This window comes from Fundulus heteroclitus, unplaced genomic scaffold, assembly GCF_011125445.2.
Source record: "Fundulus heteroclitus isolate FHET01 unplaced genomic scaffold, MU-UCD_Fhet_4.1 scaffold_36, whole genome shotgun sequence".
Classification (NCBI taxonomy): Eukaryota; Metazoa; Chordata; class Actinopteri; order Cyprinodontiformes; family Fundulidae; genus Fundulus; species Fundulus heteroclitus.
In genome coordinates, this window is record NW_023396770.1 from 3,187,601 (window position 1) to 3,259,295 (window position 71,695).

The window sequence follows — 71,695 nt, forward strand, 5'->3', positions numbered from 1 at the left end:
GTGAGGGTTAGTCTGCGAGAACTGAGAAATGTGTTCTTGTTCTGGAGGGTGGCAAGAACAAGAACAGCTCTACTGCCCGTTGTGGCATATGTCACATCCGGGCTATGATTGCAGGAATCTGACGGACAGCTCAACAACCCAGAGTTTTCAAACTGATGAAGGAAGAGGAGGAGGAAGAAGATTGCTGGTTATTCGCGATGTCTGACGGAATGGGGGCAAACAGGAAAACGTAGACGGCATTTTAACCGTTCGAGGTGAACAGCATGAACAGAGTGTCTCAGTTCAACAGAGGGGAGACATGGATGACTAAACAATCACACAACAGATGTCAGACACCCTGCAAGAAAGACGTTCTGCTCAGATGATGGGCAGAATTAGTTTTTTACGTCGCAGAAACAAAGAGAGGTAAAAAAAAAAAAAAAAAAAAAATCTCAGTCCTCCCAGAGTACCATATTTTTCGGACCATAAGGCGCACTGAATATTCTTCCCAAGTGTGTAATATCACTCCTTCACGTCCACAGGAGGACAGAGTAGCTGGACTACGCTAGGGTTGGACGATATAGAAAAAAAGCTTATTGATAAAAAAAAATGCATATTGATCGATATCGATAATTATTGAAAATATTTAAAACCATATTTTATGTGCAGCTCTGCCTGGACATTTTATGATATTGCTAAATTATTTAATTTTAATAAAGAACACAAACACAGAATTCCAATTAAATCTTTATTTAACCAACTTTTTTAACCATAACAGAATTTTTTTAAAGAAAAATAACTTAAGAGACCTGAGTTATGTTATTAAATAAAGACTTTATTATTAAATAAAGACCAAAATAAATATACCAAAAAAATAAATAAATAAAATGGCCTATTTAGGTGGGAATAGTACACTAGTTACTTCTCAGGTTTCATAATTGAGAGGCTGACGCAGGGCTGAGGTCCGAGGTTGTGGCATGTAAGGACACAGACTGCAGCTCATTTTGCACTGATATCCGGCACTCGTTGCACAATTTAGGGAGCGCTGTTAGAGAAAAACTTAACAGAACTTTATATCGCGGATCAAGAGTGGCGAGTAATTGTTTGAAGCCAGGTTTATCAGCTGCAGACAACAGCAGCATGCCCGCGGTGTTGCGCGGGGCTGCACAGCTCACGCAGCAGCGCGTGCGGAGTGAGCGGCTGAGCAGCTTACGTGATGAATATTGGTTGGTTGCGTTACCAGACTTTGTTTTTACCGGTTCCTTGCAAGTTTTACAAATCACTGGTTTATTTCTGTCAGACTGGCGAACAAGTAAAACCCCGTTTTGGGACTTTTTCCTCTGCCGCTCCTTGCTGCGACATATTCTCATGCTCTGTGTTGTGGTTTGAGAGGGCGGCGCTTTGTGACGGCGTGCCTGGGTCCGCGATTACGATTGGTTGAGAGGAAGTAGTGACTGTAGCATCAACTAATATGATAGGCTGAAAGGAAGGAAGGAAAACTGTTTCTATCGAACTTTTATCGACCCTATTTTTTCCTATCGCGCCACACGTCTATCGATCGATTATATATTGTTATTGAATTATCGTCCAGCCCTAGACTACGCTGCCCTGTTTCTGACATAAAGCCAAAATAAACATTTATATTGTATTAACTTACTAGGTTTATTGTTGCTAGCGCGTACTCCAGGCATATTGAGGCGTACTGTGCTCATACTGTGAGCTTGGCGGACTCCGCATTGACTCTCTGTGCACGTTTTACCTTCATAGTCCAGCATACTGTTGCCTACATTTCTTGTGGCAAATTCCTACAATTCCCAGACTTTCTGCCAGTGGGACGAAGCGGCAGAACGTAAAATGTGTGATTAGTTAGCTGAGCACCTAGAGCTGTTTCCTTTTCCAGCAGACTCCCACCTGTCAGGGAGAACAGAGAGGGACTGTGAGGTAGGGCTGGGCGATATGGACTAAAAAATAAATCTCCTATTTTATCATACCAAATCCGATTAATTGATTTTTTCCTCCTTTTTGTTTCATAAAAAGAAATTAAAGAAATTATTTTAAAACCTTGCTTTTATGTCTACTGTGAGACCGCCTGCTTGGAGCCGCTCAGTGTCACATATAAAACAGTTTGATGTGAAGACTTCTTCCCTCCGAGAAGTTTATAGTGGGACACGTACCTGTATGTGTTGAGTACGGCTCAAGTACGCGTGGACGTCCGCTGAGTAAAATTCGCCAGAGTATGTGGGTTCCTTTACATAAATGCTCTTCTACTTTAGACATTACAGTCAGGCAGTCTTGTAGACAGCCCGGGGGTCCTCAGGTAGTGACAAAGTGTACCGTAATGCTCCGAATGTCCATTGAGCGGAGCGGCTTCGTAACAAAGGTCGTACTTACACATTTTAAAAGATTTTTCAGCACATTGTACCACATAATATAAAGTAACATCAACCTTTTCTAATGTACCGTAATTTCCAGACTATAAGGCACACTTAAAATCCTTAAACTTTACCAAAAAGTTATGGTGCATCTTATAATCCGGTGCGCTTATATGTGGACAAAGACAAACATAGACACGTTTATAATCTGGTGCGCTTTGTGGTCCGAAAAATACGCTAATACATCAAAACGTGCATAAAAAAAAACGGTGATGTAAATACGACTCATGTTAAACGTGAAAAACTAACACTGTGCAGCCCTGGTTCGTCTCCCCAGGTGTTTTCTTCACCGCCTGGGACTCGTTTCCTAATTGCCCCATTAGTGACCCTAACGGCCCAATTAGTGTGATTGTTCTGACCGCAGCTTAGGGGCCACGTTCAGAACTAAAGAAGCTTTTTGGATGAGAGGTAAAACCGTCCAGATGCCCACTACCAGAACAGGTTTCTAGGTATGCAAACTATGATAAAGATATTAGTGTTAACGCCAGAAAATGAGCCAATTAGCAGCAAATGATGAGAAGCTTCATGAAGTTAATTGTCAGAACTTAATTCATAAAATCTCTAAAATATCTACAAATAATAAAAATGCATCTCAAATCCTCCCAGTCTTAATGGCAATGTTAAGAAATACAAAAAAATATATACATTTTGTAAAGACATTAAACTCATATTTACATTAAACACCAAACTAATGTTGTAACTAAATAAATTGGGCAGATGATCAATTCCCACCTAAAAAGACCTGATTAATAGTAATTAATTTACCTGTAAAAGGCTGAGATTTAACTTTAACTGAAAGTCTCTATTTTGCTTCACTGATGGAGATAAATGACCTCATCTGGGGACGGCTGATGGTGGAAAATAGGAACAGAGACATTTTTAAAATCTACATACAGTTTTAACTAGAGCAAAAGAACAAATTTAAAATCCACGCAATATTTTCCTGCACCTGTAGATATTTGCATACAAATGAGGGAACCTAATGTTATTTTTATTTCACTAAAAGAACATTAAATGAACTGTTTTACTAGATTAAAATACTGCATCAGGCTTTTTGCGATGAAACCTCTGAAAGCGAACTCTTTTCTTCCCATAATAAGGAACCGAACCACCAAGCAGCACTGCAAAAACTCAACTTAAAATAAATAAAATGTTCTTAAAATGAGTATTTGTCCTCGATTTGAGCAGGTAAAAAATATGATTTGCCAATGGAATGAGACTTTTGCACTTAAAATAGGAACTACTCGTCTCCATCATCTTATTTCAAGTGCAGGATGTCTAATTATCTTATTTTAGGGGTCAAAATACTCATCCAATTGGCAGATAATCTTATTTACTTGCTCAAATCAAAGACAAATACACTAACTTTAAGAGCATTTTACTTATTTTTAGATCCGTTGTTGCAGTGGGTGAAGATAACTTCATCTGGGTCTTCTGGGGTAAAAAGATAAAATGTATTTGTTGCCAGTAATCATTTTAAATCTGCAGTTAATTAAATATCAGAGGAAGCTGTCAGAGATTCAAACGGCTTTTAATTAGGCGTGGAGGGTGCTGATTAAATGTTTTAAACCTCGGATCGTTAAAGTACTTCCACCATCTAAGCATAAAGAGGCGAGTCCTGCAGCGGCTGCAGAGGCTCATAAACCATTCTGTTGCTGCAGGATCGCATTTTTTTTCCCCACTTTTTGCTCAAACGTGTCCAGTTTTCCCCACGTCTACTGGCAGATTTGATGGTGAAATGCCTCTGCGGTGCTGACGGCTGTTTCCCCATCACCGCCGAGGCTCTTCTTCTGCAGGGCTGGAGCTTTTTCCTCAGAGGCCGAGTGGGCGTTCGGCTCGGCGGCCTCTTCTTCCTGGCAGGAGTGACTGACAGCTCACTCAGGTTGGAGGAGACGTCGGCCAGCGAGCGAATGGAAAACCCGCGGGGGCTCCGCACCGCAAAAATGGAACTAGAAATAAGTAAAATGTTCTTAAAATGTGTGTATTTGTCCTTGATTTGAGCAGGTCAATAAGATGATTTGCCAATGGAATAAGAATTTTGCACTCAGAATAGGAACAATTCATCTTAATCATCTTATTTCAAGTGCAGGATGTCTAATTATCTTATTTTAAGGGGTCAAAATACTCATTCCATTGGCAGATAATCTTATTTACCTGCTCAAATCAAGGATAAATACACTAACTTTAAGAACATTTTACTTATTTTTAGATCCGTTTTTGCAGTGCGGGTCCATTGTGCTTTCAGTGACGGCGCGTCCTGCTGCTACAGCTGCAGCAGGGAGGCGGGGGGGGGGGGGGCAGTGTGCATCCAACCGTGGTCAGAAGATAATGGGAAAGCAAAGAGCATCATTACCTCTCTCCTCCCCCATTTAACCGAGAGGAACAGATGAAGTGCGCGTCGGCTGGATGAGAAATTCACCACAATGCAGAATGTGAGAAGCTCGGCATATTTTTTATTTTATTGCTTCTGACACAGGAGGGTACAACTGTAAGCTGTAAACTGCATCTAAAGCGGCGAGGACAAGCAGCAGCTGAAGGTTGTTCTAGAAATTATTGATGAGATCAGAGCAAAACCCAAGTTAAAAAATTCGACACACATTCAGTACCGCTGGTCATAAAAAAAAAAAAAAAAAAAGCAGCTTTGTAAGCGAGTTTCCAGCTAAAATCCTGCAGGGGTTTTTTTTTCCACCAAATACCAAAAACAGACAAACTTTCCAAGGCAGCTGGCGGTTTGTTAAAAGACTGTAAAAGAAAAATGTTTTTTTTTTCAAGTTTTAAAGAGAGATTACATTAAGTCAGGATAGTTTGATCAATTTTCTTTCAACAAATGGAAAAAAAAAACACCTAAATCTATTTGCTTCAGGCTAATTTTTACACCGGTGTGAAAATGGTACTGAATTTGCACCTCTGACCCACATGCATCTAAAACATGTTTTTTTTCTTCAATATATATAAATGTCTGGATGATTCTATTTAGACTATAGAGATTTATTTGAACTATAGATATATTATGGCTTTGAGAGCTGGAAACTTGATGATTTACCTGTTTTTATGGGTTTTTTTTTTTTTTTTTGCATCTGCCTAACTTTGTCCTGACGCTGTTTCCAACAAATTTCAAGTTTTAGCAGGAGAAGTTAGAAACTGAGAAGAAAAACGACTAGAGATAAAGAAAAGCTGAGCTACACTGGGTTTGGTTAAAGATTTAGCCCAACACTGCTTTAGCCGCACTATGGACGTATTCTGATGTCATCATCGCCCCCTAGTGGACTAATCCAAAACATTCAGCACTTCAATATGTTTAATAGTAAAAACATATTCTTCAAAGAAAGTAATTTGCATCAAAATACATTCACGTTGAGCTATTTTCATGTCCACAAATCGGTGCAGAGCTTGTAGCATCGCTGCAGACACGCGGACATTAAGCTCCTCCCCCTCGCCAGAACAATCATGGCCGACGATCAAAACCAGGAGCTGCTGCCAGACGTTTCAGACTCTGGTGATGCTTGTTTTCTCTCATCGTGTTGCACAGTCACTGCTTTTTTGCGATGAAAGCCCTTTGACATTGTGCAAAAATATAATTTGACTTGCAAAACAAAATGTACAAAAAAATTAAAGGAAGTAGCTGCTAATGTGTTTGATGATAAAACAACGTTAACACTTTCTGAGCCAGACTCAAGCCGCTAATTAGAGCAAAACCTGACGACTTTAACGGATCACCAAGAAAAATAAGATGGTAAAGAACCTGAATTAGAACCAGACTGCTGCTGAATGCATTTGCAGGGTTCTGAGTCCAATGTATGGTTTTGTATTTAGGAGGTTCACTGTAGGTTCATTTCCATGTGCATTTATGGCTGCTTTGATATCCTTTCTGCATTAAAAATTATGTTTTTATTAGTGTTACGTTAACTATATTTAACTAGCTGAGAAATTGAATTCTTTAACCTGTAATTGTGTCTATTAGCAGAAATAAACATGTGAAACACGTCATCATAATATATAACTATCATGTTTTAAACGAAATTACTAAAATAAATTAGTGTTTCGATAATATTCTAACTGATTTAGATGTGCCTGTATGACTCTGTATTTATTTTATATTTTAGCTGAGCTTAAACAAGAGATATTAAAGAAGAGAGACAAAAAGTTTTTTTGTTTTTCTTAACTTTCTTGCATCATTTCTCTTGTTTTTAGTGGGTTAACTTGTGTTTCCAGCTGCAGCCTGACTGCTATCATTCTTCACATTTCTGCAGGTGAAACTAAGTGGTTTTCCTGTTGGGATTGAGATCGAAGCTCTTTGAATGCACAAAGCATCGCATCAACATACGGCATAAAAAATACAAACTTTATGTTGGAAGGCTGTGACTGCGGTGGGACGGCGGGGGCCATGTTGGTAAAAACCAGCCCCGGTCCCCAGAAGCGTCGGAAGCGGCCCTGTCACAGAAGGCAGCTGAAACGGCTCTTTGGTTTCAGTCTGAGCTGAAAGTGCTTGTTTCTCTTCGGGTTCGGTTAGTTCTTCTCGTCTTCGGACCTTTTTTTTGGTTCTGGTGAAGCTGCAGCGGCCTGCCAGCCCGTTTTTTAAAGGTTTCACAGCGTTTTTATTTTTTGTGCCTCTGAGCTTCATTTTTTTTCCTCCCTTTAGAGACCCAGGGCTCTGCTTCTGAGCCATTCGGCTGAATCTACAATCTGTCATTTACAACATTTAGCAATTACCCCCCCTTCACACACACACACCTCCCCCCAGTTCAGAGCGCCTCGCTGAAACTCCACATTTTCCCTCAGCCGGAGCGTTAAACGTACTCCTGGAGGCTGTAGTTGTCCTTCAGGTCTTTCTGGGGGAGTTTGCAGGGAGAGCAGGAGAGCCTCGGCTGCCGGTTCGCTGCCGGTTCCTCCCGCCTCACCTCGTCCGTCTGCAGCTGGACGCTTTTGCTCTTCTTCTTCTTGTTTTTGGGCTCCTGCTTGCGCCGCTCGCTGCTCTTCTGCGTCGGCCCGTTTGGGTCGTCGTCGTTGTCGGAGGTGGAGGAGGAGGAGGCGATTTCCGGACGCCCGGACGTCCTCCCCGGACAGGACAGGCAGAGAATGACCCCCCCGGCCAGCAGGAAACCGGCGGAGACGAACGTGACGCACAGAGCGCCGCCGGGCTGGTACTTGCTGCTGTCGGGCAGGTCGGTGGTCAGGAAGGCGGTGATGACTTCGCTGGTGAAGAGCGACGCCGGAACCAGGCAGAGGAGGCTGGCCAGGACGAGGCAGCCCCCCGCCGCCATGGCCGTGTGCCCCTTCGCTCGGCGGCCGCCCCCCCAGCGGGTGCACTTGAGCCCCAGGGTGGCGAGGCAGAGCCCGAAGGCGGCCACCATGCAGGACAGCACCATGCCGGCGCGCATCGCCTGCAGGGACGGCGGCAGCGACAGCACCGAGTCCTTCAGGGTGCAGCTGAAGACGCCGGAGCTGTACCACACGCAGTCCATCCACAGACCCCGCATCTGCGAGACGGGCGCCATGACGCTGGTCCACGCGTTCACGCTCACCTTCCAGTTGGGCAGCAGCGTGGCCACCGTGGCCCCCAGGAGCCCCAGCAGCGCCAGGGCGAACGCCAGGATCTGGACGGCGGCGGACAGCATGGCGTGGACCCCCCCGCCCCCCCCGCCTCCGCCCCTGTTAGTCCACTTGGCCGGGTCCCGACAGGAGATAATTCCTCAGCGCAGGCTCCAGCGGGCTGCAACCAGAGGTGAAATGAGAAGTGAGCGTGGAGCGTGACGGACGCCTGCTTCACTCACTCTGCAGCTCAATTCCCATCATTGACACCTAATTATGTCCTTTTAAAGCCGCCGCGTCCCTCTGGGAGCTGAAACTCCTATTCCTTCAGACTGAAGGTGGAGCGGAGAGGCGCCTGCAGCCTTACCTGCTCCGTGCGTCGGCGCCTCCTGCCGCTGGTTCCGGTGTGAACGAAGACGGCGCCTCTCTGCCAGAACGGACCGCTTCAGCCCATCCTGCAGCCGCAGCAGCAGAACCTCCTCAGGACGCCGGTTCTGATCCAGTAACCAGTCCGCCCGCCCGCCTCTCACCTGCCAGCGCCGCTTTCGGGTCGCGTCCTGCGGGTTCCAGTAGAAGATAAAAGCCGGCCACCGATCATCGCTGATGGTATCGGCGCCTCGTCAGACCGCTGACGCCGTCGTCATCCGTGCCTTCAGACGCATCTTTGTTCTGGTTTTTGGCGATAAAGTGGCAGAGCTGTGAATAAAGGTGAAGAATGGGGCCGCTGCGAGGCGCTGATAAGGGTCCGCGGACCCAAGAAGCCTGTTATTACCATAATCCTGCAGACACAGCCTGCTAACTGTAAACACACATTTTCCTGCCGGTTTCCCTGGGAGAAAAAAGAAGTTTGAACAGAGTGCAGGCGTGGCTTCTGCCTAATTAATGTTGTGCTGGAAAAAAAAAAAAAAAAAAACGTCCCGGTTCCCACCGCAGATGCAGAGAGGTGACGTTTCAGGTGCTGCTGCTGCTGCGGCGCGTCGGGTTTGGCCGTCCTTTCACAATAAAACTCGCCGCTCTGCAGCAGCGCCGCCGCAGAGACCCGACCGGATCCGATCGGAGACGGCCTCGCCTGCTCGGAGTCAATTAGCCACAAATTACAGGTTTCTGCTCCAATAATCCAGCAAATTGAGTAAAGAAAAACCATCAAAACATATTTAGTGAAAAATAACAGGAACGTTTTTCTGTTTGATTAAGAGCAGATAGTAAATTTAAAGAAAATATTCCAGATTCTCACTATAATTTGCACCGATATAAAGTCGTCTTGCGGCCACCTGTTAACAGGAGCTCTGCTAGTTTTACAAACGATAAACAGATTTTAAGATCTTTATTTTAACTATAGGGACAATTTATGACTTTATTTCGCACTGTTTTATGTAAATAGTCTTAAAAGGTAAATTTCTCACCAACGTCTCTTTAAAGGAAGTAAATCTTTTGGTTTATATGAATCAGGGATGAAGACAAATACCAAAATTGTAACATTTTAAAGTTGTTTTGTGTTGGTTCATCATTACGTAAAATAAAACTGAATAACTTATCTGGAGATTAAACTACAGTTTTTAATAATAACGATCATAAACATCACGTCTTCTTACACTGATTTATCTTATAAAGTCTAAAACATTTAATGTCTTCACTTATTTTTTAGGCCATCTTTGTTTTTTATTAGCTTTTTTTTGTTTTATTTATTTTTATGCATATTATATATTTATTTTTCCCCATTAAATTGTTTTGTGTTGTAATTTTTATCACATTTAATTGTCTTATGTATTGTTTTCCATTCATATTGTTATTATTGGATTTATTCACTCAACCCTTTATGTTTGCTAACTGCATTCTGATGTATTTTTGGTTCGTTTCTGCTCCAGATGTGATAATTATGACCCATAACGAGCAGATTAGAGCCGCCGAGGAGCTGCTAATTTATTCCTGGCCTGTCAGGAATGAGTTATTCCGGCGTTGGGCTGGCAGCGCCGGCGGGACCATGTTGGCTCCACATGCTGAACAGCCTGTTTTAACCTGCGCCTGCTTCGTGTCGCGGGACGAGGCGGCGCTCGCTTACAGCGGCTCTCTGGAGGTTTGAGCGGACGCCTGCGGGCCTTCGCTCTGCAGAGGACAAACTCACACCGTTTACTCTGACATGCGTTTTATTTTAACACAGCCACCTCCTGCCGCCCGGGACCAGGCAGGTCGACCGTTTCTGGTTTGAATTTTTCTGGTTTTTGGTTCGTTTTATTCACCGGATTTAATCGGAGTTTAAAAATGCTGCTCATGATGGACCTTTAAAGCTTTCCCCCATCATTTTTCTCTTTGTTTTATTGCATTTAATGTTGATTCTGATTGGTTTTATAATTGTATTTTAATGAACCCATTTTCTCTATTTAAATTGTCCTGTGTGTGTTTGGCTTTTAGTTATTTAGATTTTAATCTGTATCTCTATTTAGCTTTTTATTTCTGTGTTGGATGTGGATTGATTTTTTATAAACATTTTGTAGAGATGATGTGTTCATAAAAGTGCAGATATTTTACAGGCTTACTAATAATACATTTGGATTACATTTTAAAAAGAGATTCTGCATTTTTATACAATTTTAATTTTGTGCTTTATATATTGTGTTTATTTAAAATTACAACTGTTTATATTTTACTCTTTCTGCAAGGACTGCTTTGTATGTTTTATGCTTGCATCATTTTTATTTGATAAAAATTTTATTTCAAGAACTTCATATTTTCCTGACCCGCATTAATTTTGTCCTGTGTGTTTCATTTTTAAATGTTGGCATAACAAAGGTTTTTTTTTTTTTTTTAATAAGAAGCTGTAATTTAACTGGAAGCTTTGGATCCTTTTTGCTGTTATTTTTTAAATAATATTTACAAAATAAATTTTATAGAAATGTTGCAAAAAATGCAGATTATATTTGCTTTTGTTCAGGTTTATTTTACTTATCTTAGTCAAATAGCAGGCATTTCTTATTTGATTTTTAAATTTGTTTCTGTACATTTAATGAAAGCTTTTTATGCGTAAATAATAGCTAAAATAATTGTATATAATGTTCCCACGTTTTGCTTCAAAGCTTCACCTTTTTTTCTTTTTTTTCCTTTTTTCCCACTTTTTTTTCCTTTTTTCAAGCCGCACCTTAAAGGTTTTGAATTCAATGAATAGTTTAAATTGAAATCTTAAAAAGTTGACATAAATGAGTTTTTCTTTTAAAATAAAAGCAATCAGAATGTAAAATATCTCAGAGTGCCGTCGTGTTTCTTTAAACGGGTGTTTTCACGCGGCGCCTCTGATTCCTGAATCTGAAATCCATTATGACTGAAATTAGCTTCGGATTAAAGGCGACAGTTTGATCTCTGACCTCTGTAATTATAGTCTGGAGAAGAATCAAACCATCTGGCAGAAAGAAACCCCCCCCCCCAGGCTTCCATAGACACGAGTTAACAGCCAGACAGGGAGATGAATGAAAAGCCTTATCTGAGCCACACACACTTTCCTCGATTTTCAATCATTTTCAACCCTTTCTTTGCCCAAACGCCGACAATAACCCTAAACCTAAGCATTAGCATTTATTCTGTCCTCAGTACCAAGCAGCCAGGTCCAAATCAGATATTTGGGTTCCTGTTTTCATTCTGGAAAAGCTTGCTTGAAGACTTGGCGTTCAGTCATAATCAGTAAACTAGAATCTGCCTTCTGATGAGGCTCGTCTTGTTTGTGAGCTTAAAAGAACCTTTTGAAAACAACCTTTAAGCAGGTATTTAACATGCTTTTCATTAGGCCCACCTTTATAAATAAATTTTTGTTTGTCTGATGCTCAAGTCATAAATACTGTTTTGCATCAGCTATAGGAAGAAAACCATCATAATTATCAGAAATAAAGGCTTGAAAACATCAAACTGTGTACAATTAAATAAATAATGGGTTGAAAATACGGAAAAAAATGTCAAGGTCAATTAAATTAGAAAACATGTGGTAAAGTAAATATATGGGATATTTTTAAAAATAGAAAATACATAAAGTATTTCTCATTTCTTAAATTAATTGGCAGATTTTCAGTGTATTAGTTTACATATTGGACATATTTCTGTTTTTATTTTTTGTCAGCTTCGGTAGTTTAGATCCCTGATGTCTTTGGGGGGACTTTTCCAGGATGTCACATAAGGAACCAATGTTTTTCAGGTGTTGCCTTAAAATGCCTCCCCGTGTGCCAGTATTTACCCCAGGTATTGTAAATCAAAAGCTCATAAGGCAATGACATCATCATACGAGCTTTTCCAACATTGTTCTGAGCTAATCTCAGCAAAAAGTAAAAACATAAATTAAAATATCTTCAATCTTTTGGCCTTTAGCAAACAAACATAATTTCTTGGAGGGTGTAACAGTAAGGTTCACGTATTCGTACAGAAAATATCCGGTACAACCCTGGCACCACGTGCAGAATCTTGTGTGGAACCCCGTGAAAGGTCAGGGAACAGGAGCAAGGAGCTATTATTAAGGAGATTCGGATGGAGCCCCAATATATGTGGACGCCTCATTACGTGCTGGAGCGCATCCTGCAGCGCCGCCATATTGGATAGGTCTCTTCTACTCTAGGCTAACATAGTATCCGACGGGAATACGCACAGAGGGAGCAACGTTTCCAATATTTTCTGCAGCTTACGACTGCAATTACTGCCAATAACTACTGAAAGTAGATCACGTGGTGCAGATCACCATTTTGGTTCTGAAGATCAGTTTTTACTTGGTGAGAACATTGCAAAAACCGAACAGACCGGCCATATTTTTGTGCTTTATTAATTTGTCTATCGCTGTATTTCACAAACAAAGGCTGAATCACGGTGTTAAACTAAGTACCGGGAGTTAGAGAGTGCCGGCACTTACAAGAGGCTGTGCAAAACAGTTCTTCTTCAAGGGTCTTCAGCATAGTTGGAAGCAGGGTAGTGTGAGACACTGGAATGCCCAGAAAATTTAAAGAACACTTTTCCAGGCCTTATTAAGTATTTCAGCATGAAAACACGTATTTATCTATACATTAATATGCCAAATGTTTGTTAACAAGCTTAAAACATATTTCAACATGAAAACACGTATTTATCTATACATTTATATGTCAAATGTCTGTTAACGAGCATAAAACAACGTATTTCAGCATGAAATCACGCTTTTTATGTGTGACTTTTTTTTAGATGTGACAGCGTCCTGCATCACAACCACATCTCGGCCGTTTATAACAAACCAAAACGTCTGAAAAATCATAAAAATTCAAGGAGTTATGATTTATTTTAGTTGGGCAAACAGCTTCATCGGTACAAATAAATGCACTCAGGGCGCGTGAGAGACCCATCCAAGATGGCGGCAGCGCTGAAACGTTAACGCCAGTCGGTTGGAGCTGGGGCCTCTACCTATATAAAATGTCTCCCAGCCTTTTCATGTAGCTGAAGTGGAGAAGAGAAGGTGCTGGGACTAGTCCCAGCATAAATTCTAATAAATCTTCTTGCATATATAAATAAAATAACGAAAGAAAAAAAAGGTGGATCGAGCCAGAACTTCTCAAGAGCAGTAAATTCAATTTAGCAGTTAGCATTACAGTTAGCCGTGCTAACTCTGCTCTGAACTGAATTACTCACCGGAACCAGCGTCCAGCTGATTGTAACAACCATCCCTGGTTCTGGAGAAGAACCAGATGAGGTCTAAATTGTCCCCTGTAGGATCCAGTCAGCCCCGAACTCCGCGCATCTCCTAACGTCGGGAGATTTCCCCGCAGCTTTTCATGCTGCGTTCAGGTGCAGCTGGGACACTAGGCCGTCACAATATCAAAACAACTCCAAACTGATTTTAACACGTTATTCTCCAATACGGAATTATTTAAACATTTCTAAATATCAACATTGACAATTTTGGAGTGCTTAGATTGGCGTATATATATGGCAAAAAACAAACTATTGATTACCAAGATCAGATCTCAATTTTAGTATTTTAAACACAGTTGCCATAAGTAAGAGGGGGAATAAAAATTTTGGTAAAAGACTAAACAAACGTTGCATTAACAATGCACTTAAGGTGGCTGCTTTTGTCCGTTAATTTAATTTTAATATTAAATTTTATTCTCACATCCAGGATAAATAAGGTATATGTCTGTCTGTCTTGTCTGTATTACCTGTTGGGAAAATTAAACAGATTTTAAGAGGGATTGAAAGAAGGAAACAAAAAAAGTACAATGAATGAAAAGTTACAATGGGGAGTGTTATACAGAACTAGGACTCAACCTAAAATTAGCTGTTAGAAAAACAGCTGTTAGAATACTTTTTAGTGCTGTTTTGACATGATGTGTTTGTTTGATGCAAAAAAAACATACATTAAAAAAAGATAAAAAAAAGGTCTGATTTTACAGAAGAAACTGACCCAGATGATTGATGTTTTCCTGAGGAAGATTCATGAACAGTTTTTCAAAACCAAAAATCTTCAGTCTGCCATACTTATACATGTTATCCCAGATTCACAGACTTTAACTCCTCCGTTGAGAGTCTCTGCTCTCAACTTGAGACTAAATATTTTTTTTATAAGGACAGATGGCTAAGAATTGGATCATTCTTCATGCATTGTTGCTTTTCATTTACCATTTTTAATGTTTTTCATTTGCTCAAAGCATTTTAGTGTTGCTTCTGTAGTGAATACCTACATGAGAAATGATGCTTTGCCAACAGTAAAAAAAAAAAGAACTCCATAGAATTCATAGATTCCTTCTTTTTCTCTCTGTCAGTCGCTCCTGAGGTGCGCCGCTGCCCACAGCTGCTCTCAGGGCACCTATCAGGGGAGACAGCAGACGGGACAGAGGGGAGCTTTTTTTCAAAGAAGTTTAGTGTTGTTTCAGTACTGAATGCATTTTTAATTAAATTTTTATCTACAATAAAAACCTCCAAGTGTACTTTCTGTTTTTCTCCCTGTCAGCTGCTACTGTGTTGATCGCACATGGCAAAAATGACTGTTTTTCATTCAATAACTTTGACTTTGTTTGGTGCCCCCCTGGGGTCCGTTCTTCGTACGTTGCTAACTCAGTTAGCAGGATTTCATTGTTGACGATTTGGCATGATCTTGGATCGTTTGGTTCTTTGAAAGACATCCTGCACTTGTTGTCATAGCAACATGTCCGCCAGCTTAAACCTGCTCCAGAGCAGGCTTATTTCATGTAAACAAGATTAGATCACGGCTGTATAAGCGGAGGAGATGGGAAGTCTGCCGTAGCCATGTCCATTTTTACGACTGCAACCTGTTGCGGAAGGTGCAAGAACAGTGGCGGTTCTAGACCAAATTTACCAGGGGGGCCAAGGTGGGGCCAGTGATTTTTTCACAGGGGCACATAAAAGAATGAAATCATAAAACAGGGCAATTTTTAATCGCTTAATATGAAGTGAGACACTTGTGGCTCTGATACTGCAGGTTTCAGATCCCTGATCTAGCAGATGAAAACTGTGATCCCAGCTCAATGCTGCTGAAGCTAAAAGTAAAACACCTTGATTTTTAAACCCTTGTTAGGATGAAATTGTAAAGGTACAAAAAATAAAATTGGTCAAAGTGACAAATCAGGTGTGGTTTCTTCATCAATATATATAATCGTAAGAAGTTTATTTAATTTATGTCTTTAGTACAGGGACCATAACAGGGGCCAGGACCATTTCTACAGGGGCACTGGCCCCTGTGGGCCCCTGTCTAGAGCCGCCCCTGTGCAAGAATAATTTCAGAGTTTTTCGAATTAATCGCGTATTGCGCAATAGACAGGATCCTTTAGCGCAGCGCGACAGTGTAGAGATTTTTCTTGGTGGCTGTTATAAACAGACAAACACATCATTTAACAGTGGCATTTAAAGAGGAAAAATTGGTGTTGGAGCCATAAATCTAAAATATTTAACTTATTTGTATGATGGTTTGCTTTTTATTGTTATCCTATTCAGTAAGAAGATTTGTTCGGGCCATTTTATTGTGAAGTTTAGTTTACTTTGAAAGGCTTGCTTCCTGTCGAGCCGTATATTGTATTAGAAAAAACTATGGATGGATTATCTAGACACGGAGCAATACAGTTTTACCTTGTAAACTGTGGATGACTTGGAAAAGGAAAATTTAAATTTTCTATGGATAAAGATTTTTTTTTTTGTTAAAAATCCCAGTTTGCACGTGTCCTTTACTTCCCGTGTCTACGAAATGACACTGAAATTTGGATCTCTTGACATAACAAGTGCCTTTTTAAAATAAAGTATAATAATTAAAGGCTACCATTTTGTAGAATATTCTATTTCCCCTTTACTTGTGCCCATGTTCTTGTGGGTCCAGTGGAGGCGCTGACATAAAAGAACAAAGTAAATATGAGATTTTTAAAATGCAAAAATTCTAAAGTGATAGAACAATCTACCATGGACAGTGTTTACGCATTAATTTGTCTGCTGCTTTTTGCCAGCCCTCTCTCCTGGCTTTAACAGATTTTTATTTGTTTTAATCAATGACTCAAATTCGGCATAACCTTCCATTAAAAGCTCGTGTTCTGCTTGAGAGAAAAACTGTGGGCGTTCTTTGGCCATGCTGAACAGCCAATAGCAGCGCTGCTGATCATTGTTTCTACTATCGATACATTTCCCCTTTTAAACAAACGCAGGAACGCGCAGTTGTCTCAGATAACTCAATCCAGCCATACTAATCATAAACAACAGGTGTGTTCGAAGAACCCAGTTAGCCGGATCATGATTAGCCGGATGAAATCATCTTGGATGTGTCATTTGATCTTGGATGTTTTAAGCAACATACGAAGAACGGACCCCTGATCACTTGGTGCCCTACGCAGTGTGCATGGGTGAAGCTCCGGCACTTCACTTTGAAGCCAGTTTTCAAGCCGTTTTGACTGGACCGGACCACAGAGGTTGTTCTGGCCGATGTTTACATCCCACCACACCCTTGTATACCAGAGGCTGACCAACAGCTCGCTGAGCTGATAACAGACATGGAGAACAAACACCAAGACTCCATGTAAATGAATAATAGATTCTAGCTCCTGCTCCTTGACCTTTCACGCGGTCAACAGTAAAATCTATCGTGGGGAGGAAAGGAGCTTTGGACTGCTGAGCTGATTTCAGACAGCCTTTAACTCTGACGGAAACATGGATGATGGAGTCAAATACAGGCCTACAGCCTCAAAATGAACTACAAAGTGTCACTCTCTTCTCTCCGGACATCTTCGTTGACTTCCTTGTGCCGATAAGTCATGTCACACAAAGGATTGTGGGATACTTTAAGGCTTCTTAGCACCAGTAAGAGACGTTGTGGGGTTCCTAGGCTAAACAAGAATACAGGCTACTTTTCCTACCTACTTCTTACTGACTGCACTATTCGGACAGCACTTATCATGGCGACCCACTTCTGCTTTGGCTTTAGACTCTTTGCTCAATAAGGGTATTCGGTTGGAGCCCTCAACTCTCACATTGTTCCTGTTGGGGAAATTAACAGGCAAACCTTCCGAATTAACTCCTAAAATGCAGACAGCATTGAGTGTCCCAGCAGAAACATTACACTCTGGATGAGTTTCACGGTCTTAAAGAACGCCTACAGGACGGTCACCAGGCAGCTTTAGATCTCTGACCAATGCCGGTTTCAACTCATTCCAATTTACAGGCAAAAACCTACAACCAGACGGTTCCAGACTTTTACGAAGCAGACTGAGGGTCAAAAGCGGAGGTCATGGATCCGGTTCTGACTGCAGCAGTTTTTGAAGCTGTAACCACTGACCTGAATTAACTTAATGGAACTGTGTCATCATATATCAGTTTTTAAGAGTGCAGACTTAGACCTTTTGCATGTTCAATAACAATAAAACGTGGCTTTCTTCCCACGTAAGGAAGATAAGGGTAACAGACATTGTATAAGCAGGAATAAAATGAGTTGTGTTGGAGGAACGTACCTTAACGTCTGAACTGTGAGCATGAAAAAACAGTCAAACTCCTTGCTTGTGCACACAATCTTGGCCAAAGAAGCTGATTCTGGATTAATTTCTATGCAATGATGGTTAACTGTTGCCATGGAGAAAAGGCACCCCACCACACACGCAATAAATGAATCGTTAAGAAAACGCTGCGTCAAAAACGCCTTTAATGAAATATTTTGCAGGTGTTTATCAGCACCTGATTTACAGAAATACGCAAATATTTAAGAAAATAAATTACCAAAGTCTTTGACAGTTCCTCAAACAAACTGAATTTTTCATTTCATAACGAAACAGTCGCCTTTCAGTAGAAATAAACACAGTATAAAAAACATATAAATACATTAAGAGATGGTGGCAGACGTACAAAAAGCTTCAATATGATGCAGCGGTTCTGGATTTTTCCATCTAGAAACTGCTTTTGTCGAAAGAATATTTCCAGCTGGAGCTTAAACTGTACACAGAAGGATATTTACAACACAGCAATTTATAAAATATTAAACAAATTCTGGATCCAAACACCAGCATTCAGCTAGTTTCACTTGGTGATTCTGTTCAGTCATTTAAGTGAATTAAAAAAAACGGGAAAATAAAAGCTTTCCTGTGATCCAAATGAAGCTCAACTCCATCATCTCTACGCTTCTCATTTAATCTCCACCTTCCAGGATAAAAAATAAATAAATCAGGAAAGAAAGAAAAATGTTTAAGTGGTTTCCAGTTTGTCTTTGAGGTAAAAAAAAAAAAAAAAAACATACATTTTCCTGTTCTGGTTCATTTGTTTTTAAAATTTAATTTCTGCAATGTTTTCATGAAGTGCAATTATCATCATATATAAAATAAAAAAAACCTGTAACATAAATAAATCATTAATTGCTTTTGATTTAGGTTTCCTAAGCAAATTAAGTTAAATAAAATAAGAAACAAAATGGTAAAAATTATGATATTTGCCCTTTAAAATCATAAAAGATAAATATTTTATGAATAAATAATTTCATATAAAAAACTGTGACAGGAGCTAAATATCTAAAACTTTAATATTTTACCAATATAAAATATTCCTAACAATATCACTTTACGAACCGAATCATGAATTTCTAACAAGGGAAATTTGTTGATAAAAATTGAAGCTAAAACCTGCGACGTTAATGGCTGAACAGCTTCGGGAAGAAAAAACTTTCGGTTTCATTAACTACTACATTAAAAGAAAGTTTTAAAATCTGTACTTTTTGTGCCAGATCTAATCGAGCTTCAAATTTCAAAATAATTTTTACAACAAAAACTAAATATTATTGATATAAATGTAATTTTTAATAGATCTTTAAGAAATGTATGTTGATATTAGGCTATGAGGATTTTTCTTTTTCACACCAACAGAACTTCTGTTTTGTTAAATTCAGTAAAATTTTATTGTGGCTAAATTATTTCCGTCGTCTATAAAAACAAGTTTATCTGTGGGGTTCTTTACTGTTTACAATCGTCTCCGCTCCATGTGACGTTAAACTTTTTCCACACCAAAGGAAAGCAAAGCAGATCCGATCCCGTTGGATGAAAATTCCTGGTCTGTGAATTCAGGACCTTGTTGAGCTTCAGCGCCTGGAAACGTCTGCTGGTTTCTGCTTAAATCAGGGGGAGGCCTGTCGCAGCCAATCAGAAGGCTGGCAGAAATCCTAAAGAGATGAAGGAGTGACGTGCTGGACCTGCTCGACCCGTTCCCTCATCAGGACCGCGGACTCATGTCAGCAGCTCAACGTCTGTCTGGATCCCCAGCGCCGGGTCGTAGAAGCAGTCCTCGTTGATCATGGATGTCATGCTCTGCACGCTGAAGTCTCTCCCCACAAAGTTGCTGAAGTCCAGCCCGTCTCCTCCAACACCGCGTCGCAGACTCGAGCTGCGCCTCTGCTCCTGGTCCACGCCATGTGTCGACCTTTCAGCCTCCTCGGAGAAGTTGAGGCGCTGCAGCTGAGCCTCCAGCTCGCCGGTCAGGGAGCAGAGCCGGGGCCTCACCCCCGACAATCCGGCACGGCGCGGCAGGAGAGGCTCTGAGCAGGTTTCCTCCAGGGTGCCGTCTGGTCTGCAGCTCTCCGCTGACGGATGAGCGGCGGTTCTCTGGAGGTCGGAGCAGCCTTGTCGATGCCGCCTCCTCCAGGTGCCGCTCCTCTCAGCTGTGGACTGCTTGGTTCTCCTCAGAGAGCCGCCAGGAGCTCGGTCTTTGAGGAGGGAGCTCAGAGCGCGTAGCAAAGCGGTCTTGGTCTCCAAATCCCTGAAACACAAAAAGCGCAGAATCGTCTTTCTATTCATCCATTTCTTCATTAAACTGCAGGTCCAGCGAACTGTTGGTCAGCCTCTGGTATACAAGGGTGTGGTGGGATGTAAACATCGGCCAGAACAACATCTGCGGTCCGGTCCACTCAAAACAGCTGGAAACCTGGCTTCAGAAGTCAGAAGTCCGGAGCGAAGTGCCGGAGCTCCGCCAAGCTGGTCAAGCGATCAGGGGAGCACCAAACAAAGTCAAGTGGGGGTCAGCCCTTTGCCGGTTCACAGAGTTGTTCCTTATAAAGACTATGGCTGGGTGTGATTTAGGAGGAGCCGATTCAATACAATTCTCGATACATAGCTCAGCTTGATTTGATTTGACTCCAATATCGATATTTATTACTCTCAAATTAATGCTCAAAGTCATTCAATCAACAAAACCAGCCAAATATTACATTTATATGCAATTTATTGATATATTAACAGGAAAATAAAGTGCATTTGGTTCAATGCATTTAACGTATCAAATGCATTGAACAGACATTGTGCCAAACGTCTGATTTTAGGGATGAAGGCGCTTCTAAAATCCTGTCGGCCGTTCCACAAATTAATGCTGTGAACAGTAATGGCTGTAATAACGCCCCCTAGGGGTTGGGAGGTATATTGATATTGAAAGCCAGAATATCGATATTAAATTGTTTTTAAAAAACATCTATATTAATTTTTGTATCAATTTTTATGCACAGCCCTAATAAAGACTAGGGTTGGGTGTCATCTAGGATGAACCGATTCGATATGATTCTTGATAAATTTTTCAGCTTGATTTGATTTGACTCCAATATCGATATTTATTACTTTCAAATTAATGCTCAAAGTCATTCAATCAACAAAATCAGCCAAATATTATATTTATGTTCAATTTATTGAACACTGATATATTAACAGGAAAATAAAGTGCATTTGGTTCAATGCATTTAACGTATCAGACAAACCAAAAATGTGACCAAATGTCTGATTTTAGGGACGAAGGCGCTTCTAAAATCTGAAATCCTGTCGGCCGTTCCGCAAATTCATCTCACTTGCTCTTTCTCGCTGTGAACAGTAATGGCTGTAATAATGCCCCCTAGGGGTTGGGAGGTATATCGATATTGAAAACCAGAATATCGATATTAAACCGTTTTTAAAAACATCAATGTTAATATTTGTATCGATTTTTATGCACAGCTCTAATAAAGACTAAGGCTGGGTATCGTCTAGGATGAACTGATTCAATACAATTCTTGATTCATAGCTCAGCTTGATTTGATTTGACTCCAATATCGATATTTATTACTTTCAAATTAACGCTCAAAGTCATTCAATCAACAAAACCAGCCAAATATTATATTTATGTTCAATTTATTGAATTTATTTGTCGATTTTTCTGCACAGTCCTAATAAAGACGGTACCTGCTGCACAGCTGGAAGACGGTCTCCGGTCGACCCTCCAGCTCCGACCTGCTGTGAACCAGCTCCCACACACACAGGTCCTCTGAACCTGCAAACACCACAGACAGTCACTCAGCTGAACGTCCGGCTAACGTTAACACGCTCGCCTCCGGCGGCTCACTGACCCGGGATGTTGGCCGGTCGCATCTGAAGGGCTGAAACTGGGATTAACCAGCGGAACCTGAAGGGGTCCAGATCGGCTGAGCGGGAGCTGGTCTGTAGCAGAAAACATATAAAGATGTAGAGTTTTATACCGTTTGAGTAAAAATCTGCCAACTAAAACCCAGAATGGAAGAGGACCGACCATCCTCTTCTTCAGCTTGTTGTCTCGGTGGACCAGGATGACGGCTCGTTTGAACACTGAGGAAAGCAGCAGTGGAGTTAACCTACAGCGGAAGCCTTCTTTGTTATCTTTATAGACCGTGATGATGAAATGAGTCAGAACCCACCAAACAGCGTGAGCTGAGGCTCCTTCCTCAGGCGCCGCAGACATGGCTGAGGGTTCAGCCAGACCACCGACGAGTGGACCAGAAACTCTCCCATGGAGATCTCTGTTACCTGTAGGGGGGACCGGGAGGACGGTATGACGTTACACCTTTCAGGAGGTTACCTGGCCCCTCTGATCCATCATTGGTTTGGTTGTTTACCTGTTTGTCAGCGCCACTCTGCTCCGCTACCAGCTGGTCAAACACGCAGCCGTAATCCTCGTAGATCTTCTGCATCTCATTGATGTGGCTCGCTACCTTCTCCATCGCTCTCAGCGCCTCTGAGTGGACGAGGGAAGAAATGCAGGCTGTGAGAAGATATGCTGTTTACCTGTCAGGTGTGTGTGTGTGTTACCTGTCAAGTGTGTGTGTTACCCGTCAGGTGTGTGTTTCCCATCAGTTGTGTGTGTTACCTGTCAGATGTGTGTGTTACTTGTCAGGTGTGTGTTACCTGTCAGGTGTGTGCGTTTCCCATCAGGAGTGTGTTACCTGCCAGATGTGTGTGTTACCCGTCAGGTGTGTGTGTGTGTGTGTGTGTGTGTGTTACACGTCAGGTGTGTGTGTGTTACCTGTCAGGTGTATGTTACCTGTCAGGTGTATGTGTTACCTGTCAGGTGTGTGTTACGTGCCAGGCTCGTGTTACCTGTCACGTGTGTGTTACTTGTCAGGTGTATGTGTGTTACCTGTCAGGTGTATGTGTGTTACCTGTCAGGTGTATGTGTGTTACCTGTCAGGTGTGTGTTACGTGCCAGGCTCGTGTTACCTGTCAAGTGTGTGTTACCTGTCAGGTGTGTGTGTTACCTGTCAGGTGTGTGTGTTGCCTGTCAGGTGTATGTGTGTTACCTGTCAGGTGTGTGTTACGTGCCAGGCTCGTGTTACCTGTCAGGTGTATGTGTGTTACCTGTCAGGTGTGTGTTACCTGTCAGGTGTGTGTGTGTGTTGACTGTCAGGTGTGTGTGTGTGTTGACTGTAAGGTGTGTGTGTGTTACCTGTAAGGTGTGTGTGTGTGTGTTACTTGTAAGGTGTGTGTTACTTGTAAGGTGTGTGTTACTTGTAAGGTGTGTGTTACTTGTCAGGTGTGTGTGTGTCACCTGTCAGGTGTGTGTGTGTTACCTGTCAGGTGTGTGTGTGTTACCTGTCAGGTGTGTGTGTGTGTTACCTGTCAGGTGTGTGTGTGTGTTACCTGTCAGGTGTGTGTGTTCGGTGCTCTCGGCATCAGTCAGGGACACCAGCTCTCTCAGCAGCAGTGGGTACTTCAGGACTCTCTGAACAGGTTTGATGAGGAATGACTCCAGAGAAGACGAGTGTTGATTGGTCGGATTCCTCGTCTCCAGGAAGTGCTTGAAGGCCGCGTCTGTTTTTGCTGAGTCACAGAAGCAACTGTCAGACTCCTGCCACTCTCGTGTTGGATCAGATCAAATAGCGATCACAGGTGGAACAACTTTCCCCTCATAACCATGTCAGCACAGGGCGTGTTTGGGCGTGTGATGGTCACCTCTTTCCAGAACCTTCTGGACCTTGATGTGGTTGGCACAGAAGCCGCTGTACAGCTTGAAGTGGTCGGCGTAATAAAGAAAGGATCCACCCAATGAGAAGAGGAGCATCTGAAGAAAAGGAGTAGCAGAAAAGGACGATACGTTCAATAAAAGACATGATAATTTAATCAATTAAATGAGTGTTTTAATGTAAAACTGAGGAGGGAATCAGAAGGTTTTTCTCACCTTAAACTGTTGAGGCGTTTCCAAACTGCTGAAGTCTGGACAGGCGGCGATTCTCTCCTCCAGCGTCTGGAGGAAAACTCTCTGGAAGTCCAACATCTCCGGCAGACTGCCGAACAGCGCCTCCATCTGATGGGCAAACAACCCCATGAGGACCAGAAACTCAACCTGCCGGCTAACGGCACAGTCTCCCTCTGCTCCGCTCTTACCTCGTCTTTACTGAGGAACGTCTCGCTCTGCAGCGGCGTCAGGTAGAGGTCGAACAGACACACCAGATCCTGACGGGAAGAGAAAAATTAACCATAGAGCCGAGATAGAGCAGAACAACGGGGAAAATATACGTAAAAAATGGAGACGCACAAAATAAAACCTTAAAAACAGAGTCGGAGATTACAAAAAGCTGAAGTAATTGAAGTCTTATTGTCAGAAAAAAAGGAGAAAAAAAAGGAGAAAAAAAAGAAAAAAAGGGAAAAAAAGAAGAAAAAAAGGGGAAAAAAAGGAAAAAGGAAAAAAAGGGGGAAAAAAGATTAAAAAAAAGAAAAAAAAGGGGAAAAAAAGAAAAAAAGGGAAAAAAATAAGAAAAAAAGGAAAAAGGAAAAAAAGGGGTAAAAAAGAAGAAAAAAAAAGAAACCCCACCTTGACGTAGGATTTCTCCGTGTCGACCAGCTCCTGGATGACTTTCCGCAGGCGCTGACAAACGCTGAGGTGGGCGGGGCTCGCCGGCTGCAGACAGCCGTCTCTGCTGTACGGGTTCGTAGGAACGTCCACGTCTGACGCTCCGCTGTCTGTGAAGGTCTGGTACCGGGAAAAGACCCGTTCTGCATTCTGGAAGGAGGATGTGGAGGAACCACTGGTTGTTACTCTTCTCACAAACCCAAGTTTACGACATGTTGGATCATCAGCTGAGAGAGAAACCTGTGAATGACTCATAAACACCTGAATATATGCAGGTTTCCTCTAGATCAAGGAACCTCCGCTACATTAAAATCATAAAACAGCCGGGCGGCACTTTTCTGGGTCGTATCCGGTGCTTTCCTGTAACTTTCACAGAACCTTCTTAGAACCTACCAGGTAGTTTAAAATATCTCTGCAAACTACAAGGCACTCGGCCAAGAACTTTCAGAGGTAAACTCCAGAACGTACCTTATGCCTTGCAGAACTTATCGTGGAACCTGCTAAGTTCTGGAAAGTACCAGAAAAGTTCAATCAAAGCTCCAAAATCCATCTTCCTACATAAGCCCCATCAGAGTTTTCTCCTACAGATCCCCTGACAATGCAGCCCCGTATGTTTCAGACTAGAACCCATAAAGTTCTGGAAAGTGTCTGGTAAGTCAAGAAAAGTCAGTGACAGGTTCTAAAGCTCCAGCAGTTCTGGAGAGTACCCGATAAGTTCCCGGTACAGTTTTAGTAAGTAGTTCTCAGTTTTGGTTCAATGTCTTCCTACCACATGTTGGTGGGTGGAGCCAGATCCTGCCTTGGACCGGGCCAATCAGAACCTACGATTTTTGGAAACGTTCTGGTTTCTCTTGCTTGAATAAGATTTATAAATCCCCTCTGATAAAATCGGTATAGGAACAAACCTAAATGAACCACTCTGACCTGCTGGGATATTCTGTAATATTTAGCCACAGACTATAATGCTTTATTTTTTTAAAGTAACAAGAAGATCCAGTTCTTGGCTCCACAGCTCAGACTCAGAGCAGAAACACCGTCAAACAGGTCACAAAATGTTACAGCTACATCCAGCTCTGCTTGTGGTTCAAGAATATTTTAGACGTAACTTGTGATTTATTTGAAGCATAAACTCTTGCCCATGATATACACAATGCTCAATATTATTATATGGATAATTAAACAATCAGGAATCTGTTTAATAGGCGCTTAGTTGAGTTAATGAAAAAAAATCAACTTTAGAGGACAGTTTGTGATGTTGGAGGTGTCCTTTAGCGCCACCTCCTGGACGGAGTCCAAATTGTATTCTGTCCACCAGAAACCAGAGGACATCCTGGTTCTGCTTGCATTAAAACCTGCATGATTCACTGAACCAGAACCAGCCGGCTGCAGAGTTAGAACCTGGATGCAGCTGTGGATCGAGACCACCCGTTGATCCATACGCCTCCAGAAACCCAAACGCCGTTAAACTGAGGCAGCAGGCAGCCGGTCTGAGAGCAGCTCCTCTGCACCTCGTTCATCTTCATAATCCGGACAGTAATAAAAGAGCCGGCGGGCCTGTCGCCCTGCAGCCGCAGAGCTTTTAATAACCACCAAGTACCAGACGCAGCTCTCTAGCTTGCAGAAAGGATATATATATATATACATATATATATATATATAATTTAAGTTAATACTACAGTTGCTACATCCTCCCAACCAATCACAACGCAGACCCAGAAACCAAGCTCCGCCCCCCTCAAAGAGTTCAGAGAGCACCCAAAACTTGCCATTTTGGTAAGAAGTTGGTTGAATAAAGGGTTGAGGTTGAATTCAGTAATTGTTGATCTGTATCCAAAAACAGGTCGTTAAGCAACAGTATAAAATGTCCAGGGCTGCACTTAAAATATATGTTTTGAATTTGTTGATAATTATCAATATCGATCAATATGATTTCTATTTTATCTACTTGTTTTTTTTTTCTATATCATCCAGCCCTAGAAACAAGCACTTGATCTGTAGAGGAAAGACCAACCCAGTAGAGCATGCACTCAGTTAATATATTCAAACACAAATTTACCGTAACTAAACCAAGAAAATGAAATTAAAGAAGTTCTGCATGACTGGCCCATAATGCCTCCGTTTGGGTCCGGTCTGAGCAGAGCACCTTCTCCCAGATGTTTGCTGCTGCAAACGTCTCTTCCATCAAAGCCAGAAGCGGAGTCAGGAATAAATTACACCGCAGAGGATTTTTTTTAAGTACTTGACTTCTGAAAGCGATTTGTTGCATTAAAGTTTATTTAGGTTAAGCAAAGCAGTGGGTTAAAAGCTGATGTATGCCGCACCTTTCAGATTTTGTAAAAAAATCTAGAAAACTATGCATCGTTCTCCTTCCACCTCATAATTCTGCTGCACTGTGTGCTCTTTAGTGACTTAAAATCCCAATAAGTGCATTTAACTTTTGGTAGGTGCCGTACGTCCATGTCTCTGCTCTAAATTACATCCAGACTTCACTGCAGCTTCAGAGAATATTTGGTTTCTCTCGTTTTTGGGCGTTCTGGGTGGAGTGGCAGTAAACCAGCTAGCTCCACCCCGGCTCTGTGCTTCTGCCTCTAGTCCTCTCTGACGCGAAGGAGCAGCGTCTCGTCCCGCTCGGTTCAGTCCGATCATAATGAGATCAATCAGAGAGCGTCCGTCGGGTTTTACCAGCAGAGCCACGGCGTCTGGAGGTCGCTGGCAGCCCAGGCAGCAGATCACCTCGTCCAGCAACTCCAGTCCGACTCCCTCGGCCTCCTCCAGGGCGTCCGTGTCCTCCTCCGGCGGCAGCACCCAGCACAGAGCGCCCATGCTGAGGGGTCAGAGGTCGCCTCAGGGATCCGTCCCTGACCAGGAGCTGCTCACAGACATCCGCGAGCTCCTGCAGGAGGATTAGTCTGCTCCGACTTCACAAACACTCCTGATGGCGTAAACCCAGATTACCGGGCTGACTGCGGGTCATGTGATCCGTTGGGGGGGGGGGGGGGGGGGTTAAAGGATCCTTGCAGCTCACTTTAAGGATCCTGGTAGGGAAGAGTCACTGCATGCTCAAAGAGCTGCTAAAGTTTGGGAAGAGGTCAAAACATCAATTCACAGCTCGGTCTGCAAGGCTCTGAAAAAGATGCATTTCTTTTACAGAATTCCAAAAAACGTCTTGAGTTTATTCTGGGACATTATTGGCTCGATCGGCTTTCTTCTCCAAAAATCCGAGGGTCACAAAAACTCCTGATTGACCGATGAACTCAGAAATAAAATGTTCACCCTGACACTTAATGAACCCTTTAAATTAATTTAACTCTGGGTTGACCCTGAGGGTGAATCTCCTGCAGGAGACGACCTGATGCAGCTTCAGCACAACAGCAGAGTCCAAAACATGAGGGAAACCAGTGAAATGGGACCGGTACAGAACTATCAGACTGTTTCAGAGCGGTGATGGTATACAATAATAATAATAATAATAATAATAATAATAATAATAATAATAATAGTATGCTTGTCTTTGGAGCGAAAGAAAAGGAAAAGAGGGATCCGTCTGGGGTTAAAACCTAAATGCATAGTTTAAGATCTTTCTATGGTGAAAAACTCTGAACCTGAATTAAAAACTCCTTCTATTAAAGCTGTAGTTGTTAATCCTGTTCAGAAACACTTTTTGTTATACTGGGTAAAATGATCCTTCCATTCTGAAAGTTGTCAATACATTATGTATTCAGAAAAAGAAGGTTAAATGTTTTTTCTCTGTGGGAGCTGCAGGCCTGTAAAATCTAACCAATCCCTGCTGTTCGGCCCAAATGGCAGGGATTGGTTAGATTTTTGGTCCTGATCTCAGGTTCCAGGTGTATCTCCTTATCTATTGGTTGTCCCACATGTAATCATTCTAACGTGCTCATGTAACGTTAATGTGTGTGCTCGTTCCTTCATAGTTTCCGCTTGCTGGCTGCGCATGAAGAATTCTAGTTTTTAAATATCAGGTTAACTTAGCGGCTAGCTTAGCGGTTAGCTTAGCGGTTAGCTTCAGTGTTAGCCGTTCATTTTAGCTCCGCTGTTCTCACTGTAGACTTTGAACGTGGCTGAGAGTCGCAACAAGCAAACAATGTTCATGTTTATGTGAAGAAGAGAAAGGATTTAGTAGAAAGAAACAAGACCAGAGTGGATTCGGGAGATTTTTTCCACACGAGCCCCCCTGAAGAGCGGAAGAGCAGGTAAGACGGTCTTGCAAATGCGTAGTTATTCAAAAAGCGACTTGGGGAAACTTCTGGAAAAATGGCAGACTCTAGTTTTAAGAGAAAGTTAAATAATCTACAGCATGTTAATAATAAAAACTCCTCAGACTTAAAGTTTGGTCAGGTAACCCAACAGAAACGTTTGTAGACAGTGGGAAGAAGCTGGAGTACCTGGAGAGAACCCACGCATGCACAGGGAGAACATGGCAACTACATGCACAAAGAGCCCAGGCTGGGATTTGAACCCAGGACCTTTTTGCAGCCAACAGATATTCCTGTCGTATCACATGAGTTTTAAGTGGCGTTTGAACACAAGAGAGGATCATAGTACTTCTCAACCTGCTGAATCTTTTGGGCTTGACCCGCCTTTCAAGCCCAAAAGCTTCAGAGGAAGGGTTTAACTGAGCCGATAGGTGCATCTCTCCATGTCAGACTGAAAGCTCACCTGTTCAGGTGTGTCCTGCACCGGCGTCATGGGCGTGTCGCCACCAGCAGGAGGCGGGGCATCTGAGACACAAAAAAGGAGGTTTCAGGGTCAGTTTTCCACATTTTTTGCATTAAATCTCACAACTATAAAAAAATAAACGCTTCAGCACTCTAGTCTGTGACTCAGCAAAGAATCCCAGTCGGTTCTGGCTGGAAATGACAAAAACAGATGAAGTTTAACATTTTTAGCCCAGAGAATGTCACGGCTAGCCAAGAAATGATTCCAATAAAGTAAGTTTTGGCTTTCTAGCAGCTGCACCGATACGAGTAGCTAAAGGGAGACTAGAAATTAGCATTCAGGTGATTTGTTTTTGTGTTTAAAGGTTCCCATGTGCTGCTGGTTCTTCATTTGGTTCTGAAGTTCGATTTAACAGAATCTCTCCTACGTTGACCCACCAAGGCTTTGCTTCATGTCTAACGCTCTAACAGCCGGGCTTCACGTCCTTCTACCCGTAATTTGTTGTTTTTTTGTGCATCTTGGTTCGACGGGTTTTGCAGCTGAAATCCCAGCGGATCAGTGAGCCGGATCAGGTTCTGCTCTTCGGTTTTACTGGACCCAGGGTGTTTTTGGGCCTATTCTCTCTGCTGCCTGTAGGTGTGAGCATATGAGACATCTGGGTTGTGAGTTACCTGCGGTCCAGGTGTGCAGGTCGGTGGGAGCCGAGCGTTTGACCCAGAGTTCTGCCGGGTCGGTTGGGTCAGGCCAGACGACGGTGGGCTCCTCCAGGTCGGGCCGCTCGTCTCTGCTCAGCAGCAGCTGGAGCCTCTGGTGTTTGAAGAGCGTCTGTAGGAGGTCCAGGTCCAGTCCGGACACAGCCGACCCGTTCACTGCCAGGACCTCGTCTCCGGCCAGGAGGCCTGATGGGACACAGGGAGCCAGAGTTTTAGATTTTCTAAATAAAATCACTTTTATCGCACGCAGCTCTTGTTTTCTGACAGTTTCAGATCAATTTCACGTGTTTCCGAAAGCAAATATTAAATTTTAAATTGTAAAAATTAATTACTACTCAATGTTAAATGTTTTTTGTTTTTTTTACCGTGGTTAGCCATTAAAACAGCAGAAAAGGAGTTTGATGTAAACTTTTAAACAACAGGAAAGGAAAGAAATCTAAAAATGATTCAATTTCCTTATTTTTTCCTTTACAAACTGTGGCCACAAGAAAAATAAAATTGTTTCTGCTAATTCTTACATTTAAAGCAGCATTTCATCACATTTTATGAATAATTAAGAAAGCTAAACGTTTGTGCTGGAGGCAGAACAAATGCGCCCCCTGGTGGCGACACATTAAACCCCCTCTTGCCTGTGAAACCAGAAGCTGGAGCTGTGCAGATGTTGCAGATGTTTTTTTACCTTCTCTGGCCGACAGCCCCAGCGGGTCAACCTCACTGACGAACACGTGACTTTGACCCGCTCCGTCCACGTGACCCGTCACCGCGAAACCTGCCGGACGACAGACCGGACCGTTAAATATTTCGATGACTCTTTTGTTTTAATGTAAATTTAATTTAAGCCAATATCTCCTTGGAAACATCCGGTTTATGTGGGTTTTAATCTTTATAGAAGAAAATGAAACGAAACACATGCAGCTGTGGTTGGGACGGTTTTGTTATCTGGACTCTTATTTGGTCCAAACCCAGTCAGGAAATGTTTCCTCACCAAAGTCCTGGTCCGTGTTGGGTCGACAGACGATCAGGGTGAAGACGGCGCTGGTAGAAGGATGCTGCTCCTCACGCCGCTGTAGAGCAGATTATTATTATTATTATTATTATTATTATTATTATTATTATTATTATTATTATTATAACAATAGAGCAGATTATTATTGTTATTATTATTATTATTATTGTTATTATTATTATTATTATTATTATTATTATTATAGAGCAGATCATTATTATTATTATTATTATCATCATTATTATTATTATCATTATAATAGAGCAGATCATTATTATTATTATTATTATTATTATTATTATTATTATTATTATTATTATTATTATTATTATTATTATAGAGCAGATCATTATTATTATTATTATTAATATTATAGAGCAGATTATTATTATTAATATAATAGAGCAGATCATCATTATTATTATTATTATAGTTATTATTATTATTATTATTATTATTATTATTATTATTATTATTATTATTATTATTATTATTATTATTATTATTATTATTATTATTATTATTATTATTATTATTATTATTATTTTAGAGCAGATCAGAGGACCGTTAATCATCCCATAAGATTCAGTTCAGAATCAAGCGTCCATAATGTTTCATTGTGGTTCTGATCATTATTCTGGGGCCTTTTTTCAACTGCATCAGTGAAAGTCTGAGATTTGGGTTAAAACTGTCGACAATATTTGAGAATGCGGGTCGCTAAGTTGCATTTATTCTCTCCAATAGTTCCTGTGTTGCGTCCTAACATTTCCCCCCTGAATTACACAAGTTAAGATCATTTTGGTTCACAATGGCTGCGCTCTAAAGAAAAACAACTTTTAGAACCTTTAAAATCTATGACATCTGCAAAATCGCTTCAAATTCTGGGGAACACTGAAGATGAGCATTTAAAAATGATTTTGCACAAAGACGAACATGATCCCTTTTCAGCGGTCGGTTTGTGGAGGATCGAGGAATGTAAAGATGCTTTTTACACAAATAAAACTCTCATAGCGGTAACACACCAGAACGGTCGCAAATTCATCAACTCTAGAATTAATTTCTTTAATCATCTTTAATCATTTTGTAGATGTATTGTGTAAATACACACATCCCCTTCATCTGCCAGTTTTAGTAGAAGAGTGATTTTAAAGCAATTATATGCTAAAGCAGGAAAAAAGTTACTATAAAGTTATTATATTATACTTTATACTTAAACTAACTATACAAACAGATTTACCCATTTTATTTCCTAGTGTGTGAGAGAGAGAAAGAGTGGCAGCCATTAAATAATAAAACAAATAAAGTGTGAGTGTGGGGCTGTTACCGGCTTTAAATTAGCTCTAACAGCTAATGTGTGTGGAAGAGAGGAATGCTAACAAACACCCCTTTAAGCTGGAAATCACAAATTATACAAAAAGTAAAACTATCAAAGGCAATTTCAATATAACACAAAGTAAAGGATTCACTAGATGACAAAGCATTGAATATTTTGTAATACATAACACTGATTGTTGTATATCTGGTCTATTATGTAGAAAAAAAGTGGAAAACACTTTAGAGAGGCAACAAATCCACTTTCTTTTGCTAAAATTAAATTAATTAATGGACTATAGTATTTTACAAAGAATGTTTAAAGCACATAAAAACATATTACCAACAATCATTCAAAAAAGATTTAGAAAAAGAGATGAATTATTATTATTTAAAAAGGAGCTGAGTAAAGAAAAACCCAAATTTAGAACAAATGTGATGTGTTTCTGTGAAATGAATCAGTTTATAGAACAATCTGAACAAATAAATCAAAGAATAAAATCAATATTTGCATTTAAAAGCACAATAAAAGCAGATGTGCTGAGTGAATGTCAGCAACGCCTGATTGTAAATAATCATGTCAAATTTTATGTTTTATTTCAAGAGTACGCAGAAAATAAAGCTAAAGTAAAATCTGACTTTCAGTTTGGGAGGACAGACATTTCATTTAGTTATCTTTGCTTTGGTTATGTATATTTTGATGCTTATTGTGTTGTTTGTAATTTAAGTTCTTTGTAAACATATTTCTTTAGGTAAAGGGGTAGATAACACAAGATTGTTCTTCACCCTGTTTCATTCAGGAGTTTGGAACATTTGTTTTTATGTTTTATTGTTTTGTTTCAACATAATGAATGAAATAAAATATTTATCACCAGACAGAATCATGGCGCCACTCAATCAATCTGAAACACTTAGACCAAGCCCACTGTTTTTATTAACATTTTAATTAGCTAAGTAAAGACACATTAAGACGGCGATATGTTTTACAAGTGTGACTTGGCCAAGGCCGACCAAAGGTTTAACATAGTCCAGGACTGTTTCTTGTCATACATCCCTAAGCCTGGCAAGCTTGATAACAGAAAAGTTTTCTTTTAGTCACAAACCTACAGTTATCCTACAAATTTCCCTCTAATTTGTTGCATTTTGTTTTATTATATGTAACATTTTTAGCACTAATATCACAAAATCTGTTTCAATAATAACTATGTTAATTTTATTTATTTATTTTTTCGCTGAAAAATATATATAAAATTAAGTTTAATCCCTTTTCAATTTGATAAAAACATTCAAATCACCTGCAGTTCCGCCACATGTCCTGCAGAGGGCAGCACCTCCCTGTGCTTGGATGCAGAGGTCACGGCCTGGAGGCGGAAACAGCAGAAAAACTGTTATGTTCCGTAATAAATTGGCTGAACCTGATCACTGAAACGTAAAGTGGAGAAATTTAATGAAAATATGAGTGAAAATACATCAAAGGAACAAAAAGTACGGGTCCGTTCTGTGTGGTAAAAGTGATAAATGACAGGAGCGAAGGACGCGAGGAAGGAAATGAAACAAGGCGGCAGCAGGATGTGGAGGAGGCACAGACTGGGGTGGTGTTGGGGGGGCTAAAGAGAAAGGTGGAGGTCATGTGTGGAGAGAGGAGGCGGTGGGGGGGTCATCGCCTGCCTGTCAGGGGCAACAAACACCGAGGGACAAAGGAATTCTGGGAAATAAAAGGCCCTGCGAGCGTTTAATCCTCAACAGCTCCTGTGTTCACAGACCAGCAGGCAGCTCTCAAACAGCCGCGCAGCTCCACAAACATCATCTCTCCAGACTAACCCTAACCCCCCCCTCTTTGTTCATCTCTGTTTACTAAACCGTAGCTCCACCAAGAACAAACCAGAAACAGACGATCTGGTTCTCAGAAACCTGCAGAACCTCAGCGTGATGAAAGCGTTGGAGACAAAGTTCCCCCCCAAACTGTTAAGAGTCAGCGGCGTTTCCTGACAACCTGCAGGCTACAATGTCTTCATGTCTTTTTTTAATGCTGGCGTATGAACAAACATGTAGCTCATTTCCAAAGGACGCTTTTTAAATTATCTGCACGGTTTTCTTTGTGCCTTATGGAAAAGACAGGCTTCAAAATAGTGATATACATAACTTTCACAGCGGTTACCTTGTAAAACATGAGTAAATTTACTTTAAATTCTGTATGTTTTTAAGTGAACAGAGATAATACATCCCATTTTAATTTTATTGTCTGCGTCAATAAAACTGCATGTGTTTTAGAGCAATAACACTAAAACACATGCAAAGTCAAATGACTTTTAGATTATTGTGAATCTGCACTAAATTAATAAATAAACTTAATTCAATATATGGTCACCTGTGGGCATAAAAAGCTATTTTGACAGATATTTAACTTTCACAGCGATTACACTGTAAAACATGAGTAAATTCACTTTAAATTCTGTACGTTTTTAAATGAACATTTTAATTTTATTGTCTGCATCAATAAAACTGCATGTGTTTTAGAGTAATAACACACTAAAACACATGCAAAGTCAAATGACTTTTAGATTATTGTGAATCTGCACTAAATTAATAAATAAACGTAATTCAATATATGGTCACCTGTGGGCATAAAAAGCTACATTTTGATAGATATTTAACTTTCACAGCGGTTACACTGTAAAACATGAGTAAATTCACTTTAAATTCTGTACGTTTTTAAATGAACATTTTAATTTTATTGTCTACATCAATAAAACTGCATGTGTTTTAGAGTAATAACACACTAAAACATGCAAAGTCAAATGACTTTTAGATTATTGTGAATCTGCACTAAATTAATAAATAAACTTAATTCAATATATGGTCACCTGTGGGCATAAAAAGCTACATTTTGACAGATATTTAACTTTCACAGCGGTTACACTGTAAAACATGAGTAAATTCACTTTAAATTCTGTACATTTTTAAATGAACATTTTAATTTTATTGTCTACATCAATAAAACTGCATGTGTTTTAGAGCAATAACAAACTAAAACACATGCAAAAGTCAAATGACTCTTAGATTATTGTGAATCTGTGCTAAATTGATTAATAAACATGATCACCTATGGGCAGAAAATATGTATAACTTTCACAGCAGTTAAAGTGTACAACATTAGCAAATTCACTCTAATCTCTGTACATTTTTAAATATGCTGTTATGAATTTAGATGACACATACAGCCCATTTTAAATAATTTCTCTCTGGGATTATTGAATTATTTCTGATTCTGATTTAAACAGTAACACTAAACATAAGTAAAATCATTGTGAATCAGTGCAGTCAACATAAACTGGCTTTAATGCAACATTTTAATTAAATATCTATATTCATTATTATTCCAAACATCTTCCAGAGGAGAGTTTGATGTTCAAACGAGACAAAGATTGGGCAAAAAGACAAAAATAACGTTTGGCTTTTAAGCCTAAAATTGGCGTAGAGACTGTGAAGCACGGCGGTGGCAGCATCATGATGCTGAGGAGCGGCTTCAGCACAGGTTGATGGTTCAAATCCTGGACACAGTGGAGGTTTTCCAACAGGACGATGACGCCAAACACACATCTGGACTGGGTTAGGAGCGGGTGAAGCAGACGGACTTTAAGGTTCTAAAAACCCCACCGACCCTAACAAACTCTACCAAGAGGAGCGGCTGAAGGTCCGACCAGCCGGACGCCAGCGGGCTGCAGGCGGCGTGCCTCAGGAACAGAGGAATCCGACCGCCTCGTTAAACGGACCACGAGTGTTTGCTTCCGGCTCGTCTTTTACGGGAGGCGACGTTTATGCCTCAGAGTCCGGACGGCAGAAATCTCACCTCTGACCAGCAGACAGCAGGAGCGAGCTGGGCGGGCGGCGCAGAGACGCGACGGCGGAGAGCCTAGGACACGACACGCCGGGAAGCAACTCAGCGCCGCATCAAGACCCTCAGAGTCTGGAATTAAACTGGATTTAAAAGGGATTAAAGACCCGATCAGGGAAGAACGAGGCGGGAGGAATCACAGGGCGACAGACGAGGCAGAGAGGAGAGGATTCAGAGGCGAGGGGCGGGAACCATCATCATCACCATCATCATCTCCCATTAAGTAAAATCCAACCGAGGAGCTCTTCTCCATCCCTGCGTTCACATTCCAGGACCTCCCACTGCTTTCTGGGACTTCGCTGGAGAACGAAAGCTGAAGGCGACATGACTCAGAGTCAGAGAATCAGTCGTTGCCACGTTCATCCAGGAAGGCCAAAGCTTTGTTTTCCGCACTGAAAGACTCGTCATCGTGGTTAAAAAGCTCCCGTCACGCAGCAGCCTGGTGGCGGGCGTGGCGTTCTGATCCAGGAACCGACGCAGCTGCTCGGCTCCTGCAGAGTCCAGGCGACCCGCCGCCATCAGCTCCACGTCTTCCTCAGATCAGAACACCGGGAACCCTCCGCCGGCAGGACTGACCCGAGGAACCCAGAGACCCGGCTGCTGGTGGATCCGTTGCTGCGGAGCTGCCTCCAGGACCTGGGAAGGGTTCCTGCGCGTTCTAAAACTATCGTACCTTTGCTTGAGTTTCACTTTCCCAAAACGAAAAGCACTCAGAGACGGGCGGACAGACAGAAATCCCTTTTCCAGCTTCTGCCTTTCCAGCTCTCTGATTGGTCCGCTTCCTGTCAGATGATGTAAACACGGAGCCTTGATTTTCCACCAGGAATGTCAGATCTGCGCCAGACTCCGAGGGAAGAGTTTTCCCAGCAAGCCCCACCAAACCGAGCCCACAGCGTTTTTGGCCGGAGTCCGTGGGGCGGCTCCGCAGACGCTGCTGGTCAGACGCTGACCGTCAGGATGGGGAATGTAAACATGGCGCACGTGTTGCAGCGCTTGAACCGGAGCCAGAATAAACGGCCGGGCTGCAGAACGCGCAGCGGAAAGATTTATTCTCTGGAGTCTGAATCCCAGGTCCTAAAAATAGCCACGTGTTTATGAGGAGGGGACGGCGAGGAGCCGGGAATGATGGGACCTTCATCTGAGGGGCCGTAGGGGGGACAGAGAGACGGATCACCACACGAGAGCCGGTCTTTAAGGATGTTTTGACCTTTTTAGGCAAACGGAGCAGCGTTTAGCAGAAATCGCAGTACCTGGTGCTCTGAGCGCTTCTCGTCTCGGCTCCGGCTGGTTATCGCCTTCAGGGACGACGGCAGCCCTCTCCTCCGGCCTGATCCTCCTGGTACCGGCCTACAGCGCCGCCGCAGGGTCCCGTCCTCCCGGCTGCACACCTGCAGGAGCCCAAACACACAGAGGGGGACGTCACAACGGGGGCCCCACTTCACGTTTTCACTGGAAAAGCTTCAAACCTTCCCAGAACCGCCAGGCCAGTCCCGGTCATTTCAAAATACGAATTACAGAACATGACCAGGAGGTGGAAAGTCCACCACTGACTGGATGGACGGACGCAAAATGGAAAGCGTAGAAGAAAGGAAAGGGACCTTATCCAGAACTTCTAAAGAACGTTGAAACAACAAAAACAAAACCCAGATTTCTCAGAGGAGCGAAGGCGGCCAAGTGGACGGAGGTGATTCCTACCAGAGCGTGGAAGGAGGACACGGAGAAGACTCCCAGCCGACCCAGCGTGCTCTTGGCCGGACGGCTGGCCACGGCCAGGAGGCTCTTCGGGTTCGGCAGCTCGGAGCCCTGCAGGCTGGACAGGTAACACCTGAGCCGGAACAGATCCAGGTTGAGCTTCTCCAGGTTCTGCTCCCACTGCTGGATCTGAGGGGACATTTGCAGTACCAGTTAGCGCTGAAGCATGAAGAAAGTCTGCTGTCAGAGGAGGTCAAAACGGCAGCTCTGGGATCAGCTTAAACATCAAATTCTGAAAAAACGTCAAACCTGCAACTTTATTTCAGGTAGCATTGTTTTAAAGAGTCTTTAGGTTTTATTAATTCACCTAAATTAACATTTTTTGTACCCGCAGGTGCAGCAGCTTTAATATCTGAGGAGGAAAAACGGCGAACCTGGGGACTTCCCGCCCCAGAAAAGGCGGGAGTAACTATAGCAACCAGTCTCCTTGAGTCTCTCTGAGAGCAAAGAGGACAATTTTTAACCTTGGACTTTCAAACTAAAGCTAACATTATTCTAAATAAGAGCTTAGCTCATTCTTAGCTTAAAATGCTAGAAGATAAAAAGGTTTAGTATCCAATTGGCCTAAGAAGAGCTTTTCCAAGTTGCTGCACGGCACATCTGGACACGGCACATCTGGACTCGGAGATGGGGATCTTTGAGCTGCACAGCGACCAGAGCTTCCTCACAGGTGGTTGTTACAGGATCACTTCTAAAAGTTAAAGTCTCTGCAGGACGCCTGATCGCTGCAGCTTCAGGAAGCAGAACCCTAAATTAAATCAAGCTACGGGATCAGAGAAGGCCCAGTTACTGACCTGGCTCTCCACCGCCCTCCGGTTCTTCTGGTCCTTGATGATGGACAGCTGCAGCTCGGCCATCTTCTTCATCTTCCCGTCCATGTCGATCTTGTGCAGCAGCGAGTGGCTCTGGCAGCGCAGCAGCCGCAGCGTGTCCTCCCTCCCCTGGCGCCTGGCCAGCAGGGCGGCGCTAGCCGAGTGGATGGCAGTCACCCAGTTCTCCAGGTCCGTCTGGTTGGTGGCCTGACGGGACGGAGACGGACGCGGCGTTACTGCTCGCCCTACTTCCAAGCATCCCGATATAAAACATATATTCTCAAACGTTTATCTGAGTGATCATCGCGTAGTTGGTGCAGTTGGAGACATTAGCCGTGTTTCCGTCCACGCTTTTTAAGCGCATTTTGAACAATCGCGTTAGAAAAGGTTAATGGGAATGGCTAAATTGAAAACAACTGTCCTCAATTTCACAAAAAAAGTTTTTACGTTCACTTTTAAGGTGGTTTTTGGCTTTTCCGAAAAATAGTTCACGTGCAAAACCGCAGACGGAAACACATTTACCAAAGAAGTCGTGATCTAGTGAATATTTATCTCACATAATGGATGGACAGACACCTAATTCACTTTTGTTTAACCACATATTAAAGGTTTGCCTAAAATTCGGATGACAGTTGAATGGAAAAACCCTTTTCCAGTAGCGCTAACTCAGAGCAAGTCGCTACGGGTCGGGTTGCTTTTTCTGCTTGTCCATTCGTAACGGTTTCATGTAACGTCACAATTTTTAGTAGCGGTTCGCCTGCGGTCCCAACCGTTCCGAGTCTAAAAACACCATGTCGGTAGATTGCTGGCTAATGATTGATTAGGGCCTGGTGTCAGTCGTCGCAGCATATTTTAATAACCAATATATTTAACCGTTGGATCGTTTTACGGTTTGTGTTTGTTATAGCAAGCTAGCATTAGGTACAGAGCTCTCAAGCGTCACGCAGTTAGCGTGAGACATGCTTTTTCTTGACTTCACACGCCACGTGAACATTCCTCACGCTGAAAACGAAGCCCAAACTGAATGGGATGTAAATGATCCGTTCAGAGCTCGGCACACCAAGCCGTCCGATCCAACGGACGGATGTAGAAGGTTCCACTTAAGACAACTGGACATGTGAGATTGAGTTTTCACGCAAGCGTATTTCTGCCAGCGTAAACGAGCCGGGCAGGTAACGTAAAGCTGCAGTTGCCGCTTGGACAAGCTCAGTTTCACTTTCTTATCTGTTTTCTGTACTTCTGAGCTCCTACCATGGGTAAGTTTAAGTACTTAAAATGTTTTACTGGTTAATTATTGAGCTGCACGTTTCCAGACGACCCTATATGGGGTCAGACCTGGCTGGAGATTGCGTACAGTTTACGTCGCGGTTCAGATATATACACTGCAAAAATGGATCTAAAAATAAGTCAAATGTTCTTAAAGTTAGTGTATTTGAGCAGGTAAATAGGATTATTTGCCAGTGGAATGAGTATTTTGACTCCTAAAATAAGATCATTACACATTCTGGACTTGAAATAAGATGATGGAGATGAGTTGTTCTTATTTTAAGTGCAAAAATCTTATTCCATTGGCAAATCATCTTATTAACCTGCTCAAATCAAGGACAAGTGCACTAATTTTAAGAACATTTTACTTATTTTTAGTTCCGTTTTTGCAGTGTATATATATTTTTTAAAGTATTTCACCCAAAGCGGACATGTTTTACTTTGCTAACATGTTTGTTTTCCTGTGTAGCTCCGACCAAGCTAGACCAAGAGGCCATCTTGGTCGGAGCTACGCAGACACAGTGGTGTAGAACCGCAAGAGAGTCTGTCCAGCCTGATAATGGTAAAAATGCTCCGTTTTACCAGACTTTAGGGTCTCTGGTTCACCGCTGAATTGTCAAGTCTCTTGCACAGGGGAAGCCACAAGGAAGTCAGACTCTGAAGTTGATTGGTTACATTTCTGTTACTCGTGAAGCCGGTGGACTGCTGCCATAAAGTTATTAAAACAGGATTATTATTCATATCAGACAACAACCCAGAGAAACTGTCGAGACTCTCAGGCCAGTCTCATCACTCAGAGTTTCCTTCACCATCAGCTGTAGACGCCTCTGTGGTATTAAGTATGTCAGAGACGCGTCATTATTTAAACATAGCCTCTGGTTCCTTATTTAAAACGGTCTCTGGTGACCAACCTCTCACTTCCGCTATGAATCACCCCCTCAACAGAAACACTTCCTCATTTTTTACCTGAATCCACCGCTCAAGTCTCTGCAGCGTTTGACGTGCCCGGCTCTTAATAATTCTGATAACCCGATAACTTTTCTCCTTACTTTTTCACATTTTGCAGCGGACATTACAGCCAAGATTGTTCTTTAAACTCTTTAATGATCAGCTAACAGGATATTAGTGCGCAGACAACATCTTGTAGAGCCAGGAAACCGCAGAGTGCAGTCATAGCCACAATAAAAGTATCAGAAGGCAACAGTTGACTTGTGTGAGACAGATACTTGTTTATCAGACGATGCTGTATCTTGTTTTTTTTCTAATTATCTGTTAAGTCGTAGACAACATGTGCAACACTGTGGTCTGTCTTCAGAGCGCTTAACCACCAAAGGGCCTCTATTTTAGGTCCAACGGTTTATGTAAATGTTACTGATGCTGATGACACGGTGGTTTCCTGCCAGGCGGCGGCGTCTGCAGTCTGCTTTTTGACTTTATTCAGTCAGACCTGCTTCCTCTGAAACGAGTCCTCAACGCCGCGCTGTTCGCTGACAAAGAGGAAACGCTACAAACCCGCCGTTCCACGGAAACAATGACAGGTACGCCAACAGTTTGAGCCTTGCACTTTCAATCGGGTCACATATATTGTATTGTGAAGAAGTTAAAGATCAAACCGGGAGTTCTTATTTGGTTCTTCTTTCAGTGCAGGAAGCGTTTTGTCGTGATGCCCTTCGTTCCTCTGTTAGATCACTGAGATGTTGTTTATTTCAATGCATCTGCAAAAGAGAACTGAAAATAAGTGAAATTTTCTTAAAATTAATGTATTTGCCCTTGATTTGAGCAGGTAATTAAGATGATTTGCCAATGGAATGAGTATTTTTACCCCTAAAGTAAGATTATTAGATATAATACATTTGAAATAAGATGATGGAGATGAACTGTTCCTATTTTAAGTGCAAAAGTCTTATTCCAATGGCAAATAGTCCTATTTACCTGCTCAAATCAAGGAAAAATACTTTCATTTCAAGAAGAATTTTCTTATTTTTAGTTTTATTTTTGCAGTGTGCTTCCTCCCTGCATCTGTTTATTATGGGCCCTCATAATAAACAGAATAAATCCCTGATTGCTGCTCTTTTTATTCTCTGTAGGCTAATGCTAGGGCTGGGTAATATACAGAGATTGAGATTTTTAATTGTTTATATGGAGATAGTATAATTATAACGTATCATAAACTAATTATGAGCCGCTTCTCGTGTTTATCTACACCTGTTTGTTAGGAATGTGCCTGTGAGACATTTGGGATAAAGGTTTGATTCAGAGACGCCTTTTTTATAATTACTTTATGAGAATAACAACATTGAGATAAATATGGTATATTGGCATTCAGCCTAAAAATATGGAGATATTATTTTTGGTCCATATTGCCCAGCAGTTTCATCTATAAAGCTACAGCAGGACTGTTTGCCGCCTTATTACACGTCACTTAGACTTTATATCCTTCAGCGCTCCGTTAGGACCATCAGAACTTGGAAAATAATAATTTTATTACCCCGCACCGACAACTTTGACCTTTCTACAGCAGGATCTGAATTCATCCACATTCATTCCTCTGGGATAATTAGAATTTTTTCACAAGCACAAAAAAAAAAAAAAAAAAAAAAAAAAAAAAAAAAAAAATCGAGAAATCTTCCTCGCTCTTGTTTTTAGGTCATATTTTATCGGCTGGTTTAATGAGAGTTTTAATTACTCTTCTGCTCTTTGTGAAGTCTCTGTTGCTTTTGTTTTATCCAAGTAAATTAGAAAACCTGCGTGACTAAATAAAATAGAAAATAGATTTTAGAATAAATAAATAAATATAAAAGTAAAACTAAAATTGGAAAAGCCAAAACAAGAGACAAGAGAGTGAATTAGGGAAGATGACAGGGCGATACAAGACGAGGCAGGAGGAGGAGACGAGATAGTTTGTTATGAGATGGTACAAAATGAGACAAGAGGACCAGATGAGAAGTTATAAGATGAGAAATCTCAAAGCAAAAGTGAGAATATATTATAAAATAAAAAGATGCAAGAAGACGAGGAAAAAGTTGGACTACACTGCAAAAACTAAACAAAAAATAAGTAAAATTTTCTTGAAATTAGTGCATTTGTCCTTGATTTGAGCAGGTAAATAAGATGGTTTGCCAATGGAATGAGATTTTTTGCACTTAAAATAGGAACAACTCATCTTTATTATCTTATTTCAGGTGCAGTACATCTAATTATCTTAGTTTAGGGGTCAAAATACTCACTCGATTGGCAGATAATCTTATTTAGCTGCTCAAATCAAGGATAAATGCACTAATTTCGAGAAAATTTTACTTATTTTTAGCTCTGTTTTTGCAGTGTAAATTGGTAATTGTGCGACACTACGAAGTGAGACCAGCTGAGACTTTAGAAGATGAAACAAGATGAAGCAATATCTGATCAGATGGGACGAGACATAAAATTAGAGGATGAGAAGACAAGAAAAAGCGAGACGATGTAAGATGAGAACACGTGACGGGACACAGTGAGAATAGACGAGTCCTGCATATTTCAAACTCAATCACCTGTAAACCTGCGAAACCAGATCTTAAATTCAAAGAATAAAATGTTTTATGCAACAATAAATAGAGATTAAAGGTGTAAAGATGAAGGTTTCATTCTGCTGTGAACTGAAAAGCTTCTCCTCAGCCTGACCTCCTGAAGCGCTGCAGGATTTTCTCGCCCCTCGCTGAGGTCATAAAAAGACAATCTGCTGCAGGAATCTGCGGCTTTTTCTGTCCCTGTCCTCCATCTCCGCTCCTCCTCGGCCTGGAGAAGCTGTGATTTGTGTCTGTAAGCTACTCTGGGAGTAAAGAAGTGCTCCCCGAGCTCGTAAAGCTAAAAAAAGGGGCAGCAATCAGGGAGATAAACGCTCTGTGGCGTAAATCAGAGACGGTTCTGCAGGAGCCGGGAGCAGGGAGGCCGCTGCAGCTGCCGTCTCAGGAACACAAATCCGGCTTTCCTGGGGTTTTTCTGTGCGTCTCCAGCGAGTTTTAGGGGTTCCCTCACCTGGAACATGTAGACGTCTCCGTGCGAGTTGCTCAGACAGAAGACGTGCTCCCGGCGAGGATGCTCCGGCACGGCCTGGACGATGCTGTCGTCTGCCAGCAGAGCGTAGCGAGGGGAAAGCTCCGGCTCCCCGCCGCCGCTCCGGCCAAACGTGGCGTAAAACAGCAGACTGCAGCCTGGAGGCAGGAAACCATCAGAGAAACATCTGCTTTTACATTTCGTTTCAGTTCTGACTGCAGCTCATCTTCAGCTTTCTGCGGGGAAAATTACACCTGAAATTCTTCACTTTTCTGAGCTCGTCCCATTATATGTGTCTCTGCTACGGTTCTACGACTCAAACATCGTTTATTTGTCTAAACCAGGGGTCTGCAACCTGTGGCTCCAGAGCCGCATGTGGCTCTTTACACCTTCAGCTCTGGCTCTTAAAAACGTTTGGTCAATATTGGTCAATGTTTCTAAATGTAAAGGTAATTTAAAACTGCTAACTTTAGGATGCATTTATGCAGTTCTGCAATATATGCATAACATTTCCAGAAATAAATAAACTAATAAAGTCTATAGAATATTTTATTATAGCTATTATATTTTGTCAATAGGTTGCAAACAACTTGCTTTGTCATCATTTTGATGCCATTTGCTATAAAAATCAAATGTCCAATTGAAGAAAATGCATTAAACCCAAACATAAAAATACTGTTGGTTAAATAATAAAAACTGTTGATTGTTAATTTAAAAATATATAAACAAATTTCCCATAGTATACTATAAAAACAAGCTCTTGTTTCAAAGAGATTAAAAATTTGTTTAGCTGGACCGAGGGGAAATATGGCTCTGCGGGTTGTAAAGGTTGCTGACCCCTGGTCTAAACCGTAGAAATCTAAACGAGCTAAAAATGCATCCATGAGAGAACAGCTGGCTCAGAACGGTTGGACTCCTATTGCTCTCCTCCATCCATCCCCTCATCCCTCCGTCATATCATCCTCCTCCTCTGCCTCATTCATCTCTATTAACCCCTTTCATCCCACCCATCCTCTTCCCCGCAATTTCCAACCCCTCTTCAGCCCACCCATCGTTTTTATGTTGATGATAGGGCTGGGCGATAAATCGATTTAATCGATTAATTCGAATTTACAATTCTTTAAGATTTCATTTTTGGAAAATGTGGATTTTATTTTGCCAATACACTCACTGGGTTTCCATGAAGAGAACAGCATGTGATGCTGAATATATGTTTAGGCAAAATTATTGTCACAATATTGTTAAGTGGAAACTTTTTTTTACCCATAATACGAGGTACTTCATTTACTTATTTACTTTTTTTTTAACATAGTTTGAAGTTCACAAGTGCAGTGAGGCCTGTTCTTAGCTCAATGTGCCATTATAAAAAATGTCATTGTTTATAATGGCACGGCTGCCATCTTGTTTTACAAGCATGTTTCACAGCTTGTTTTTAGTTGCACTTTAAATTCAGGTCAACTCCCTGATGAAATACTTGACATAAAAAGCAAGGTTTTAAAATAATTTCTTTTTATGAAACAAAAAGGAGGAAAAAAAATCGATTAATCGGATTTGGTATGATAAAATCGGAGATTTATTTTTTAATCCATATCGCCCTGCCCTAGTTGATGACGACCTCTTGTGCCTCTAATCTTCCTCATTCTAGATCAAACTCGTCCTTTAAGGCCCGTTTTCATCCCTTTATCCCACATCTCATCTTTATCTATCTCTAGACCCGTCATCCTCATCCATTCCTCCTCATCATCATCCTCCTCATCCCTACCAAACCCTTCTTCATCCCACTCTTCCTCCTGCTCCCTCTTTACACTGCAAAAACGGAACTAAAACTAAGTAATGTTTTCTTAAAATTAATGTATCTGTCCTTGATTTGAGCAGATAAATAAGACTATTTGCCAATGGAATAAGATTTTTCCACTTCAAATAGGAACAACTCATCTCCATCGTCTTATTTCAAGTGCAGGATGTCTAATTATCTTATTTTAGGGGTCAAAATACTGATAATCTTATTTACCTGCTCAAATCTAGGACAGAAACACAAATTTTAAGAACATTTGACCTAGTTTTAGATTAGTTTTTGCAGTGTAAAGCACAGTTTTCTCTCCCTCATCCCTCTTTATCTTAATTTTTCCACCTTCATCCCACTCATCCTCTTCATTTACTTTAAATAAAGTGGCAGAACGTATGTACTTCCGCCTGAGGCCGGTGGAGGACGCACCTTTGAGCGTGACCCAGTAGCGCCTCCACTGCCGGCGGGCGACGAGCTCCAGCTTCCTGTCCTTGTTGACGGTGATGAGAGCTTTGAAGTGGAGCCATCCCGCTCGCCGCACCACGCCCTGATCTTTCTCCAGCAGAGCATCCAGCTCTCCTCCCGCCTCCTCGTCCATCTCCTCCTCTCCGTCGTCCTCCTCCTCCTCCTCATCGGACGGCTCGGCCGTGCCGCCCGTCTCCAGCTCCTGCATGAAGCTCCTGTAGACGTTCTGCCGCTGAGCGTCGCCGCTCTGGATCTGATTCAGGCTCCTGGAGAAGTCCCAGTGGTTCTGGCTCAGCTGGAGGAGCGGGTTGGAGGTCCAGGGAGCGCTGCCCTTCAGGCCGCCGCCGCCGCCGAAGACGCCGGACGTTTCGCTGCCTTGCGGCTCCTGCAGGGGAATCAGACAGCGGCTTCAATCTGGACTTTATTCCAGCTGGAGTCGGAGGAGAAACGGACCGGTCAGCGTTGTTCCGCCGCTCTCTCCCTGCTTCCCGTGGGGTTTATTTACAGAAGCTGTTTGGAGTTTATGAGCTGCTTTTACTGACCTCACTTTTCCGCTTCATTACTGCTAAACGGGAGCAAGGCGTGAAGGAAAACAGCCATCGTTAGGAAACATTTAGGGTGACTCCACCCGTCACTGGGAACGACATAAAGAGTCCAGAAACCTGAGGAACAATGTTGCTGCTGACATTTCAGCATTTAGAGACTAAAATGCAGTTTTTAAAATCTAGAATCGGCTTTGTCCTCCAGGTTTATGCTAGGGGTGTAACAATATATCGATATATCGCTTAAACCAGGGGTGTCAAACTCATTTTGCTTGAGGGGCCGCATTCAGCTTAATCTGATCTCAAGAGGGCCACACGAGTTAACTAATTGCAAGATTAAATAGAACTAATAAATGTGGACTTGTTGATTTTTATACCAAGTTAATTTCACTTTTACACAATATATTATGAATAACCTCAGCGTTTTTAAGAAAAGTATGCGCAATTTCAACAATACTTTTACTCAGTTAAACATTTACTTGTGCATTATGCATAAGAACTGATCACAGTGATTATACAATGTTGAAAAACATTTATTCACCTTTTTTGTAACTTAAAAACACAGTCCTGCATGACAAAATACATCAAACAGATAAAAATTAAGAAATGATTTGAATTTTTCCACACCTGAAGCTTAATCTGCTAATTAAAACACAGCGCCCCTCGTGGACAATATAGGAACTGCATATTTTCAATTAAACAAAGTACATGTTTTTTTCAATAATTGTTTTATCATTCTCTTCCTTTTATCTTGTCCACTTGTGAAAGTCAAATCTGATGAGCTCTTTGTGGCATCTTATTGCCACATTGCCAGACAGGACACTTTTTTTTTTTTTATTATTATAATGATAATGCATTTAGCCACAGGGCCGGACTAAATTGTTCGGCGGGCCGGATCCGGCCCGCGGGCCGTATGTTTGACACCCCTGGCTTAAACGATTAATGATCCATCCATTTGTCATTTTTAAGATGTAACTTTATTTTGAAATTCATAAGACATGAGACTAAAATTAACAGGTGATCTATTATTATTTTAAATTACAAGAATGCTGTTTTTTTTATTTAAATACCTGCTTAAAAAAAACGGACAGATCATATTTACCTTTTCTTGTGAGTTGTAAATGTAAATAATAGTGTTAGACGATGATATCGCATCATATCGATTGCATAGATCGGAAATCATAACAGACTTTATGTCAGCAAATATTGCATCATCATCCAAAGTAACCGTTATAACATCGTATCGCGATAAAGCTGCTGAATTACAACATAGTTTATGAGCCAAACCAGGAACTTCACTTTAGTTCCACTTTGCTCTCAATGAAGGCATTTTAGACATAAATATTTAAAAAGAATAATAAAAATTCTGTTTTTTGTAAAATATGAACATACTGTCATTTTTACAAAACAATTATGATAAATTTATTTTCTGAGGACAAGTTAGAACTAAATCTAACTAAAAACATATTTAAATATGTCATTTAATGAGATATATTATCTAATTAGAAATACAAACTCAGATTTATGGGTGTTTATGATTACATAAGTTCTTCCCCAGGATTATATTATGGGTGCCAATATATAAACAACGAAGGACACATGTTACTATTTGGCTTTTTTCTCTGTTTTATCTTTCTGTTTTGAAGAAAATCTTCAGTTTGATCCTTAAGTAAACGTCTGTCGCAAAAAGTTTAAAAGTTTAACCTGTAGCCTGCAAACCAGGGAAATCTCAGTCGCACTTTCTAGCAGGAACATCGTTTAAAGCTGGTATGTTGATCGTTGTTCGTTGTTCTTATTCAGTCACGGTTTGGGTTTGAGGATTTTCTCACAGGAAGTTCGGCTCAGAGTGCGACGACGTCACACTTCTTTCTAGATGTTTATTCTGTAAAATATCCAGAAACCTATTTTCAAAGCCACCGGTTCATCTTCACAGGGTTTGTACATCAGAACCTAAGTATTTCTGTGCGCTCTCTGAGCCGCTGGACTCTTGGTTTTCTGACAAACTAGCTCAGAGAGCAAAGAAGCCGAAAGCCAAACTAATTCAGTCCCATTAAGGTTCAAACTTTCCTCACTAAACCGATTTGTCTTTCAGGTCTCCCACGTGGAACGCTGCGAGAATCGGGCCTCAAGAACATTTTCATCATGACTTCTAGTTTTCCAACAATGGCTGCTTCCAATATGTCCGCTGCCGTGTGCTCCCCCTCTAGAAAGGGAGGGAATCACCATAGCAACCACTCCCCCAGCTGTGGCTGGATAGAAAGGGAGAGAATCACCATAGCAACCACTCCCCCAGCTGTGGCTACCTAGAAAGGGAGGGAATCACCATAGCAACCACTCCCCCAGCTGTGGCTGCCTAGAAAGGGAGGGAATCACCATAGCAACCACTCCCCCAGCTGTGGCTGGATAGAAAGGGAGAGAATCACCATAGCAACCACTCCCCCAGCTGTGGCTACCTAGAAAGGGAGGGAATCACCATAGCAACCACTCCCCCAGCTGTGGCTGCCTAGAAAGGGAGGGAATCACCATAGCAACCACTCCCCCAGCTGTGGCTGCCTAGAAAGGGAGGGAATCACCATAGCAACCACTCCCCCAGCTGTGGCTGTCTAGAAAGGGAGGGAATCACCATAGCAACCACTCCCCCAGCTGTGGCTGCCTAGAAAGGGAGGGAATCACCATAGCAACCACTCCCCCAGCTGTGGCTGCCTAGAAAGGGAGGGAATCACCATAGCAACCACTCCCCCAGCTGTGGCTGCCTAGAAAGGGAGGGAATCACCATAGCAACCACTCCCCCAGCTGTGGCTGCCTAGAAAGGGAGGGAATCACCATAGCAACCACTCCCCCAGCTGTGGGTGCCTAGAAAGGGAGGGAATCACCATAGCAACCACTCCCTCAGCTGTGGCTGCCTAGAAAGGGAGGGAATCACCATAGCAACCACTGACAACATGTTTGTCTAAGGGTGTTACATTTTACTTCTTCCCTCGCTTTCTTGGGTTCTAATCCCCGCAGGGCTGACAGAAGGTAAAGTGTGGGGAGGATTCATCAGGAACGTCGGGTTCTTACCTGGATCCTCCGCTTCTTGCGGCTCAAACTGCCCGTCCAGTCGCTCAGCTGCCGGATCCGACTCTTCAGGAAGTCTTTGCGGTTGTTCCCGGAGGAGCCGGCGCTCACAGGCTCGGCTTTACGGCTGGGCAGCGTGTGCGAGGCGTACCGCGCCCCGACGCCTCCGGAGGACGGCGCCTCCTGCTGGTCGACCATCGCTGAGGCGGACGCTGGTGGCTCCTGCGGGAAAGGGCCAGGCGGGGTGGGGAAGGCTGGAAGCGGGGTGCGTCCGCTGCGGAAGTCGGACGGCGAGGCGAGTTCATGGAGGTCCGGCTGAAGGATGACGGAGTCGCCGATGCCGCTGTCCTCGGTGCGGCCGGAGGAGCAGCTGTTGTGGCCTTTGGCGTTCTCCGCCGCGGGGAACAGGAGGGCGGAGCCAAATCCAGGTGAGCCGTCCTCCACCTGGGCGGAGGAGCAGGTGTTGTAGCCGCTGCTGGCGTCGACGCTCTGCCCGCAGACGAACACGCTGTCGGTCAGCTCGCAGGCGGCGCCCCACGGCGAGTCGTACCAGGACCCGTCGGAGCTGAGCGAGCTGCCCTTGCTGGTGCGGTGCGAGGACTCTGGGAGGACGGCGGCGGCGGAGGGAGGCGGCCCCTGCGACTCCACAGGACGCACCCTGGCTTTGGTGAACTCCACCCTCATGCTGCCATCTTTGCTGAGCAGAACCTTGGGACTGCCGCCGCACTGCAGGGACGCCTGATCCCCGCTGGTCCCCTGAAATCCGAAGGGGCTCCTGCGGCCGGCGGGCGTCCACCCGGCCTGGCTGAACGCCGGAGGGACGGCGCTCTGCTTGGAGGCTCCTCCGGCGGCACACTGGTAATGCCAGGAGCTCCTCCCGCCGCTATGGCTGCTCCGCCACCAGCCGCGGGCGGACGGCACCTCCTCCTTCTTGGTGGAGAACCTGAGCGCGCCGCAGGGTTTGACGGGAGGCGCGACGCTGCTGTGACTGTCTGCGTTTCCCATTGCGACCTGGAAAAAGACACCAAAGAGTGAGAAGCAAGCTTCTGGTTCATAACCGCTAAACTCTGGTGTCCTGCACTGCAAAAACAAAACTAAAAATAAGTCAGACAGACAGACAGACAGACAGACAGACAGACAGACAGACAGCTTTATTGTCATTTTGTATGCACAAAGTGCGTACAGAACAAAATTTCGTTTGCATTCAGCTGGAAAAATCACTCTACACTGCAAAAATAGACCTAAAAATAAGTAAAATTTTCCTGAAATGAATGCATTTGCCCTTGATTTGAGCAGGTAAATAAGATTATTTGCCAATGGAACAAGATTTTTGCACTTAAAATAGGAACAATTCATCTCCATCACCTTATTTCAAGTGCAATAATTATCTTATTTTAAGGGTAAAAATACTCATCCCATTGGCAAATAATCTTATTTACCTGCTCAAATCAAGGGCAAATGCATTCATTTCAAGAAAATTTTACTTATTTTTAGTTCTCTCTTTGCAGTGTAGAAATCACTCTGAGAAATCACTCTAAAAATCACAGTAGATTGCACTATTTTTCAGGATAAAGATGCAGCAGCGATTTACGTAAACAATTGAAATGAAAAACAATGTAAAAAATGCATAGGAAATAGTGTGCTATTTGAGCACATAAATAAGATGATTTGCCAATGGAATGAGATTTTTACACATCTTAGAGGGCAGAATATCTAATTATATTATTTTAGGGGTCAGAATACTCCTTGGTAGATAATCACGTTTAGCTGCTCAAATCAAGGACAAATACACTAATTTCAAGAAAATGTGACTTATTATTAGTTCTGTTTTTGCAGTGTGAGGCCCAAACCTGACCTTCACCGCTTCTCCCAAACCTAAAATACAGACTAGAGTAATGAGACGAAACCATCTGCCCCCCAGATATTTCTGTCTCTTATCTTTATTACAAAATGTCTCAGCTCAAACTAATGTTAATTTCTAAAACCCTAAACCTCAGAACTGCAGCGAGAGCCACCAATGATTATCTCCTAACTGATGATGAGTCCTTTGCATCCCTGAGGAGGAATCTTTGCTGACTTTAATCCGGACACTTTTTTCCGTTCAGTGAAGCGATTTCTTGACTCTGCAGCTCAGATAAAAATCAGGCCGAGGTGCGGGAGGTGGAAAAGAAACCAAAAACACGTGGAAATCAATTTACTTCATGATTTCCTTACAAAGGAATGTTTGGATATTTTTAAATCATGATCTGAAAGCTGCTTTTTGTTCTTTTACTTTAGTTTATTTTTGTCTCGCGTTATAATCGGTTTGCAAATACATTTACAACTCACAGACGAAAACAGTAAGGAGGGAAAGAAACTGGCAAAGCACTGAATGCAAAAGATGTTTTACATGTTCAGAAGCAGCTTATTATAAAAGTTAGAGCTCCTTTTATCCCAGAAAGCCAGATCTGACTGGTGCTGATTCCCAAATCCTATGGATGGAGTTAAAGCTCAGATTCATCAGCGATCTCCACCCAAATCGCTGCCTGTACAAATGTTCAGATAAAATTAGCTTTTTTTTTTTTAAACTGAATCAGAGAACAAATGCCTGCAGGCGGTTTACAGGACTTAACGGTCCAATTTTACCCAATCCAATCCGACTCTGATCACATGCAGTCCAATTAAAAAACTCCCTGGGGGGATTTTGCTTTTATCTAATTTGCAAACAAACAATGTGAACAAATTGCTCTCGGATTTCTGGTGACTCCGTCTGCTTTTGACCAAACCTGTTGAAGATGTGCTGCGACTCTTCCACGGCGTGTGAAAGTGAGCAGAAAGTGGATTTAAACAGCAGGGAGGAGGTTCTGGTTCAGTTTACAGCCGGATCAGGTTCTACAGCAACATCCAGAGTTCTGATCATCATCTGGACCTGGAGAGAGGATGGACCTCCTGCAGACCTACCAGGACATGGACGTCCACCTGGACTGACAGGCTGGACCAGGAGAGCATTGATCAGAGAAGCAGGAGGACCATGGTGGCTCTGGAGGAGCTGCAGGGATCCACAGCTCAGGAGGGAAAGCACTGAAATGTGCATCTTATCCTCATGGTGGGACACGGCGGTGGCAGTATTATGATGTGGGGAGGAGCTAAATGAAGGACAAGCTGTTGCAGATGCAGAATGGTGCCCCTAGAGGCCGGCAGCTGTAAGTACGCCCTCTGAGGGGCTGGACAGAAATGTGCGGCGCACTTTGCAGATTTTTTGTTTGGACTATGAAGATGGTACAAAATGACCTGCTGGGATGAGGCAGGAAGCGAAGACACGGCGCTGACAGGGACAACCCTGGATGAGAAACGTGCCGCTGGTCCACGGAGCTTCATCCATGATCCTGGCACCGTCTCCAAGGCTGGAGATCCAAGAGATTCACAAGCAGAACCGACACTTAAACTGCAGGACAGGCTTTAAACCCGTTTAAACCCAAATATTGCAGAATCAGCTCCAAAGCTTTCATCCGAGCTGCTCTTCTCATTTAATGACCAACGTTAGATTAACCTTTTAAAAAGACGTACTAATTCTCCCACAGAGTGGAAGAGCGACTTCCACCTGCTCTGTTTAAAAACAGCAGAAACGATCTAAAAACTCTTCGTTGCACAGATTAAACTATTTTAAACAGGAACCATCAGCTGATAAAAAGCAGGAAAAACCTGTTTCTGAGAGGCTGGATGCTGAGGATGGGGGAGTTTTACCCGTGTTCAGATCTCCAGCTGCCGCTTCATGCTCCGTCCTCCTCTCCGCTGAAGCTCTGCGTCCGTCCAGCTGCTCTCTCTCTCTCTCGCTCTGTCGCTCGCCCGGCTCATCTGTGGGGGGAGAACAGAGGCAGGGAGGGGCTTTGTGAGGCTCGGCACACAGACTTTCCTTTTGTACGCCCCCCCCCCTCCTCCTCCCTCCTCTTCCATGACGTTTCTGTTTCTGAAACCAGACCTTGTCCTTCTTCTGTTTATTTTGCTTTTCTGGAATGCTGAGCAATTCTCGCCGGCTTCTCTTTCCCTTTGCCTCTTTTTTTTTCCTGCAGCTCGCCGGGCTGCAGCCGTTCCACCGGCTCCAGTTAATCATCATCCACAAGGTGTCCCTGAGACGCTGCGGCCCACTTTCACTGTTTACTGAAGGTTAATCAGATGCACAGAGAGCAGGAGGACCGGCAGGAAGAAGCGAGGACCTAAACCTGCTCTAATGCAGATGTTTTCCAAACCCTGACGAGGATAAACTCCAGATAAAGAGCTCGCTGAACCAAACCAGCCTCTCACTGCAAAAACAGAACTAGAAATAAGTAAAATGTTCTTAAAATCTGTGTATTTGTCCTTGATTTGAGCAGCTAAATAAGATGATTTGCCAATGGAATAAGAATTTTGCACTTAAAATAGGAACAATTCATCTCAATCATCTTATTTCAAGTGCAGTATGTCTAATTATCTTATTTTAGGGGTCAAAAGACTCATTCCATTGGCAGATAATCTTATTTACTTGCTCAAAAACACAAATTTTAATTACATTTTACTTATTCTTAGATCCGTTTTTGCAGTGCAGCTGCTTTTAGTCAAAAACGTTTCAGGTCAAATGGCACATTTAAATTAAACATAAAGTAATTTTAACACATTGCATCTGTCTGTTGCTGCAGAAACAGAAAAACCTGCAACAAACCAACAGGTTCGTTTTTTTATCTGTGACTAAAATTCCTCAAACTCTGCTTTTTAAGCTGAAAAACGACACATAATGAGCTTCCTGCTAACAGAAAACTGAGTCACGCTAACAAGACCATCCTATTCAGTCGGATTGGAACTAGCAACCCAAGAGTCTCAATCATTCTGGATAAAAGCAGAAATGTTTTTATGCATATGTGCATTGAGGCTCAACAATCAACAAGGAGAAATTTTTATTCAGTTAATGAGGGAAATTTTCCCAATTTTGGGATCAATAAAGTAGATTTTATTTATCTTATCTGGTAGAACAGGAAAAACAAGCAGTTTCTTTTCAACACTGCCCAAGAGAACAACGTGAAAGACGCACCGATTCAGATTCATTGTTTTCTTTGAACTCTGAACTTTTTATTTAACCAGGAAAGTCCCCCTGAGATTAAGATTGTCTTTTTAAAGAGAGTCCTGACATAAAATCTGGATTTTTTCTCTGCCTGAACTCTGTTTAAATAAAACAAATAGGAATAAAATTAGAAATAAAATCCTATTGTGGTTATCTAAAACAACCACAATAGTTTTTTTTAGTACTCCTCTTGATTTATATATGCAAAAAGCTTTATTAGATTTACATTCTGGGACTATTTCATGTTTAATGGACACAAAAACAGGAAGGTGGGAGAAAAAAGGAAGAGAAAAAGATGAGACAAAAAGCTAAAAGGGACAAAAGGTGAGAAAATAGAGGAAAGGAAAAGGAGAGAGCGAGATAACATAGGATTTATTTTCCATTTTATCCATTTAATTGGACCAGCAAGACAACCTTTATATAAAAATGCTATTCTGTGGCTTTGCAGTTGATTCCTGATTTATTCTTATATCATTTTGTGTGAAAAATTCTCCTGTTTTTAACCTTTTTTCCTTCTCCAGTACATATTTTATGCACTTTAATAAAAATTTAAAGTGAGCAAGTGAAAAAGAAGAAGAAAGAAAAGGCAAATAAATGTAACAAAGGTTGGCAATAATTTAAAGTGCTTATTGTTTGAAGTGGTAGTTCTGAACCCAAATTAGATTAAAAAATGACAAATTTAATGGCATTCCTGCATCAAAGCAGCAAGAAATCGTCTACAGACTAAAATGAGGATATTTTCGAGCTTAATTCAATTCAATTTTATTTATATAGCGCCAATTCATGAAACATGTCATCTCAAGACACTTTACAAAGTCACATTCAATCGATTTTGTTTTTCTGGATAGCGAATGCCCTGTTCTGAAAAGCAACACTCTTCAGTGTTGAGGTTGTTACTGCGTGAAGAAAACTCAAAGTTGGGTATTTTCAGAGTCAGGGAAGCAAAGCTGAGATTGAAGAAGCTATTTTATTCTGTTTTGGTTTTTATTTTTCATAGTAATGTAATCACACTAAGTATGGCTGTCACAATCCTTGAATACAATAAATACAAAGAGAAGAGGAATTAAAGGACACATGTCTGTGGTTCATTAAAGGTGACATATCGTGCTTTTTAATGTCTTCCTTTGAACATTGAAATCATTCATTTGTTGTCAATACAAAGTGGAGCTGAAATACTTTGGTCTGAATTTCTCGTTATTTACCCCCATGTTGCCCCTTTTTGCCCCCTGCTCTGATTTATGTCTGAGAGCAACTAATTTTGGTGCCGTCTCTTTAAATCCCCGCCCCCCTCCTGGTGGGGGAACATTCCTATCCACCCTGTTCAATCCTGGAGGACGGAGTAAAGAACAACCAAAAAATTTCACTCATCCACTTGTAGCTTCGGCATCCTTCAGCTTCAACTACAGAATCGTGGTAAGAAATAATAATAAAAAAAAGAAGGCGTATTTGTGGAATTGGTAAGCCGGAAGCGCATCACGTAAAAAGTTAAAGGGAATAGAGAAAAATGAATGGATTGAAAAATATGATAAAAACAGAATATAAAGGGTATCTAAGCAGAACCTGGAGAGACTAAATTCAAACCATCTGCACTCCTAAAGACTCCAAGTACAGAATAAAAATGTATTTGAGGGCTGAAAAGGTGGATTTTGGATGATATGTTGCGTTTAAGGCTGTAAGAGAACGAGTTTTAGCAGATAAAAGCAGATATCTGAACCAAAAAAACTCTAGCTTGTGCCTCCATCTGTACTGATGTTCATAAGTCGTAGCTGTGGCTTCATCAGCATGTGGGCAGCTGACGGACTGGAAACGCCTGGGAGACCCCGGCCATGGGGGGGGAAGAGTCTCACAGGTTAGGAGGTGATGAATAAAGCTGATGGTAATAAGGTAAATAAGATGATCTGCCAATAGAATAAGACTTTTGCACTTAAAATAGGAAAAATTCATCACCATCATCTTATTTCAAGTGCAGGATGTCTAATTATCTTCATTTAAGGGTCAAAATACTCATTCCATTGACAAATGATCATATTTACCTGCTCAGATCAAGGACAAAAACACTATGTTTAAGAACATTTAGCTTATTTTTAGATCCGTTTTTGCAGTGTGAACTTTTAAACGCTGAGGTTTCATCGAGCTTTATCCGAGTACAACGATTGAAAACATCGTACGGTTAACGCCCGGCTTAAAGTGATCAGTTTCTGGATGACGGGTCAGATTCCTCCAAACAAATTCCAAATAAAAATGCATTAAACATTTCTCCGCTCAGAGCATTTCCTGCTGCCACAAACGTCTTTAGCATCATCAGAGATCGTTACTCAGCTGCACGTCTTCTGCAGAGACAGGAGAACTCACATCCTGAGAGGTCCGCCCAGCTCAGGGTTCAGCGCGTAGCGACCGGCCCGGGCCGGGCAGCGCCCATCCTGTCCCACAGGAGGAAGAGGGAGGAAGAGGAGGAGGAGGAGGACGGGCCGCTGACCCTCCAAATGCAACGGCGACCTCTGGCCTTTCTTTGAAAGTCGAGGGACAAACCCTCGACAGCTGTGCAGCTCTCCAAGGAGGAGGCTTAATTAGAGGAGGACAGGTTTGTTTCACTCGGCTGCAGCTCCTACTGTCCACCAGCGACCAGAGGCATTGGCTTTTATCCTGCCTCCCAACATTTAGGACCGTTCCCTGAAGCTAGAAGGAGTTTTATCTGCCATTAAACTTCCTTCTGTCTGCAAAACGCGTCTAAAGGCGTCGAACGGGACATCGTCTCCTTTCTAAGTTCTCCAACCTTCTCTAACCGGGGACAGATCAGGACTCGTCCAAGTGTCCCAAAAATAAATAATTAACTATTATGTCCCCCAAAAGAAAGCTGAAACACGCCTGTTCAGAATCTTTTACGACCAACGAAGAGCTCAGCACTACATTTTACACTTTTCATTTTTTTAAATCGGCTTTATTGATGCTTTTTATACAAGATGTTTTACATGTAATATTTTATTTGTTTTCATTTGTTGTTTTTTTTTACAAATCTCCCTTGAAAAACAGATTATTATTCTCAATGGTGACTTTCCTGGTTAAATAAAAGTTTGATAAAAAAATAAGAACCAAAATGATGGACTGGATTTCATCAGAAGCTAAAACTGGGTGAATGACCCGAATCTAGACGTTTGAAACCCAGCAGTTTGTTTCAGTTTTAGACAAAAACATAATAAACTCTGAGCTTCCACATCTAAACCCAGTGAGAAAAGTTATAATGAAATAAAATTAATTAACATGAAGTCTTTCTAGAGGCAGGCAGCTGCTTTCAGCCACCTTTAATTTGAATTTATACTGCAAAAACGGATCTAAAAACAAGTAAAATGTTCTCAAAGTTAGTCTATTTGTCCTTGATTTGAGCCAATAAATAAGATTATCTGCCAGTGGAATTAGTATTTTTACCCCTAAAATAAGATAATTTGACATCCTGCACTTGAAATAAGATGAAATGTTTCTATTTTAAGAGGAAAAATCTTATTCCTTTGGCAAATAGTCTTATTTACCTGCTGAAATAAAGGACAAATACACTAATTTTAAGAACATTTTACTTATTTTCAGTTCTGTTTTTGCAGGGTAGAAACGCAGCTTTCAGCTGAACACGGATGAATTCAGACTGAAATATTCTGCAAAGAACTCCTGAAGCTTTCAGAAAGGTGAGCTTCCTGCAGAAACTTGTTGGACCCGAGCGTGAAACGTAGAAGATGCTTTACAGCCGCCGGTTTGTTCGGGTACGAGTCCTTTAACGCCTCAGGAGGAACTCTCTGCCTCCTTCAAAGACGAGCCTCTTCAGGTACACTGCAAAAACTGATCTAAAAATAAGTAAAATGTTCTTAAAGTTAGTGTATTTGTCCTTGATTTGAGCAGGTAAATAAGATTATTTGCCAATGGAATGAGTATTTTGACCCCTAAAATAAGATAATTAGACATCCTGCACTTGAAATAAGATGATGGAGATGAATTGTTCCTATTTTAAGTGCAAAAATCTTATTCTGTTGGCAAATCATCTTATTTACCTGCTCAAATCAAGGACAAATACACAAATTTTAAGAACATTTTACTTATTTTAAGTTCCGTTTTTGCAGTGAACCTGCAGCTTTGCAGAAGTCGGGTCTTTAAAGTAAAAACAATCTGAGATTTGTAGAGAAAACCGGCCGATTACTTAGAAAAGCAACGATTAGCTGCAGCCCTAGAAATAAATATATATCAACATATAAATAAATAGAGCTGGACTACCTTAAGTGTGGATTTATTTATGTCTCATTGGACGTGTGTTAAAGTCAAGCTTAGAGTAGCAGCCCCCCCCCCGAGACTCTTTGTGGTCCTCAGACGACGAGCATCTTTGAAAGAAGAAAACCTGCAGCTCACTTTTGTCTTCTCAACCCATCGGCCATCTGCCGGCTAGCAGGACCCCCCGCCAGAGGCGACCCCCCCTCACCCTCACCATTCTCCACAGACAAAGCCCCCCCCGTTTCAGGCCAGCTGAATGAAAGAATTCATCGCATCTGAATTGAAGACATTAATGCAGTTCAGAGGAATGCCACCTGTTCTCCTGCAGCTGATCTGAAACTTCTAGTTTCACTTTGGAAAATCTGGAGTTCACGGCGACGCAGAGAGAGTCTGCTGATGGTTGATCATGTGCAGGAACGCATTAAAAAGTCTAAAATTAAAAACATTTTCTGCTTTTCTGTGACGTTCTGCGCAGTGATAAATCCTGCAGGTTGTTCTTTACTCCATTCAGAGTCAATGAGCCGTCAGATGAAAACCTGCACGGCTCCAAGCAGCGTGGAAGAAAACTTCAGAATAGAATAAATAAAATTTATTCTATTTAAGAAGAGATCGGCCATTTTCTTTGGTTATAAAGACAATAAAATATTCTTCAGTCATGAAGCCTAAGATGCTGCTGTCAGAGACTCGCCCCACCAGGAGAAGGAGGGAGGGAAGGAGGGAGAGATGAAGAGAGGGAGGGAGGGAGGAAGGACAAGAGGGAGTAAGGAAGAAAGGGAGGTAAGAAGAGAGGGTCCTCCCTCTCTTCTTACCTCCAGACAAAGAGGAAGGAAGGAAGAAAGGAAAAGAAGAGGGAAGACAAAGAGGAAGGAAGGAAGGAAGGAAGGAAGGAAGGAATGAGGCAAAAGAGGGAGGAAGGATGGGAGGGAAGAAAAAGAGTAGGGGAGGGAATTAAAAAAAAGGGAGGAAGGAGGAAAGAACCATGAGGGAGGAGGATGAAGGAAATAAGGACGAAGAAGTAAGAGGGAGTAAGGAAGAAAGGAAAGAAAGGAAGAAGGAAGGAAAAGAGGAGGGAAGGAAGGAAGGAAGGAAGGAAGGAATGGAGGGAAGAAGGAAGGGAAAATAAGAAGGAAAAGAGGGAGGAAGGAATTAAAAGAGGGAGGAAGGAAGACAGGAAGGTAGGTAATAAGGAAGAAAAATAGGGAAGGAAGGATGAATGAAAACCTGATGGGTGGAAAGGAAGGAAGGACACAAGCAAAGGAGGTAGGCCACAGAAAAGAAGGGAATGAATGAAAAACTAAGGAGGGAAAACAGGATGGAAGAAATTCCAACTTCTTCCTTTTTCAGGTTTTCCAGATTTAAGGACAGCGAAGCAAACGAATCGTCTCCTGAGGCGACAATAATAATAATAATAATAATAATAATAATAATAATCTACTTTCAGCTCCAGAATCAGAGAACACACTGACATCAGCTTTAAAGACACGGCTCTGGGTCTCTGGTGAAGATGTTCAACATTAAACATCAGCAGTTTGGAGGCCTGCAGGAGTTAGGAGGAAGAGGAGGCCTGCAGGAGTTAGGAGGAAGAGGAGGCCTGTAGGAGGAAGAGGAGGTCTGTAGGAGGCGAGTCGCTCCTCTCTGAGCAGGGAGTCCATCACAGCTGCAGGAAACAGGAAGTGCAGAGCAGCGACTGAAAACCACACAGACGATCATCTCTGTGATTTTAAACGACTGATTCAGAGTTTTCACCGAAGACAAACCAACTGGAGGTCTCAAGCTCACCGAGCTCCACTCTCTCCTCCTCCTCCTCCTCCTCCTCTTCGTTGTGGGAAAGCACAGAGCTCGATAAAGAGGAGGAGGAGGAGGAGGAGGAGCTGCTGCGGCGCTCTCTCCACCAGAGGAAGTGCGGCTGGATGGAGGAGGGAAGAGGAAGTCTGTTTCCTGTTGGAGCTGACTGGGCTCCTTGTCCGGCAGACGGGTGGAGACCCCCCCCCCCCCCCCCCCGGGTGGGGCTCCTCTTCCATGAGGAACCTTTTGTCAAAATGCTGAAATATGGAGACTTTATATACAGTTTAAAAGTTGTACCCATCCCTCCATCCATCCACGTCGGTTCATTATTTTAATCCTGACCACTGTAGAGATATTTGCCATAAAGTCACTCTGAACATTTGTATTTATGCTTTAATGATCATCTTATTTGTCATTGTAACTTTTTTAGTCCATACCTGTGAACATGCTCTCTGAGTTTGTCCCTCACCCGTGGAGCACTGGCTCAGGGATCCAGAGTAGCAGTCTGCGGGATTTGAACCCGGGACCTTGCAGGTTTCCCAGGAAGCAAAGGTCCTGCTCAAACTGCTGGACCAGAGGTTCCCAATGTCGGGTTGGGGGATGATTTGATGCTGATGCACTAAAATTTTTTAGTATTTCCTCCACTTTTCTTATAAGAGTTCTTTTTTTTTTTAAGGACTTTATTTTCATAATTTTGACTTTATTCCCATAATATTTAGACTTTTATGACTCAAGGATTTACTTAGCTTAGCTTATTCCTTTGCTAATGTAATGTAATGTTAATGTTAATTAAGCTTTAAATGTTACAAATGAAGCTTGTTCCAGTGAAACAATGAAACTAAAGACGTTTTTCTAGTTGTAACTTTAGAAAAGTTGGACAAAACTACTTTAGATCAAAACCCACCAAGGATTTTTATGAATAGAAACAATTAAGAACTGTGATTTTTATGTTTCCTTTATATTTGTTAATGTATGAAAGAAGTCTAGTCAAATATTTACTAAGCTTATTCCTTTGTTAATGGAACTGATTGTGATTTTTGTCTTTTTTCTATAAAATATTTCCCTCTGTAATGTTTTTCTAAATAAACCTGGCTTGCCTTTATTTTAAAAAAAAAAAGGGGGTCACCAATCTCTGGCGCCGCTACTTTTAGGAGCCGCAGGCTGAAAGTTCAGGGACGAGACCCCCAGCCCCCCGTTATCATCAACAAAGAACCAAAAACCTTGGAATCCAGTTTTTGCATCTAAATGAAAAGAATTATAGGACTTCTTATAGAGGTAGTGCTTTAAATTACTTTTAACAACACAAACTAGATCAAATCTTTTCTATTCAGCATTGACTGGATGACGCTTCAGGACCAAAACGACTGAAATTCATCAGCTGCTGCTGCTGTGACCAGACCGCATGAAATCTTTTCTCCAGATGGAGCTAAAAAGTCAAAAAGATTCTCTGTGAAAGATTCAGAGGCGAGAGACTGAAAGCTAAACCAGGATCTGCAGCAGAGAGACGTAACGTTGGTCTGAACGTTTCAGTAAATGATCTCAACCTCCAGGATGGTGGAGGCGCCTCCCTGCAGGACGCGGAGGATCGATCGCCTCTAATCGAATCCCTGGTGTGGAGCAGCCTCTCTGGGAATAATCCCATCAGATCCCGGATCTGATGCAGTTTCCTTTAACCGGCGCGGGGGTTATCTGCAGGTCGCCGATAAACCTGCTGCTCAGGAATCAAATCATCTGTTCAGACGTCTGCAGGAAACTTTAACGCCATCTGATCCCTGGTGGTTGGCTTAAATCGGAGAAAACCCTTTAAGCTAATAAAGCAGCTTGTATAAATGGAACTAGGCACGACTCAGAATGAGAGAGAGAAAGAGCAAAAGCACCACAGGTTTGTTTTTCAGACACTGAAACTGAAAATTAACCTGATCTAATGTATTTCCTGCAAAGAAAACCTTCAGGCGGCTGATTGGCAGCACCTCAGCAACAGGTGGGGGAGGGGCAGCACTGAAGTACTCCATGCCCGACCCAGCGACAGAAAACAGCAGAAACGGTTTGATTTCTGCACTGCAAAAACGGAACTAGAAATAAGTAAATTATTCTTTAAAATGAATGTATTTGTCCTTGATTTGAGCAGTTAAATAAGATAATCTGCCAATGGAAAAAGATTTGTGCACTTAAAATAGGAACAATTCATCTTCATCATCTTATTTCAAGTGCAGGATGTCTAATTATCTTATTTTAGGGGTCAAAATACATATTCCATTGGCAGATAATATTATTTACCTGCTCAAATCAAGGATAAATACATTAACTTTAAGAACATTTTACTTATTTTTAGATCCGTTTTTGCAGTGTGGCCTTTATTCTCAGACGACAACATTTACGCCATATTTTAGACACCTCTTATTTCCAGACTAGCTGCTAACGACGCCTGCCGTCATCTGGGCCAATCGCTGCATTTGAAAAAAGATGATGGAGATGAGTTATTCCTGTTTTAAATCCAAAAATCTTATTCCACTGGCAGATAATCTTATTTACCCGCTCAAATCAAGGACAGATACACTAATTTAAAGAAAAAGTTACTTATTTTTAGTTAACTTTTTACAGTGTGGCAGACTTCTGGACTGTCCAACACCAGAACCCCACGAGGGACATGGTGGTGCACCTTCTGGAGCCTGATAACCCAGACTGGCAAACTGGATCAGTCCTCCTGAAAAAGGGAACTCAAAGTAAGTAAAATGTTCTTGAAATCTGTGTATTTTTCCTTGATTTGAGCAGATAAATAAGATTATTTGCCATGGAATAAGATTTTTGCACTTAAAATAATAAAAACTTATCTCCATCATCTTATTTCAAGTGCAAGATGTCTAATTATCTTATTTTAGGGGTAAAAAATACTCTTAGTCTTATTTAGCTGTTCAAATCAAGGAAAAATACACAAATTTCAAGAAAATTTTGCTTACTTTTAGTTCCCTTTTTGTAGTGTGAATCCATGACAGAAAACAGTTGTCCATCGTATTAATAGATCGTAATGCATTAACGCTCCAGCTGCAACAATGTACACTTTAATACGTTTAAACACTGCAAAAATTTATCTAAAAATAAGTAAAATGTTCTTAAAACTTGTGTTTTTGTCCTTGATTTGAGCAGGTAAATATCATATTGCAACGGAATGAGTATTTTGACCCCTAAAATAAGATAATTAGATATACTGCACTTGAAATAAGATGACGGAGATGAGTTGTTCCAATTTTAAGTGCAAAAGTCTTATTCCATTGGCAGACCATCTTATTTACCTGCTCTAATCAAGGACAGATTCACTAATTTTAAGAAAATATTAATTATTTTTAGTTCCATTTTAGCAGTGAACAGCTGTAGTGGAGAGGAAACAGATTTATCTCCACTTCTACAACAACAAAGACTTACTACACCGAACGGCTGCTGATCCAGGACCTCGCAGCTCTCAGACTGAGCTGTACACCCCCGTGGCCCCTCTGGGGGCCTCGGCTCAGTCAAAATGATCTAAATGGTCTGCAGCGTGTCAACATTTGTAACCACAGAACGCATCAATGAGGCTCTGACAGCAGATCCTCTCAGTGCTGAATAAAGCCTCATTTCTTCTCCTTAAAAGACTCGAAGGACAAAACGGGAGGCGAGTGTCCGCTGTCACCATCTATTCAGGCTCCAGATGCCTCCGTGGGGCCCCCGTCCCGAAGCATCAGGGGACACAGTCACACTGCAAAAACCGGATCTAAAAATAAATAAAATGTTCTTAAAATTTGTGTTTTTGTCCTTGATTTGAGCAGGTAAACAATATTATCTGCCAATGGAATGAGTATTTTTACCCCTAAAATAAGATAATTAGATATACTGCACTTGGAATAAGATGATGGAGATGAATTGTTCCTATTTTAAGTGCAAAAATCTTATTCCATTGGGAGATAATCTTATTTACTTGCTCAAATCAAGGACAGATTCACTCATTTTAAGAAAATGTTACTTATTTTTAGTTCTGTTTTTGCAGTGCAGCGGGACAAGCTGCTTCTCCATGTCATTAAAGTTCAATTCAATTCAGTTCAATTTTATTTATAAATTCATGAAACATGTAATCTCAAGGCACTTTACAAAGTCAAATTCAATCAGATTATACATATTGGTCAACTTTTTACATGTCTTCTAACAGAAATCTGGGAATTTTTTTATTTACACTGCAAAAAGGGAACTAAAAGTAGCTAAAATCCTCTTGTAAGTAGTGTATTTTACTTTTATTTGAGCTGATAAATCATTCTATCTGCCAATGGAATAAGATTTTTGTACTTAAAATAAGAACAATTCATCTCTATCATCTTATTTCAAGTGCAGGATATCTAATTATCCTATTTTAGGGGTGGAAATTCTTGTTCCACTGGCAAATAGTCCTTTTTAGCTGCTCAAATCAAGGAAAAATATACTAATTTTAAGAAAATTTTACTTACTTTTAGTTCCCTTTTTGCAGTGTATTTACAGCAGGAATGTTATGATGCAGGTAAAGTCCAACTATTTCAGAGCCATTCCTCCTTTAAAGGGCGTTTCTGCCGGAAATGGTGGCAGAGCCAATCAGAGCCGTGATTTATCAATAATTTATCTTAAATCCATTTACGGTCTGAGTGGAAATGTATTTATTTTTGTGCCTCATTTCACTAACAAATGTCAGAGCCCAGTAATCCATCATGGAGCTGCGCGGCTAAAACCGAACCTTTGATGTTCGCCGACCCGACGATTTTCAAGCTGCGTCATTTAGCGAAATAAATGAGTCATCGCGAGTCGAAATGCTTGTGGTGTTCTGCAGCTAAATGAGTCCGAACCCAAAGAACCGCCGTGAAGGAGGAAGGTTTTCTTCCTCCAAGCATGAACCCGGCGACAGCAAACACACCAGAACCAGAACCGGCGTGATTTACTCTGCCGTAAAAGCAACTAATTGCACGGACGGTCCAGTTTATCTGCGGCCTTAACGAGCCACCGGCGCTCACTTAATGTCAGACTGGACTGCAGACGGCTCTCAGAGCTGCGGAGGCGGCCGGCCTGCAGGAACCCAAACACATCCCTACAAACACGTGTAAACAGGGATAAATTAGCCGGGCTCTGTGGTCGGGCCCGGGTTTGTGTAAATACAGTCGGACCGCAGGATCAACAGCGCCTGAAGGAGGTCAAGCTAACTGAAAACAGACTCAGAGAAGCTGGAGGAATCATCCGAAGGTTTTATTACCGCTGAACTCTTCATCTGACCCAAAGCTGAACGAGACGGCTCTCTAACAGAGCTACTGGATGGAATATATTTATCAAACCCACTAAAAGCCTTGAAAAGATTAAAAGGTATATTTATTCTTCATCACTTTCAGGACAGATCAGCGTTACAGGATGGAGATCAATGTGTGTTTCTGTGCTGACACCCCGTCTACTTTTAAGACTAATCTTAAATCTTTCCTTAGTGACAAAGCTTCTAGTCAGAGTGGCTCATGTTACCCTGAGCTACCTCTATAGTTATGCTGATATAGGCTCAGGCTGCTGGAGGACATCAGGGTCTATTTCTCTCTCTCTGCTGAGTTCTCCTACTGCTCTCCAATCTGCATTGTTTGTTGTTATTTCAGCTTTTAACTTTTTGTTCTGTCATTTATCTCTTCATAGAAGGTGCACCTGGTCTGGTGTTCTGTTAGCTGTGACATCATCAGGGGAGGCAGATCATCCTCTATTACCATCTAACATAGAAAGTACTCCTGGGTCAATGTGAGCTTCTGTGCTTTCTGTGTCTCTGCTCTGTCTTCTCTAAGCCCCAGTGGGTGGAGGCAGATGAGCGTTCACACTGAGCCTGGTTCTGGTTCTGCTGGAGGTTCTCCTCCCTGTTAAAGGGGAGTTTTCCTCTCCACTGTCGCTTCATGCATGCTCAGTATGAGGGATTGCTGCAAAGCCATCAACAATGCAGACGACTGTCCACTGTGGCTCTACGCTCTTTCAGGAGGAGTGAATGCTGCTTGGAGAGACTTGATGCAACCTGCTGGGTTTCCTTAGAGAGGAAACTTTCTCACCAACCTGGAGGATCTGATGGAGTCTGACTTTGGAAAGAACCTTGAGATGATATGTTTCATGAATTAGCGCTATATAAATAAAACTGAATTGAATCTCAGGTGAGAGGGAGTTAGTCTTTTTGGAGAGTTCTGGGTCTGGATGGTCCAGAATGGTTCAGTCAACATCTTTTAAATGACGGATCAAAGTCAATAAAGCTGGTAATAAAATGTCCGAGCACATTCAGGATTTACATTCAGGTTGGGAATGCAAAACGCACTGAACTTTTCATCTGCTCCACTTATTTTAAGTTGGAAACCAGATTTATCTCTCCTAAAGAGACCGCCTCAGCTGATTATTACCAGTATGAGACCGGTACCAAGAAATACCAACGTTCTCAAAATTCTGGTTTCAAAAACTTTAAAAAAAAATACAGGATTGGTGCAACTTAAAAGTTTTAAGTGAAGAACGATGAAATCGCTGGAGTTTTTTTTTTTTTTTTTGCAGCTATACGGAGCACAGATTAGCATCATGCTAACCAGCACACTGCCGGTCAGCTGGCTGAAACATCTTCTGTCCCAACGGTCAAGAGCTAAAGTTTCACCATGTATCACATTTATTACATTAAAGCTTTGCCTTTTTGCAGTTTTTTACATGTGGAAAGCTGACAGCTCTGTCGTTGAGGCCTTGTTTCTTGGTATAAGCTTGTTCAGGTCTGCAGAAACGTCTGCAGGGTCAGACTCTACTCACCGTGACGCCGAGCTAGCAGTTTAGAGGTCGGTCATTGTGTGATGCTGTAAGCACTGACCTCTAACCTGATTAAATCAGAGCTGTAATAAGGAAGCAGGCGGCTCAGCTGGAAGAAAAAAAAAAAAATCTGGACAAAAGACCCGCTGGTTTGGTCTCCACCCAACTTCTCTGGGAGATTGTTTTATTTAAGCCGTTACGTCAAACTTGATCATATCTGACAGGAAGTGCTGCCAAGACAATTAAAGCCACAAGATGTCTGACCTTTTCCTTCAGGTGCAGATGGTTTCTACTGAAAAAAGGTCTCCTGGTGTTTGGTTTTACCTCCCCGCCTTTTCAGTCTGCGGTTTGAGCCATTTTGTGGTTTCTGGGGAGCGCAGGTCAACAAGGTTTCCCTTGTTAACCCAAAAAAAAACGTGATTGCAGAGCTTTGCTTTGGTTGCAAATAAGCCGGGAGCGCTGGACGTGTGGAAAGCAGAGAAAGGTCCATTTGTTTGAGAGCAGGTAATGATCCCGGGGGTGTTTGGTGGTTCGTACCGGCCGGGTTTGGTCTGAGCCTCAGAGGAATGTCAAAGCTTTCACAGGAAAAAAATCGCTGAGGTGCACAGAGTGTTCCAGAGACAGAAGACAAAGGTTTTCTGGCCCGGCTCGTAGGAATGATGCTGATGTGACCGAGCAGACGGACCGAGGCTGAGAAAACATCTCAGACATCAGAGGCAGAAGAGTTGGGTTGGATTGTGCTGAGCTGCTGGGGCGTCCAGAATCAGGAAGGTCTGACCCGACAGCATCTAGCCCAGTTTTATCCGGCCCAGTTTACTTTAAACTCACAGAGCAACCGTGGTGCTGGTCAGCAGCAGAGAGCTGATCCAGCCTGGACGCCTTCCAGCACGTCTCATCTGGGTGAGATGTTCCAGGAAAGCTGCTCTGGTACCAAACCGGGTTTGGCACCAAATCTGCTTCAGTGGAATAAACGTTAGGACCTCTCATCATCACCCTCATTCCATTAGCTCAAGGTAGGGTCCACAGGTTTATCAAAACTAGGAGAACCTGGAGGTCCTGTGATGTGTAGTCTTTCAGGGTTCTGGGTCTACCCTGAGGTCCAGTCCTGGAGAGGAAAGGAACCAGGAGGCCTCCTGATAAGATGCCTGAAGCAGCTCAGCTGCGCTGCAAAAACTGATCTAAAAATAAGAAAAATTTTCTTAAAATTTGTGTTTTTGTCCTAGATTTGAGCAGGTAAATAAGATTATCTGCCAATGGAATGAGTATTTTCACCCCTAAAATAAGACAATTAGATATAATGCACTTGAAATAAGATGATGGAGATGAATTGTTCTTATTTCAAGTGTAAAAATCTTATTCCATTGGCAGATCATCTTATTTACCTGACAGATACACTAATTTCAAGACAATATTACTTATTTTTAGTTCCGTTTTTACAGTGTGAATCCTTTAAGGGGGATCCACAATCAAGAAAAGAATTTAAAATTCTTCTCCTAACGTATAAAGCCCTTAATAATCAAGCTCCATCATATATCAGAGCTCTGATTACCCCGTATGTTCCTAACAGAGCACTTCGCTCTCAGACAGCAGGTCTGCTGGTGGTTCCTAGAGTCTCTAAAAGTAGAATGGGAGGCAGATCCTTTAGCTATCAGGCTCCCAGTTTTGGTCCGTGAGGCAGACACCCCGTCTACTTTTAAGACTAATCTTAAAACTTTCCTTTGTGACAAAGCTTCTAGTCAGAGTGGCTCATGTTACCCTGAGCTACCTCTATAGACCTCCAGGGGTCCGGGGACCCCAGTTTCAGGGCCGCTGGTTTATGCTATTCAAGTTTTGAAAGAACTAATTGTGAGTTTGTATTAGCTCTAAGTCCCCTATTATCAATTAAACAGAAGTAAACACTTGAAATGTATCACAAAGTGTTTACTTTGCAGAAAAGCAGCAGTTTGCATGAAGGTGACCTGGAGTCCATCTCCCGCTTCCCGTGTTTCTCTGAGTCGACCGCCGCCGTGATCGCAGCTTTTATATTTATCCGCCCCGTCGGCTTCCTGCCAAAGCGAGCAGCAGATGGACTGCAGCCACATCTGGCCGCCGGAGCGGGGGTTTCCCGCCCCGCGTGTAAACAGCGTGACGTCAGCAACACACGCTGAGATTTCCTCTGGATTCAAACACGCCTGAAGGGTCAAACATCCCGTCGCACGCTTCCTGTCCTGCTGTCACTGTACGGACACGACGAGCAACTGGAACAATTACAGCAGCGTCCGTCACATTTCAGATCAGCCCGCTTCCTGTAGGCTGACACGGACTTCCCAGGGGAACATTTGTCCCTAATCCGTCAGCGACGAGCCTGTTTGTGCATCTCTCTGGTCCGTCTGCAAAAAGGGAACTGAAACTATGTATAATTTCCTTTAAATTAGTGTATTTGTCCTTGATTTGAGCAGGTAAATAAGGCTGTTTGCCAATGGAATAAGATTTTTGCACTGAAAATAGGAACAATTCATCTCCGTCATCTTATTTGAAGTACAGTATGTCTAATTATCTTATTTTAGGGGTAAAAATACTCTTTCCATTGACAAATAGTCCTATATAGCTGCTCAAATCAAAGATAAATATACTAATTTAAAGAAAATTCTACTTACTTAAAGTTCCCTTTTTGCAGTGCATGGGTTTTGTGGTTAAAGTAACGTTCTTCTGCATCTAAAATGGCTGTTGTGTGATGTGGAGCAGTGCCTGGATGGCCTTTTAGCTCCTTCTGCAGCTGCGGCCTGAAAACAGACCCGTTAAATTCTGCGACTTTACACAAGAGCTGCTGCCGGAGTCACCAGAAGCCACAGGAAGCCCAGGAACGCTCGGCTCGTTACGCAACGGGAGAGGCTGGAAAACAGCGAGCGCCGCAATTCAATTAGGAGGCGTAGGGGAAACAAAAGGATGATCATCTCAGAGGAATCCTCCAGAAACCAGCGCTGGAATCTCAGCGTTGATGTGGTTCCATTGGTTTGTTATTAAATACTTGCTCTGAATCGGGGAGAAGCGGTTTTCTTAAAGTGACGGCGGCCCTCTGCACCCTCACAGGGCCACGGTCCTGGAGCGGGAAGGTGAGGGTCTGCCGCCGGCTGCACACCTGTCCCATCTCCTCATCCTGCTGCTGCAGGTTCCAGGAGACGAAGGCAGTGACGCCCAGACAGCGCTTACACTTCCAGCTTTGTTTTCATGTTTTTTTGGATCAACACTCATCTGATTTGATGGATAAAATGTTCTGTTTACGACAAACGGACCTCGGAGCCGCGCCGCGTCTCGATTCCAAAGACTTAGAAAATTCTGGATTAGGGATTAAACTTTGATTTTTACTGGAGGGGCAATAAGACTGGAGTCAAAATAAAATGTTACTTTTGATTCAAATAAGGGCAGAACGATTTTGGAAAATAATCTAATTGCGATTTTTTTATCTTAATATTGCGATTATCTTTGTTAGTTTAATTTATCATGTCTACATATACAAACAACAAATCAATCTGATTCATCACTGTGCAGATCAGGTGCTAAAAGAGCAGCTGAGTCTCAACTTGGAGCAGAAATGATTGATTTTGACTACGATAGATTTCAACTAAAACTGCGATTTCATTCTGATGTTTTCTCTGCGTTAACCACCAGCAACAAAAATGGCCTCTAGATAAAGATGTTTTTAAACAAGGACTATTTAAAACAAGAACTTTTAATGTTTTTATTAATAAGAACATTATTCAAGAGAACAGCTTTTAATGGATTTGGACATCAATCCTTGTTGAACATAAAGTGCAGCCAACCAACAAGTTTATGTATTAAACTGATTGACCTGAACTTAATGCTGTGGTGAGATTCCTGAAAGTTTCTGGTAAAAGGTATGATTATATAAACTCTGAAACAAGTAATAAAACCAGATTATCTCACTGCTGCAGCTCTCCTCCCTTCCGTATGGAGATAAACCCACTTTAAACATTTAACCAACGCC

General features: G+C 42.1%; 2 protein-coding genes across 4 annotated transcripts; both read right to left on the minus strand.

The window, feature by feature from the left end:
* Positions 1 to 4,844: 4,844 nt before the first annotated feature.
* LOC105917459 (claudin-20-like) lies at positions 4,845 to 13,688 on the minus strand. Of its 3 annotated transcripts, none has more exons than XM_036130519.1 (2): positions 13,563 to 13,688; positions 4,845 to 9,009 (listed from the first exon to the last, which is right to left on the minus strand). In XM_036130519.1, exon 2 carries the CDS (start codon positions 8,024 to 8,026, stop codon positions 7,199 to 7,201), a length of 828 nt encoding a protein of 275 aa, XP_035986412.1. In that variant the 5' UTR covers positions 8,027 to 9,009; positions 13,563 to 13,688; the 3' UTR covers positions 4,845 to 7,198. The 3 variants fall into 3 exon arrangements, with proteins under 3 accessions (XP_035986412.1, XP_035986414.1, XP_035986413.1); XM_036130521.1 differs by lacking the exon at positions 13,563 to 13,688 and having other exon boundaries at positions 4,845 to 8,609; positions 8,713 to 9,501; XM_036130520.1 differs by lacking the exon at positions 13,563 to 13,688 and having other exon boundaries at positions 4,845 to 8,121; positions 8,308 to 9,501.
* Positions 13,689 to 18,041: 4,353 nt separating this feature from the next.
* LOC105917453 (T-lymphoma invasion and metastasis-inducing protein 2) lies at positions 18,042 to 53,744 on the minus strand. Its single transcript, XM_036130436.1, has 24 exons — positions 53,550 to 53,744; positions 49,830 to 50,837; positions 46,192 to 46,612; positions 43,959 to 44,134; positions 38,664 to 38,888; positions 37,813 to 37,998; positions 37,368 to 37,505; positions 36,073 to 36,135; positions 33,518 to 33,583; positions 30,891 to 30,969; positions 30,585 to 30,674; positions 29,864 to 30,091; positions 29,193 to 29,254; positions 24,477 to 24,665; positions 24,050 to 24,118; positions 23,844 to 23,969; positions 23,618 to 23,726; positions 23,306 to 23,485; positions 22,285 to 22,403; positions 22,087 to 22,195; positions 21,942 to 21,997; positions 21,763 to 21,853; positions 21,599 to 21,686; positions 18,042 to 20,156 (listed from the first exon to the last, which is right to left on the minus strand). Exons 2-24 carry the CDS (start codon positions 50,829 to 50,831, stop codon positions 19,628 to 19,630), a joined length of 4,401 nt encoding a protein of 1,466 aa, XP_035986329.1. The 5' UTR covers positions 50,832 to 50,837; positions 53,550 to 53,744; the 3' UTR covers positions 18,042 to 19,627.
* Positions 53,745 to 71,695: the final 17,951 nt, after the last annotated feature.

Excerpts from the sequence above, each read along its gene's own strand:
- LOC105917459 (XM_036130519.1), bottom strand. The coding sequence starts at position 8,026 with ATGCTGTCCGCCGCCGTCCAGATCCTGGCGTTCGCCCTGGCGCTGCTG.
- LOC105917453 (XM_036130436.1), bottom strand. The coding sequence starts at position 50,831 with ATGGGAAACGCAGACAGTCACAGCAGCGTCGCGCCTCCCGTCAAACCC. Across the intron at positions 44,135-46,191 it reads CTACTGGGTCACGCTCAAAG|GCTGCAGTCTGCTGTTTTAC; the intron begins GTGCGTCCTCCA and ends TCCTGCCTCCAG. Across the intron at positions 33,584-36,072 it reads CTGCTGTCTGCTGGTCAGAG|GCCGTGACCTCTGCATCCAA; the intron begins GTGAGATTTCTG and ends TTCCGCCTCCAG.